The sequence below is a fragment of the Orcinus orca genome, chromosome 2 (assembly GCF_937001465.1).
Source record: "Orcinus orca chromosome 2, mOrcOrc1.1, whole genome shotgun sequence".
Taxonomy (NCBI): domain Eukaryota; kingdom Metazoa; phylum Chordata; class Mammalia; order Artiodactyla; family Delphinidae; genus Orcinus; species Orcinus orca.
In genome coordinates, this window is record NC_064560.1 from 194,606,450 (window position 1) to 194,678,538 (window position 72,089).

Below are 72,089 nucleotides of genomic sequence, written 5' to 3' on the forward strand. Positions count from 1 at the left end.
TACCACTTTTTACATACAATTTACACACTTTGAAGTGAACAAATCTTAAATGTACAGTTCGAGGCAGTTTGACAAATAAATACATCCCTGTAAACCATACCACCTCTAAGACATAAAACATTTTCATCCTCCAGAAATTTCCCTGTATCCCTTCCTAGTAAATTCCCCCTTCTTGGTTCCCAACTGGAGGCAACCACTGTTCTGACTTTTCACCATAGATTCATTTTGCCTGTCCTAGAATTTCATATAAATGACAATACATGGTATGTTCCGCTTTGTGTGAAGCTTCTTTCACTCACTATAATATCTGCAAGATTCACTAATATTGTTGAATGTACCAATAATTCACTTAAAGTTATTGCTGAGTCATACTTTATTATGTTATGATTTTCTTATCCATTTTCTTATCCATGGACACTTGAGCTGTCTCCAGTTTTCAGCTATTATGAATACATCTTTTATTCACATTTTTGCACAAATTTGTTTGAAGTCATATGTCTTTATTTCCCCTGAGCAAACCCCTAGGATTAGAATTATGGGGTCAAAGGTAGGTCTATAATTAACTTAAACATGCAAACTACTAAACTTTTTCAAATAGATTATGCCATTTTACATTCCCATTAGCGATATAAGAGATCCGTGTTCCACATTATCACAATCTTGGCTTAAAAAGTCATTACAATTTCAACCTTTCTACTGGGAGTGTGGTGGCATCTTATTGTGCTTTTAATTACACTTCCTTGATGACTAATAAGGAAGAAAACTTTTCAGGTGCTTATTGGCAATTTTCATGCCTTCCTTTGTGAATTGTTTGTTCATGTCTTTTGCTCATTTTAAAAATTAGCTTTTTCCTTTTATTGTTGAGTTGTAAGAGCTCTTTATGGTCTGAATAAAAGCTTGCTGTTAGATAAATGTTTTGCAAATTTATTGTTCATTTTCTTAAATTTGTCTCTAGGTAAGCAGAATTTAAAAAAAAATCTAACTTATGAATTTTTTTTCTTTTACCGTTATTGTGTTCCATGCTCTAAGAAAACTTTGTCTTCTCTCAGGTTGTGGAAGTATTCTCCTATGTTTTCCTATCTAAATGCTTTACAGTTTTAGCTTTTACATTAAATTAAAATTAATTTTTTGTATGGTGTCAGGTAAGGGTTGAGGTTCATTTTTATTCCCATGTAAATATCCAGTCTGTTAAAAAGACTTTGAGGAATTCCCTTGTGGTCCAGTGGTTAAGGTTTCCAATCTAGGGGTCACAAATTCACTCCCTGGTCAGGGAACTAGGATCCCGCTGCACTGCGTCGCCAAAAATTAAAAGAAAAAAAAAATTGTATTAATCATTTAATCCCTTTGACGTTTTTGTTGAAAATCTAATGGATCTCTTATTCTGTTTCACTGATTTATTTCCCTATTCTTATGTCAACACCACAGTCTTGTTTAATGGAGCTGTGTAGTAAGATGAAGCCTGGTGTGTCAAATCCTCCACCTTTGTTCTATTTGTCAAGATTGCTTTGGTCATTGTAGATTCTTTGCATTTTCATATAATCTGCTTGTCATTTTTTTTTTTTTTTTTTAGCCAGCTTGACTTATGATGAAGATAGTGTTGAATCTATGAGTGAATTTAGATAGAATTGATATCTTAACAATATTGAGACTTCAATTCATGAACATGACATATCTCTTTATTTATTTAGGCTTTCTTAATTTCTCTTAGCAATTATCATAGTTATTAGTGTAGAGGTCTTGTACATATTATGTTAAATTCATTACCAGGTATTCTATGCTATTTAAAATGAATTTTAAACTTTAATTCTCTAGTATATATAAAGTTTATTATTTTATATTGATCTTATATCTTGAGGCTTTATTAGTTCTAAATGTTTTGTTCATTTATTTATTTATTAGAATACTGAGTACTTTCTAAACAATCAAACTGTCTGAGAAAAGAGACAATGTTACCTTTTTCTACTTAATGTTTATGTCTTTATTTTTCTTGCCTTGTTTATATGATTGGAATCATCTTTACCTTGTTCCTAATGTTAGGGGAAAATACTCTGTTTCTTCATTTAATATGATGTTATGGATTTTTCATGTGATCCCATTATCTGATTGGGCGAGTTCCCATCTACTCATATTTTGTTGAGAGTTTTTATCATGAATAAATGCTCACTTTTGCCAGATGAAATTATCTCTACCTATGATTGATTTTCAAGTGTTAAAAGTTTACTCCCGGGAAAAACTTCATTTGACCAGATGTCTATAATTTTCTTTTTTTAAACATATGACAGGATGAAATATGCTGATCTTTTGTTAATGATTTAAAAATTTATAATAGCAATGGATATTGGTTTAAGATTTACTTATAATATTTTCCCCAAATTTCAGTATCAGGGTTTTGCTGGTCCTTTAAAACAACTTGGAAAATATTCATATTCATATTTATATTTCCAATCTTATCTTACATTGGTTTTGAGAAGGGCTCTGTCCATTTTATCTAAATTGTTCATAATACTTTCTTAATATCCTTTTAAAATCTGTAGTACTGCTAGTAATATCTCCTTATTCACTCCTGATATTGATAATTTATTTTCTCTTTTATTTTTTAGATTACTTTTGATTGGAGTTTATTGATTTATTAATAATTTTGACAAAACAGTTTTTGCCTTTTTAAGATTTTATTTGATGCCTATTTTCTAACTCATTAGTTTCTGTTTTTATCTCTATTTCATTTTTACTTATTTTGGGTTTAATTTGCTCTTCTTTCTTGACTTCTTCTGATGGGAACCTAGTTTATAAATTTTGAAACTTTCTTCTATAATGTAATGTAAGTATTTAAATTATATATAAATATATTTAATATTTATATATCTCTATTTGATATTTATACAACTATATTTAAATTATGTACAATAATCTAAACATTTAAAGTTATAAATTTGTATTTATACCTTGCTCTAGTTGTGTTCCATAAATTTTGTTATGTTTTCATTATCATTTAATTAAAAATATTTTCTAATTTATCTCATTACTCCTTTGAGTCATAAGATATTTAGAAATTTATTACTTAATTTATGACTATTAGGGGCTTTTCTGGATATTTTATCATTAATATCTAATTTTATTGTGGTCAGAGAATATGCTCTGTATAATTGTGCTCTTTTGAAATTTATTTATTTTTTATCCCAGCATATGATATATCTTGGTGAATAGTCCATGTACACTTTTTAAAAATATAATCTCTATAATCTCTGCAGTTCTGGTGTGTAATGTATTAAAAATATCAATTAGGTCACATCGTTGATATTTCTGTTAAGATATTCTATATCCTTACTGATAATTTTATCTAGTTATACTGTATTTATATTTTAAATTTCTATTGTTTGGTGCTGACAAATTTTTCATCCTCCTAATGAATTTACTCCTGCTATGACATGCCCATCTTTTCTCAGAAAGTACTCCTTATCTTAATGTCTATTTTGTCTGATATTAATATAACCATTCCACTTTTCTCACAGTTACTATTACTTACTTTTCTATTATTTTTTCCTTTCATCCTATATTTGTCTTTGTATTTCGAGTTCATCTTTGGTAGACAACATATAGCTGATAATGCTTTTATGCCCAATCTGGAAACATTTGCTGTTTAATTAGAGTGTTTTATGTGTTATTTAATGGAATTATTGATACTTAAAGGTGATGTAATAGCAATTATTTATTTCACTATTATAATCCTTCAAGGTTAGTTCATCATTCTTTCATTTTTTATTATCTTAGAATTGTTTTACATAATAGTGAATAATTAATAAGTAATGATAAAATAATCCTAAGGATGATAAAATTGAAAAATATTTCAGATATAAGAAAAATAGAATCACTAAGATCTTATCATGTATTTTAAATTTATAACTGAGTTCACTGGGCCTTTGTGGTAATTGCAAGATAGAATGAGTTTTATTCTATTAAAATATTCTTAAAAATGCTTTGTTCTTTGGAAGATTGCTATGAAATAAGAAAAGCCACAGAACACCAATTCTTACAAATTCTGTTCAGAAAAAGATCAAGATAGCAGAGTAGGAAGACCCTGAGCTCACCTCCCACCATGGACATGTCAAAACTACAACTACATGTAGAGCAACTCTCACTGAGAACAATCTGAACACTAGCAGAACAACTCTTCTACAACCAAGGCTATAAAAGAAGAACCACCAGTGTCTGGTAGGAGAGGAGGAGAAGTGATTTAGTCAAGACCCACACCCCTAGTGAGTGACCCAGAAGAGAAGAGGGGTACCACAGGCTTGAGGATCCTCCCTAAGGAGTGAGCCCCATATAAGGCACCCAGCCATGGGTCTGACACTGGGAAGATGAGCCCCCATAGCTGGTTTGAAAATCTGTGGGGTTTATAAGAGGTTGTATAAAACCAAGACGCCACTCTTGAAGAGCACAGACACAGATTTGTTTGCTTCCAGTCCCAGTGTAGAGGCAGCCAACTGAAAACCCCCTGGTGCTCTGGCCAGCCAGCCAGGACTGCCCCAGCACGCACCCCCCAGCCCACACTAGACTGCTGCTCCAGATCTTCCTACTCCAATGCTGCTCCTTGTTAAGGCAGAAAATGCCATTGCCAAGGCAAGTGCAGGAATCAGGGAAGACGTGGAGCCAGCTTGAGCTCTGATCCTGCTGTTAGCCAGGGTGGAGACCCACAGTCAGCTTAAAAGTACGGGGAATATAGCCAGTATTTTATAATAACTTTTTATGGAGTATAATCTGTAAAGATATCGGATCACTATGTTGTACACCTGAAACTAATATAATATTGTAAGTCAAATATACTTCAATGAAAAAAGAAAGAGAGTGGTCTAAAGGACCCTGATAATACACCAATGTTTAAAGTACTTATTAATTAATTCAATAACCTGGCTTGCATCAGAGACAGTTTATACTAACTATATTTTTCTTGTCTATGGTCACATTTTCCTGTTGCATATCTAGTGATCTTTGATTCTATCCCAGATATTGTAAGTGATACACTGTAGAGACACTGGATTTAGTTATGTTTCTCTGAGGAGTGTGAATTTCTTTTCTAGCAGGTAGTTAACTTGGCTGCAATAAAACTCCCAACTCTGTTTCCCCTGTGTAAACAGCATCTCCAATGTCACCTTGATTCTTTTCAGCTCTTGTTTTAGCCAGATCCTATGGAATCTCCCATTTGTGTCTAGTTCAGCAGTTAGCCAAGGATTCAGGCAGGCTCCTTGAGACTCACACCTTCTAATTCTCCCTGCTTTTTAGCATCTTCCTCCTTACTAGTTAGCCATGCAGCCATGCTGGCAGTCCTAAAGTCTTCCCTCTTATACATGAAGCCAACCAGATGATGTCTTTCTCCAGGCAATGCTGCACAGGCTGGAGTGTGCTCTCAGACAAAAAGTCACAAGCACCCAAGTCTTGTCCAATTCAGTTCCTGCCTTTCAAGAATAGACTTCCCTCCAGTTTTTGCCTGCTTTTGGTTACTCTCTAGTACCTTCAAATATTTGATATTTTTTTATCTTTCAGGTTTATAATTGTTACTGTAAGAAGGTTAGTTCAACCAATCTATTTCACCATTATGAAGAACCAAAATTTTTTTTTTAGTTTGGTTTTTAGTTTCAACTACTATAATTTCTATTTCTAGAAGTCTTATATAATTATTTTTCTAATCCTATCTTTTTTTTTTATCACAAGTTACCTTTCTTTCCTTATGGTTTTAGTTTTTCTACTGTCTCTTTAATTATTTCAAACACTTATTTTCAGGGATCTTTTGGACTCTCCTAGAAGGCTTATGGTCTCATCTCTTGCCCCAATGTGGGTATTATATTTCTAGTCACTAAAACCTATAAGCATATCTAAGCCCTGTAGGCCACCAAAATTTCAGCTCTAGCTTATATATGGCTTTGAGTTCTCTTTTTATTTCTAAAACTTGGCTATTTTTCTTCCCTTGAACAAACCTACACACATTTACGTTTTACTCATTGCATTTGATCCTGTGTTTCGTTTTCTTGGTAGGAAGGGAGAGATGGCTCCTCATCACGGTATGAAATAAGGTTTCAAGTGTATTGCTGAACATAATGCAGAAATTGAACATAATGACCAATTGCCATGTACTTACAAATATCAAAATTCAGGAAATTTGTAACATGATAAATTACAAAGGTTGACTCTTAAAAGGCAGATAAGCACACTCTTGCCCTTAGGAGTGTTCATTCTGTTTATCACACTAAACCTTAAATCTGGTCTCTTATAAACATGCATGGATTTTCCTAACTGCATTTCTATCAGCAGTGGAAAGTAATACATTCCCATGTTTCCACTGACTGGAATTCCTATGGCACAAGAGTTACAAAGACTCCATTGTCTGTTCCATAAGCAAGTTTACCAGTCTGCTGTGGCAGTCACAGTGGGAATGACTACAACTCTGAGGCAATTCACAGAGCTTAGGGGAATCCTTACCGATGCTCTTCTGATATCCCAGTACCCTACAATTCCACATTTGCAATGTCTCTAATTCCTTTGGAAGACTGGGCGAGTGGAATGTTGAAATTTCCAGTAACCCAAAACCTCTACAGTCTGTCACACTTCAAACCCAGAGCTCTGCATCCAACCGAGAATTCAAAACACTATTTTCACACTTCACTTCTGACCAAAGGAAATGTGGTATGTTGGCTTTAGCTTTGAATTTCAATCAATTTAATTCAAAATATATGAAATCAAAGTGTATTTCCAGAACATCTGAGAGAGTCACCAAGTGCCTTGCTTCTTCTACCCTGTCCTGGTGAAGCTGGTTCTTATTTTGTGTGTTTTAAGTCCCTGTTTGAAGTTCATCCATGGGGCTCAAGTTCTGGCTTGGCTTTCATTCCATGCCACATTTGAAACTCACTTCTCATTTCACATGAAAACCAGGAGCAGAAGAACAAATGGGGACTGTGGTAAAAAAGGGTTAGAATCATGTCCCTCATGAAAGAAACCAAATCAGAGTTTTTTGTACGAGTTTGAAATCGGACTCTAAAGGACAGAATAGATATTAATTGGCAGAAATATCATTTATTGAGCATCTACTGTATGTACCACGTTAGAGCCTCATGTTAGAGGAAAAATAAATTGCAAGCCTTATAATAATAAGCAAGAGCCAGGCAAGTAACCATTTGTTAAGATAAAATGTGCTGAATCAATAATTCTTGTAGCACATAAATACAGAGGAGCATTGAGGAACACTTAAGAAAAGACCAGACGTTTCAGTTGGATTTTGAATCAGGAGCAAGAGTTTTCCCAATGATATAGCTAGGGAAGCTGTAGAAAATTAAGCCAAGGGTGCTTAAGGTAATGATGAGGGGCTGAATCTAACCAAGATGGTCATGCTTAGTAAGCCAGGGTCAAGGCTGGGTTTGCTTGGCCAAGGCCAAGGTAAAGCGCTTCTTTACTAAGAAAAGCCAGTCACCAAGAACCAGAATAGAGGCCAAAGTAAAGTCTGTAATCTTTTGGATAAGAGTAACAACAACGCAATTAACATTTCATTGAATGCCCATTGAATGTACTGGACAGTATTCTAATCATTTACATTTATTAACTCATTTAATTTTTCTGCCCATCCTGGAAGATATGTATTATCACTCTCATTCAAATTTTATACACAAGGAAACTGAGTCAGAGAAAGGGTAAATTCATCCCCTAAGGTCACACAGATCACAGACAGCAGAGCCAGTATGGAAACCCTGGTTTTCTGATGCCAGAGTCAGTATGCCTAACTGTCACCTTACTCTGTCTTCTGGGGGGACACTCAGTTAGAATATCCTGGAGTGAGATCCTGGCATGGGCATTTTTTAACAACTCCACAGGTCAGGGAACAAAGAGGTCAGAACCCCTCAAGGATGTGACTGGAGCAATGAGAACCAGGGTGATGGTCCTGAACACTCCTCTCCAGCTCATGCCAGGGGTCTTCAATTAAGGTGGACAGGTGTGTGGGAGGATCTTGCTGGCTTCAGGGCTGAATCTGAGAGGACAGGAAGGAAGGGAGAGACGAGGTAGAAAAATAGTAGTGTTCAGGGTATGGACCTTTAGCAGTAAAGAATCTGGAAGTGAAGTTCTCCTGGGGGTGACAAGGACTAACCAAAGAGGGCAGAGGGATCAAGGTCTTGGTGAAGATGGGGTCCATTTCCTAGGTCATCAAGCTGGTGGGTGGGGGACAGGTCTGGGTGGTGGGGGTTACTGGATGAGTGTAGAGGCTGGTTCCAGGCAGTTCATTCATAGTGGAATCTGTTCTTTCAAAGGGCACATCAGGAGCCAAGCAGGAACCTGGCCAATCAGTCTAGGGCAAAGGGATGGAGTACAGCCTTAGCATGGGCCAGGGTGTTGGAAAATCTGAGGAAATCTGAGAAGAGTCTTCAAACCTCAGAGAAGAAGGCATGAAGAAAAGAAGGGATTTGGTAGGCAGGTCAGCACCCAGGAGGCCACTCAAGTAAACCCGTTCCCAGGGACAGGATGTACAGCAGTGTGAATAATTTCAAGGGTGAGAATATTCATGTTGTCCTTGGCGTTGTGCAGTACACAACCTGCACAACTGCATGTGGTGACACTCCTTGTAGTTCCCAGGACTGCAGTTCTAGTCCCTACTTATTGGTAGGAATGAGGATTTAAAAATCTCAGCAATAAGCCCATCCCCACTCCATACTCCTCAAGGCTGATCTCGGCACCTTCGCAAGGCTGGGGCCATGCTGGAGAACTGACTTCCTAAGGGGGCATTCGGGAGCTGAAAGGTAAAGAATTCTTCCTTTTCCTTCTTATCTCTGAGGGTGTGTAGCTAACCTTGTAAACCCAAAGACAGAACCAACTCTATAATTTGCAGGGTCTAGTACGAAATAAAACTGTGGGGACCATCACCCCCAAAGCAGAGAAAATGCCATTAAAGGTACGAAAATATAAGGATTTTTCTTTTCTTTAGCAGACTCTTGACTTGTCATAGTGGTTTTTATTTTTCATGTTGTTCTAAGTAAAGTTAAAACTTTACATTTTTAGCATGGATTTTACTAAATCATCTTCCTATAGTACAGTGCTCATTTCAAATGTAGTAGCATTTAACTCTTATGTAGAACCAGCAAAAATTACACAATTTGTATTTTGCAGGCCCTATCTGCACACGTATTTGGTTTTTCCCAGAACAGTGGAAACACTGCACAAAACAAATGCATCTGTTTTTATTCCATGCTCATTCTGCCAACACGCTCTACCCCATCCCCCTGATGAGTAAGGAAGGCTTGAAAGGAAGAGGAACTGCGGGGTGGGAGATCTCTGCCTTTCCTTCTATGTCATCATTTTCAGTGTAAATGATTGCCTAATGCAGGGAGGTCACATGAGAAGATGGGGCTCCTTGGATGTTGCCCGTTCTTTTATGCCTTCTTTCTGCATTTGAGGCAAGTTTGGGTTTGAAAGGAAAGAGTGGCTCTGTGGGATTGTGAGTGCCCCTGCCCCTCTCCTCTGAGTCAGAGATGAAACACACTGACCTTGGGCTCACTTGGAGTCTCCCTGAAACTCCCACGCATCTTGGTCCACCGGGATTCTGTGCTTATGGGCACAGTGATCACTGTATATCCAAAGGAGCAGCAAGGAAGGTGGATGCGCATGTTCACTTACAGAACACAAGTTCAAAGATAAGTTGGTAAGAATCTCAAGACAGCCACTGCAAAGCATCAGACCAAATTCTGGGGCCTTTTGAGTGGTGAAGGTCCCTGAGTGACTGCACAGGTGGAACCCCTGGGAAGTCAGACAGTCCAGAGCTGCTCAGTGCCCATCACCTGCCTGGTCCAGGACCGTCAGAATCACAGACATTCTCATGGGTCAGTTGCACCCCAGAGCCTGAATTTTTTTTTTTCTGGGAATAGCAACAACATTTATCAGAAAAGCCTTGTTATCTTTTTAATAGACTTCTTTTCATTGGAGTGTAGTTGATTTACAATGTTGTGCTAGTTTCAGGTGTACAGCAAAGTGAATCAGTTATACATACACATATATCCACTCTTTAAAATAAAAAGAGTGAATCATGTGCTTTTAAAGCCAAAGGTTACCTTGGTTATAACCTGAACCAAGAGTTTCCAAAGTGTTTTGGTTTGTTCATTTGTTTTCATTTTTAAATGAGAGAACTTTCCCTTCAAACCAATTCCTACACTATCTTAGTCTATTCAGGCTGCCTCCAGAAATTTGTTTCTGATGGTCCTGGAGGCATGAAGTCTGAGATCAGGTGCCAGCATGGCCAGGTGAGGGCCTTCCTCTGGTCCCAGACTTCTCCCTGCATCCGCACCCAGCAGAAAGGGGTAGGGAGCTCTGTGGGATCTCTTTTATAAGGGCACTAATCTCACTCATGAGGGACCCATCCTCATGATTAATTACCTCCCAAAGGCTCCACTTCCTAACACCACCACATTGGGTGTTAGAATTTCAACATATAAATTATGCGGGGGACACCTACATTTAGACCATAACTCACATCTATCCAATATATAAAATAGAGCAGGGTGGGGAAGCCAGAGCCTGCCTCACTCACTCTCTCCCTGATCCCAGTTACCCCTGACACATGTGCATGACTCTGTGGATACAGTTACACAGATACAAAACAAATCGAAACAAAACAAAAACTTATCTGATCCATGCAAATTTCTTATGCATAATATATAAAGAAATTTTAAACTCAAAGTAATTTGGTTAGGCTCTTAAAGCCATTTAGGGACCTGCTGCCTTTTACAGTCAGGTCTCCTACACGTGGTTCTCAAAGTAAGGTCCCAGGACCAGCAGCACCAGCCCCATCTTGTTAGAGATGTAAATACTTGGGCTTTTCCAGGCCTGTCACATCAGAAGCCCTGGGAGCGGCAGGGGGCAGTAATCTGTTTTAACAAGCGCTCCAGGCAATTCAGATGCGGACTCAAGTTTGAGAACCACTGGCTTCCATGTTCATTGCACTTGTGTAATTATCTCCAGGGTAGAAAACTGATTCTCGGAGCCTGTCTGGTCCACTGAAGGAAGGTTCTAATATTGTTTTCTTTCTTATCCCGAGAACCAAGTCCTGTTACCTGTGAGGGTATGGGGTGAGGTGAGGAGAGGCACAGAGGGCCCTGGCTAAACACACACTGTGTGCCAGACCCCTAGAGACGCACTATCTCAGTAACCACCAGCGCAACCTCTGATGGTGGTCAATAGCATCTATCCAGGAGAGGAAACAAACACGATCTTTGGGCTTAACTTCAAATTACTGGTGAAACTGGTGTGCCACCTCCCAGTGCTCTAGTTTACTCAGAAATGTACCTTCTTCTGCGTGCTTCCAGTGGTCCTCCTTCATCCCCTGCTGCTGCCGGCACCGCCTTCACTGCTAGCACATGCCAGGCTCTCAGTCAAGCTCTCTGCATGCAGATCTTACTGCTCCTCACCTCTGACTCATCAACCTGCCCATTTGTCAGAAAAGCGAACTGAAGTGAGGAGAGGGGACAGGGCGAGCCAGTCAGGGAGCAGACATTCACAGCTCAGCAGTTGAATCCATTGGTTAGCTTCAGTTTCTATTCGTTTCACACTTTTCTGATTTTTTTTTTTTTAATGAGGTCAGACAAGCATCAGGGGCAGATCTTTTTTTAAAAAAATTTATTTATTTATTTATTTATGGCTGCGTTGGGTCTTCGTTTCTGTGCTAGGGCTTTCTCCAGTTGCGGCAAGTGGGGGTCACTCTTCATCGTGGTGCGCGGGCCTCTCACTATCGCCACCTCTCTTGCTGCGGAGCACAAGACGCGTAGGCTCAGTAATTGTGGCTCACGGGCCCAGCCGCTCCACGGCATGCGGGATCCTCCTAGACCAGGGCCCGAACCCGTGTCCCCTGCATTGGCAGGCAGACTCCCAACCACTGCGCCACCAGGGAAGCCCCTTTTCTGATGTTTTGATTCATATTGTTTGAAAATTGTAGTATAGCACATTGTAAATTTTCAGTTTTAATTAAAAATTTGCACAGTAAAAATGATATAATTTTCCTCCCACTGTTGACCCCAGTTCCTCAGAATGCCTCCCATGGGAAACCACTTGAACCAATTTCTTATATAACCTTCAAGAGATAGCCTGTACCAGTACAATCAATACGAGTATCTGATCTGCCTTATTGCTGCACAGGAGTTGGTGTTCTGTAGGTATGGATTTTTGTATGCACATGGCAATGTAATTTGGAGCATGTCTTGTTGTAGTTGTATGTATCTGCATGATATATATGTATATGCATGTATATATATATATGCATGTATATATCTGTATGCATGTATCTGCATGTATCTGCTTCCATCTGTATAAGAGCAGCATTGCATTCCTATGCACCATCTTTATTTAACCAGTCCCCTAATGTTGGGCATTTAGGTTGTTTCTGGTCCTTTGTTATTGCAGACAGTTTTGTGATGGTTGGTCTTGTGTCTATGTCTGAGCACATATAAGTGTTTCTGCTTATTCCCTGGCCATTCTTCCCCTAAGAGATCAAGTCTAGTCTGCTAGGTTCCTTCCACATTCCTTCTAGCATTCCATGGGGATAAGCTTTCCCTCATGTTTAAATATTGGCTCTTCAACTACAACTTTCAATCCCTTGAAGATAAGCATTTTATTTTTACCCACTTTGGGTGCCTACTTTTCCCTGTCTCTGGGCAGCTTCATCATCATGTGCAGGAAAGTTCAGAAAAAGAGCTCCTTTATCTGCACTGAAGCATCAGGGGTCAGTGCTGGTCTGTCATGGTGGCCACAGCTGTTCCTGACTGGGTGGAGGGGATCACACCACTGTTGCCCTAGAGATGCTTAGATGCACAGCTGCTGAGACCACTAGCCGTGAAAGTAGCCATTGTGCCAAGTGAGCCCCAAGAACAGGTCTTGGACAAGAGTGAAAAACAGCTGGACCAGTCCACGGCCACATCTCACATGTGGGCAGGGCAGAGTGAGGTCAATCCTGGCCAGCTCCTGGAGAGAAGCTGTAGAAGGACACTACACATGTCCTTTTGGGAAGGGGCCCAATGCACACATTGCAATGGAATCAATTGTCATCTAACCCTCTGAGAAAGCCTTGGTAGATAAAAGGCTTGTCAAATTGGAGGATGTTGTGGAGTTTCTCCTACACTACTTTTGTGAGCTGACTTTGGGAGTTGGGTGAGGGCTTGAATCCCAACACCACTAAACCTGCAATTTAGAGACAGTCACTTCAGTGTGCTTCCCTACATAGCCCCCATGGAAAGCAGCAGGATGGAATCCATGTGCCTTCTCAAACAATCTCCCTATACATCTGCAGTGAGGAGGTTGCATAGATGCTGTGGGACCTGAGGACCACGTTCCTCGCACTAAGTCTTCATGCCCATAAGTATATGGCAGAACGCGGAGGTGGATGGGTGTGGGTGCATGTGGACAGCCTCTCTGGCTGTTTTCAGCAAAGCTAGGGACCCTCATTTAAACACGAATATTTTCACTACAACGTGCTTACAGAAACTCTTTCCTCATGTGGTGTCTACTTCGCTTCATCTCTCCAAGGCCTTGCCTGCCGAAGCTGTCCACGTTGTGTGCTTTCTTCACTCACGGGCTCAGAGAGTCATCAATCACTCACTCTCTTAGCAGTGGGATAAGGAACTCTAGCTGTTGCAACAGATAAATCGCAAAATCTTGGTTTCAGTTCTTCAGTTCCCCAATGTGGGAGAGAGAGAGAGAGACAGAGAGGCAGAGGGAGGGAGGGAATAAGGAAGGGAGGGAGACAGAGGTGGAGAAGGGACACTTGCTCTTAACTTCTTCAGACTGTGAGAGGAGCATCCCTTCTGCTCACGTTTCCACTGGCGAGAACTCCGTAATGGGGCCCTGATCATAAGGCGGCTGGGAAACTCCTTCCTGCGAGCCCAGGAGAGAAAACGATGTGATGGACACAGCATTAGCGCTATCATACTTTGCTTCTGCCGAGCGGCTTGGGAAAAAGCCATCACACTGAGTGCCTTCCCCGGCTCAGAGCAAGTCCTTCAAAGATCGTGTTTTTAGGCAACGTTGACTTCTGCATGGGCCTTCCTTGTGAACCCATGACTGTAGTGGATGGAAGGGAGGTGCAGTCATCACAGACAGCCCTTGTCTATGAAACCAGAGTAGCTATTTTGATTAATGTGGCCAGTTAAGCTAAACAAAGAGATTGGCCATTACTGGGTAAAATCAGTCACTCCAGAAGCCCCAGGGAGACTTCTTCCTGGAATCAAAGCAAATTAAATCCACAGCTGTGGATGGAGGGGCTCTACAGAGAGACAAGTCCCTCACCCATTGCAGCGGGAGGAGAAATATGGATTCCATTTCGGGAAAGTAAATCGGCAATATATATCATTACCTTTACATTTCCCATGGTGTCTGACATAAAGATCCCACCTCTACCCTAAGAATCCATTGCTAGAAACCCTGCAAATATTGGAGGAGAGTAGGGCAAGCATAAACAGGTCCTCACACCTTCACTTAAGGTAGGAAAGATTAAGAGCTACTTAGCTACACAAGAAGCAGTTGAAAAAAAAAGAAGCAGTTGCACATTTTGTAGGATAGGCAACTCGTGGAAGACTACTTCGAACTTAAAATTATTTTTATGAAGACCTTTTTTATTACAAAGAATTTTCAAAAACATTGAGAAATGCTCTTGATGTGATAATAAATGGAAAATTGTACACATAATATGTTTATAGAGTCTGAGCACAGTTGCCTTGAACATAACATTATAGAAATAAGTATAATCACAATAATAAGAGCACTTACTGAAAATAAATCCTCCATGAATGAATGTCACTTAGTTCTCAGCCAAATCTAGGAAGTAGGTGGCTCTGTCCCCATTTGATGGTGAGGGAATAGAGACTCAGACCGGGAAGCTCATTCACCCAGCTGTGGAACTGATCTTGGCCTTGAGGTCTGCATCCAAAACCCACACTCTCAGTGAGGTAGTTCATCTGTGCAAATCCATTTGGATTCAAAAATAGAAATTGGAGGGATGAGTATCCCAACATTAATATGCGGTGGTTAACTCTATATGGCAGAAATGGCAGTCATTTGGAGGTTTTCTTCATTATACTTTGTTTTCATCAATTTCTGCATCAAATATCCATTACTTTTAAAAATTATACATATATATATATATGTATATATACACACATACACCCAGGTGACCCTTGAATAACATGGATTTGAACTGTATGGGTCCACTTATACATGGATTTTTTTAAATTAAATTCTGTACTACAGTACTACACAATCCGAGGTTGGTTGAATCCACAGATGAAGAACTACGGTCACAAGGGCCGACTAAAGTTATATGCAGATTTTCAACTGTGTTGAAAGTTAGTGCCCCAAGCCCATATGGTTCCAGAGTCGACTGTCTACCTTGCAACTTACACAAGGGAGCTCGTTCACGAATTGTAAACAAGCCACTCTATGCATGAGGGAAAAATGGGCAAATGTACCCACAGAGGAAAAGTATGATTGGGTTGTGAGATGTGGTTATTTTCTCTCTACTGTTTTTCTATGTTCCATACTTTATGACTCACAACTTTTAGAGCAGAAAAAAAAAAAAGAAGTAACCATGTTTACAAGCTTACATTAGTATTATGTCTACCAGATTTCAGGAGACAAACACGTCTCTCTACATTGGAAAAAATAGTCAAACGGCCATGCTGCAAAACGAAAGACAAGATTTTTGATTCACCAAGAAGGAGACATGAGGACAGTGAACATGTTTGTAATGGAATTAAAATGATTTACAGCAGATGTGTATGTTCTGGACTCAGGGCTCCATAGCACGGCCATGTCCTGCTGCCGTTAGGGCAACCTCAGAGCTAGCATCCTTGGAGGAGAATGGCAGGACTGAAGGGCTGTGTTGAAACTCTCCCAGGCTGAGTCTGGAGGGCATGCCTTGCAGTTTGCTGTACCTCTGATATCAGATCTCCATTTATTAGGGAGTTTTAAGACATAGCAAGTGAGCGAGAGAGAAAAAGACAAAGAGATAGAGGGATATGACAAGACTTTAATTCATTTGTCAGATTGGACCTGCTGCCTCTTCTTTTCTTCTGGAGAATGTCTACCTGCACTAATTAGGATGACATTTCAGAGCATTATGAACCAAGAAGCCAAAGTTGTCCACCCTGGGGCTCCTGGTCTCCTGGAGTTGGGGGATGGGGACATTTGTGTCTCTTGCTATTGTTGTTTCCTGGGTCTGATTAGGTGTCGGGACCTGGCTCGTCTCTCTCTCTCCTTGTTATATATGTTCTATATTTTATTTGTTGAACACACAACTTTTAATACAGACAAAAGGGGAGAACTAACCCTTCTCACAGGCTTACCTATTTCATTTTAGAAATAAGACGCTCTGATGATGGAGAGGCAGAGGATGATGTTTACCTCACTGGCCAGGCTGACTTGCCAATTATCTCTGCTAAGCAAGCACATGCAGAAGTTACTCCTTTCCCAGATTGAGCCAAGAGAGGTGAAAGATTTCAAGAGGTATCCTGACAGAAGCTGGGGTCTAGATCCAGGTGAGGGATTGCCTGGGGCACAGGTGGCATCAAATCCTTCCTTGTGAGGCCCTGTGAAGTGCATGAGAGCAAGGCTCCGAGACCTAATCATCCCACCCCCAACGCTCATCTCCTCTCCGTCCAGATGCCAACTATGCGGCCAGGAAGTGGCTTCTTTCTGACGGCTTGGAGTGGCATCGGGAGTGGTCAGAGGCAGCCTGATTAGGAGGGCAGAGGCAAGTTGCTTTAACTCAAGAGAAGTTCAGCCCTTCTTGGCTGAGGACTTTGGGACAGACATTTAATCTCCTTGAGCCAGAACTGCCTCACTGAGAAAGTGGAGACCAAGAGATACGGCATCTATCCAGGGTCCTGATGCAGATAGGCTGCCTCATAAATGTTAGTGCTCCGTCCTTCATTCCTCTCCTTGCACTTCTCAGCTCCTGGGCTCTGGTAAATTTCCACTTGAGATAATATTTCCTCTGTCATCCCCAAAGTCTCCCCCTTAGCTCAAGTGGTACTAACATGAAATAGAGCTGGTCAAATCTCCCGAATCATTATTCTCATCCTTATCAAACAAACCTGGATTTGAGGCTTACTGAGGCTACGGTAAAATGCTCTCACATCTGACAGCAAGAGTATGGTGGGGCAGAAAAGATGCTTGGACTGGAAGTGAGATGTGTGGTTTCCTTGTCTTGATGCCTTCTGGTAAGTTAGTTGCCCCTTCTTGGCCTCAGTCTCCACACCTGTAAAATGAGGGGTGTTTTGAAAGAGAAAATGAAGCCATGTGTGTGAATACGTTTTGCAAACCTTAGTGCATTCACTCTCATCTCTGTATGCCTGGGAAGTCCTTTTAGTACAGTTATTAATAGGGTTGAATAATTTTTGAAGGACCAAAACGGCCAGTTTCCTCATCTTGATTATCTGGAATTTGACTAAAACAATCAAGTGCTTCTCCACTGTTTCAGGGCCACTTCCCTCCTTGTGGACTTGGGACCAGCCTCTGACCTCTCCAAGGCTCCCTCTCTCCATCCATAAAATGACCAAATACTGCCCACTTCCCAGAAGACTCTAGGATGCCGCAATACTCCCACTCATGTGGTAGTGTCGGGTAAACCCCAAAGCTCTCAACAATGTGTAGGTAATGAGTGTGGGTTACTATCCCTGAAGTGAACACGGATTTAGTAACTGGGGAATTAACCTAAGCACCTATGGGACTCCTGACAGTAACACAAAGCTCTGTGATATTTGAGGGCCGGGCCAACTTTCTATCATTGCCAACACACAGCAGGTTTTCAAGCAATAGGCATTTAAAAATTGTATGCATTCATAATATGAATTATCTGGTCAGACTAATTTGTTGCTCTTTCTAACTGGTCATGTTTTATATCAACTTTTCTACTTTGTAAAGTCTGCCTTAATTTCATTCTAATGTAGCAAGTCAATCACACTATTTCATATACCTCAAGAAACCTTGGCCATTACAAATTTATATATATATATATTTTTTTAAAATATATATTTTTGCTTCAAGCTATTCCTGTATACGTTTTAAAAAGCAGAGATACTAACTTCCGCTCAGCTGAGCATTGGGCTCCTTCACACAGGTGATATTGGTCCGGCTCTTTCAGCTGCTGAGACTGGTACATTTCACAATCTTGGTGCTGAAAAATCATCTTTTCAAGAACATCAACAATAACTACAACCCACCTTGCTTTTTTCTCTGCCTTTCATTCCTAAGAGAATTCCCGGAATTTGTTTTGATCAAAAACACGTACATAAATAAGTTATTTCCTCTTTCATGATTATTTTAGAAAAATCCCCAAATTGAAATTGACCTGAAATACACACACACACACACACACACACACACACACACACACACACACACACGAGATGCTCTGTTTGCGATATCATAAAATATGATCCTATATAAGACAAAGTAAAGTTGACCCTTGAACAACATGGGGGTTAGGGCTGCAGACCCCTACGTGGTTGAAAATCCATGCTCTGCTATCTCTGCCTCAAAAACAAAGGAATTGATAAATGACTTACCCCAGGGCAAGTTGCTGAAAACCGTTTGGATAGAATCAGGACTCATACCCTAGTTCTTTTGATTCCACATATTGTGATCTCTAATCAAACACAAACTTTCTCCCATCCTTAGGTAATTTAAAGATCTGTTAAATGAAGATACAGGTACTATGTTTATGGAAAACATCCATGTATAAGTGGACACACACAGTTCAAACTCGTGTTGTTCAAGGATTAAATGTATGTCTAGGAAGATGCTCTATTTTTTAATACCCAGGCACTGTCCTTAAAACAAGGGGACGAGCTCTCAGCTTTTTATTTTTATAGTCCTGTGTTTGTATCCTGATCCTACCAGTTATTGATGATTTAGGCAATTTACCATCGTTTATTGATTCTAAGGCAATATTTTAAAAAACGTTTTAACATCTGAAATGGAATGCATCTCACTACTGATGGCATCTTACAGTTAGAATTGTCGGCATGCTTTTCTCTCTTTGTGATACATGAAGTGATGTTGCATTCTACAATGCACTGAAATTCTATGAAATTCACTAGCTACCCTTTCTGAATTTCTATTTCAACCTTAGCAAAATTGCTAACATGAAGTTGTTGTAAGGATTAAAATCATTAATGAATTCAATAGATGTCTTAGTATGGGCCTTCAAGAAAAGGCATCTTGTTATTATTGCCACACTAACTTATTAATAATAGCAATAATTTAAAGAACAAACATTCTGCTGGCAATGCTTACTCCCATTGCATAGATGAGACTACTTAGGTTTAGAAGAGTTAGGTTATTTACCTGAGGCCAAGACTAAATTCAAGTACAGCCTCTGTCTGACTCCAAAGTTTGCATTCATCCCACTCAGGCTGCCTCATTAGATATAAATACTTTTTGCATGTCATGTTATCCACACATGAAATGTAACCTATTGTTCACAGGCCATCAATCTGTGCTCCTTCCCTGGAAAGGAAGGAGTAAGGTATAGCCTCCAATACCCAAAGAATGCCTCCATTACATTCTACTGACTCTGCATGGGCTCTAGAATGTGGGTATTTATTTCCAGATACCTCCAAATGTTGTGATTATTTAATCACTTCAGACCCTTCCACTAATCACTCTAGGTTGCATTATGCAACTCAGCAAATTCTGTTCACTTTAATGTACATGAGAAAGAGGGAGGGATATTTCTCACTGAAGGTTTTCTGGAAAATTCTGCTGTTATTGATTTTTTTCCCTTAAATCTTATTCTTTAAATACTCCCCCTACCCCACCTCCCCACACACACATGAACACACATATATATGATGAAAATGATTGCTCTGGCCATGTTTGTTCAACCTAACAAAAATATAGCGTATTGACAACATTATCTGTCATTCCCACATCTCACCTGGAGTAGAAAACTGATTTCAAAAGCCTGCAGACGACATCAGTTCACAGGAATATCTTTTATTCATGCACATTAAAATAAAGACAACTATATGCAAGGGTTTCTATAACTTGGGAAAGGAAAAAAAATATGAGACTTGCTTCTGCAAACTTGCTAAGCTTTGCATGTGGGTTATGTGGTCCTGCCATCAGCTTTCCTGCATTGCTCTTATCCCTTATATTTTTAATGATCAGCACACATTCCAAGGCTTGTTGGGCTGGCAATGTCCTGAGAGGTCATCACTTTCCAGGGGAGAAAACCGAAGGTCCAGTAATTTAGGGACTTGTATGGGATCACATGTTACATTCTATATAAGATAAGACTCGAGCAAAACATATCTGTCTTGCGGTTCTCGGCTTGAATCCAGGTCCTGAAAGGGATGGATTGGGCAGCCATGGGGAAAATACTGCATCTCTTTAGACTTCTATTTTCTCTTCTGGGAAAAGGAGATCCTAGTATGGGCTTACAGGGTTATCGCAAGGAGTGCCTAAAATAACCTACGTAGAGGTGCGGCCACAGTGCTGAGCACAGTTCCATAGAGCTAACTTGTTTGATTTCAATTTCTGTGTGTCTCATTTCCCCTGCTGCAGAAACAGTAGCATAAAGTGACACATTTGTGATAGATTTCAGGTTACTGCATCAACCATGAAAATATCTGGGTTGTCTCTTTCTGTTCTCTTTTATCGGACAAGAATTATCTATTGCTGTTGAACTTCAGTTCATCTTCAGCAATCTTGGGAACCAAAGGCAGCACCTACCTTGCTCTCGGTCTGGGTGTAATGTGTCAAATCTGACAATTCGCTGTCTGGGGTCATTTCAGGAGGCAACTGGTCCTGTTGTAATCCTGTGACTTCCAGACACCAGAGTAAATGTTTCTGCCTCAGAGTCCTGGGTGGTCAGTGAGGCAGGTGTAACTCAGCCAAACTGAAAAACACATTTTGATGTTTTCCTTTTGGTCTCCTCCCTTCACTGGGGGTGGGGCATGGACACACACCTTTGGCAGTTTTCCTCTGAGACGAGAATATTATGCTTTATTTTGATACTTGTGCTCCTTGATGATCCACTGGCCACACACAGTATCAGTAGATGCTTCAGGCTTATCTTTCTATCAGCCTGCTAGATGTTTCGAGTCAGGTCAGGCATTCCAAATTGAACTTGAATACCATTTAAAATCCCTTTGGGGGCCTGATTCCCTAGTCTGTTGAGCCAAAAATATGTAAAAGAAGGCCATTCACTGAGCTTGATAAAGTAGCTCATTTAGTCCTCGTAGGAATTGTCATGGAGACAGTAAGATGTCCTGTTTATGGATGAGACAGAAGGTCTAGAATTCTCATTGCTTGATTAGGTCATACAGCTCATAAGTGGCAGAGATGGAATGAGAGCCCAGGTATAACTGATATCCAGCCTGACCACACCATGCTACCCCCTATACCTCCACTTTTCAATACTGGAAGGAAGAGACACTCCCTCAAGGGGCTGTGGCAAAGGACAGGACGCTGGGCAGAACACTCAACCCAGAGCAGAACCTCAAGAAAGACTTTTTGTAGTGCCGACTTGTTTACTGATTCACAGCTCCAAGGGGACTCTTCTCTTCACTTTGAGGCCTGTTGAGCTGCCGATGGAAGGCTCAGAAGGGAGACCAGATAGGGAGGAGGCGTAAGGAACTTCTCTCTGGATTCTTCTTGTTCCTTGTCAGTGTTGCTCCAGCAGCAGCCATTGGCTCCGGTCTCTATCTTTTTTTCCCACTTTCAGAAGTAGACTTTTTATGACTCCTTAGACATAGAAAGAGTAGCCGAGCAGTGCCCAGTTGGCAGGGGTCTGAACACTACCATCCTGGGGTCCTTTTTGATTCTTGGCTCTGGTATCCCCATCACTTCCCTTTGGTTCTCTGAGCTCCCAACTGTAAATGCTGTGTGCATATTACCTGGTTATTATTGCTGGGTGATATCAATTGTCTATCCACTCTTCCAGGTTTCTGGTTCTTCATATTAAATCCCCTCCGTTTGAAATACCTAGGGTGGTTTCCGTCTTCTTTGCTGGACACTGGATGATGTATTTGTTGAATGAGAGGAAGCTGAACAAGATTCACTTGGTCCCCTAAAGGAGCTTGCAGACCATGGGAGGGATGGGCCTCCATTCTATGCAATGTAGAAGGACGTGAACACTAAACAGAGGTGTGACCCAGGTGCAGTGGGAAAAGACAGGAAAAAGGTGATTTCTTGAGAGTGGAACTCTTTAATCACAGGGTTTGATCTGATTATTAAAAGATAATGAGAATCTTTCTGAGAAAAAAAGAACACAAATATAAGTTCTACGGGTCCTCAAAAACAACTTATATTGGGTGATAATTTCTAAAGTTTCCTTAAACCAATTTTTGGAATGAGATGGAGTATATATCAATCCTTTAATAAATAACTTCCAGGTAAAAGCTAACATTTAAAGGGCACTTCATGTGAGCCAGGTACCATACTGGGCTGCGACTTGGACAAACCCATTTCACGCTGACTCTGGCCCTCCTGTGTTTTAGAGGGAGCACGGCTGAAGCTTAAACAACTGGGGTAGCTGGTCCAGAAGGAACTCTGCATCCAGAGGCAGAACTATGTCACCTGCAAAGACAGGGGTGGATTGTCATCAGATGATCTGGATATAATCTCACCTGTGGCCTCTCAAATTAAGGTCACATTGTAAGGTACTGCAGGGTTAAAACTTCAACAAAAAAACTGGGGGGGAGACACAAATCAACCCATAACACCCATCCAAGGATCTTTCTTTTTTTAAATCTTGGGGTGGTAGCAAGAACTGGTCCTGCCTGACTATTCATCATTCCAAATCTTTCTGCCAACTTCCATCCACACCAGAGCTGTTGAAACTCAAATACAAAACTTTGATGCCTTAGTTCTGTAGGTCTGCTCTGATAGGTCTTCTCCAGTGCAGTGGCTGCCTTGCATCTGGTTGCTTGGGCTGGAGTGAGAGGCCTCAGAATACAGGAAGTATGTATGATACAAGTGTGTGTGTGTGTGTGTGTGTGTGTGTGTGTGTGTGTGTGTGTGTGTGTGGTATACAGGAGTTGGGGGAGGGCATGCCAAATGATTTTTGAAAATATTATCCTGCCAAATCAGCAACTGCCTATTCATTTTTCACTCTGTGCCAGACATTGTTCTAAACGTTTTACTTTTTTTTTTTTTTTGCTTCTAGCTCTCGCAATAGACTTGCACATTTGTAATATTAGCCCCATTTTACAGATGAGGAAACTGAGATTCAGAGAAAGACCTGAGATCAAATGCAAACCCAGGTCTAGTTGACCACCCACTGTTCTTTGTTAGTTCTGTTTCCCTCTACCCTCTTCCCTGATGTTCAGGGAAGCTGGTAACAGTGCTGAATTCTTCAAACTTTGCGGTGAAGTGTCCCAAAGTCTAGACTTAGCTTCTGCTCTTTCAATAACATTCTCAAAAATGATGGAGTAGGAGGCAAGGGAGGAGCCAGGCTATGATTTGAGCATGACTTTTACATCCCGCCAGTGAGCATGATATACCCTCACTCTGGTGGCATTTTCTTAATTCTTGGATCCTATTAATTTTCAGAACACATCCTTGTGGCAGTCAGTACGATTCCCACCTCATGGATGAGCAAACCCAGGATAAATCAAACACCCAGTACCCCCAATTAATTAGTAGAGGGACTGGTATACACCTGTGTGAAATTAGGAAAGAAGAAAGAGGCTGCTACACTGTTCAGATCAGAAGTATATATTACTTCCTGGAGGAGATGGGAGACTCAGAATGTTTGGGAGAAGACTAGGACACTTGGGATTGCAGAGGACGGCTTTGGCTGGCTTCTAGCGTTCCAGGGTAAGCCCGGGATCACTGCCCTGCCAGAGAGGTCCATAATCAAGATGTTTAGCTGTCATGTCAGCCATCTGTGCCTGATGAAGGTTTCACATTACTCCTTTTTAGAACACACACACACACACACACACACATGCATGCGTGCATACACACGGAGTCTACCTTTAAGGGAATGATTTTGATACATCTTCTAACTAACCAAAAGTAACATCTTGACAATTTCAATCGACTAATTATACACTCATGGTCATCTTGAAAGGTGCCCATTTGGGGTCTTTATGTCTTGACAACTGTAAGAGTCCTCAGCTGGAAATTTGGGATACAGACAGAGAATTTCAATGACTCTGACCTTGGGAAGTTGAGAGCCGTAATTTCCTCCCAAGGGGCCCGGTGGAGCAGAGAGGAGCCCTGGAAGGATGAGGGTGGCTGCCTCCAGGGCTGGACTTGCTCTGCCCTGTGTCTGCCTGGAAACAATCAGGAAGAACCCAGTGATCTGCACCAGGAGGAAAAGAGTAACGCAGATGCCACAAATGTACGCATCTTAGAAATTTAAAATTGCCTGGCTTTGCTGCTTTCTTTCATTTGTTTATGCTCTTTAATTGGAGACTCTTTTGTTTCTTTTCCCTCCTCTCCTTTTCCCTCCCCCTTCCCTCTTCTCCTTCCGTTTCCTTTCTTTTTCTTTTTAACCTACATGAACGAACACTCCATCTTTCAAACCCACAAGGGGTGTTGTTTTGCTAACACGTGCTGAGGACTTATTTAAGGACTGATGATTTGCAGTTATCATATCGGTGAATTTTTCCATAAACTCAAGAGACATCATCCCCATTTTACAAATGCAAAGCCTGAGTCCCAGAGAAATAAAATCACTTGCCCAAGTTCACTCAACTAGGAAATCACAGCTGCCTGAATAGACCCAGCTCTTTCTGACTGTCGAGCCCTCCCTGTGATGGGGTGTCTCTTGTTCTGCTTGACCTCTCCCAGCCCAGGCCAGAGCTAATGGAGGCTCTGCCACGGATGGGGCCAGGCCACTCCATCTGGGTTTAACTATGAGACCAGCAGTCTGGACAAAGTCGTTCAGGGGTGGCTCAGGCCTGACCTGGAACAAACTTCCAAAGCCAAAGCCAGCAGTTGGATGAGCTTGGATCTGGGCTCCAAATAAAGGCTTTCTCCATGTGGTGGCCCTGGTTTTTTGTGCTGTGGGGCTTCTGGGAAGGCCTGGGAGCAGGCTGCACAGACCAAGGGGAGCTCTTATTTTTCTAGGAGCAGGAAGGGAGCAAGAGCTAAGAGGGTCTGGCAGGTGGGAAGACTCAGGTGGGCTCCATCATGGCCATGCAAAAAGTCCCATTGCCAATATTGACATAGAGATTCTCTCCAAGAGCCCATACCTCTCTTCTCAAGAGTGCAGAACCTCCATAGATATAAGTCGGGCAATGATTAGATCTCTCAGAACAGCATCTCTCTAGGATTAAGTTGCTGGATCTATAAATTAAGTATAGTCATGATTACCTAGGAGGATCATTTTGAGAATTAAATTGAAAACCTGTGCTAAGCCCTTAGCCCAGGGTCTCACTCATAATAGTGATGATGCTGTTTTTCCTTTTCTTCTTCAACAGTGATGACCATGCCAAGTTTGTGCTAGGTTAGGGTTGCCAGATAGAATACAGATGCCCAGTTATTTTTTTATTTTTTATTTTATTTTATTTTTTGCGGTATGCGGGCATCTCACTGTTGTGGCCTCTCCCATTGCGGAGCACAGGCTCTGGACGCACAGGCTCAGCGACCATGGCTCACAAGCCCAGCCGCTCCGCGACATGTGGGATCTTCCCAGACCGGGGCACGAACCCATGTCCCCTGCATCGGCAGGCGGACTCTCAACCACTGCGCCACCAGGGAAGCCCGGCCCAGTTAATTTTGAATTTCAGATATTCAACAAAATATTTTAGCATAAGTATGCTCCTACTATGGCATGGGACATACTTATACTTTAAAAACTCATTGTTTATCTGATTTTTCAAAGTTAACAGGGTGCCCTGATGTAAATCTGTCCTTTCTAGGTGCTAGGGAGGCAAAAGTGGTGACTACAAGAGATGTTATCCTCACTGGTAAGGGGATGACACACAGCCTATTTTCCTTCTGTCCAAGGTTTCTCTCTTCCTCCTGAATCCTTTTCTTTTCCACTTAATTCGTGAGTAAGCAGAGAGCTTTCACAGCCACTGGCTTTCTTGCAGGGCTCCTGCTGTAGACGCTACTGCTCCCTGCTGCCTTGGCTTTGCCTGGTCAGCCCTGCCACAGGCTGTATCCCTCCCTTAGAAATGGCCAGCTGCATGCCCCTGCCGGTTCATCACTAAGGCCAGCTCTTCTCCTGTCCTTTGGTGACTGTGACTCTGAAGGACAGGCCATCTTGACTCCCCACGTGTCCTCAGGACCACGACCAGGGGAAGGTCCTACAAATTCCAAAAGGACCCACCGAAGGATGGCGTGTGGGCTGCCAGAGAATGCTAGGTGAGGTGGGCTGACGAATGGTCCCCCAAAGATGGCCCCATCCTAATTCCCAGAACCTGTGAATGTTCCCTTACGTGGTGAAAGGGATTTTGCGGATGTGATTAAGAGAAGGATCTTGAGATGGGGAGATGATGCTGGGGGGATTAAATGTAATCTTGAGGATCTTTATAAGAGAGAGAGAGGCAAGAAAGTCAAAAGAGGGAGAAGGGGATGTGATGACGGAAGCCACTAATCATTGAGTACAGGTCACCACTGGAAGCCAGAAAAGGCCAAAACAGTGGATTCTCCCCTAAACGCCCCATAAGGAACACCAGCCTGCTGACACCTTCATTTTAGACCTCTGACCTCCAGAATTATAAGGGAATCCATCTGTGTTGTTTTAAGCCACTAAGTTTTGGGTAATTTGTTAGAGCAGCTGCAGGACACTAATCCACCGGGGACTTCTGGAAGAAGGACGGCGTCCAGCCGAGGCTCTGCCCATGTTGGGCTGTGTGAAGGCAAGTGCTGTTCCTGGGACATGCCATCCATCATGTCAGCCCTCTGCTCAGCTTGGGGGCCAGGCAGATCCTGAACCTGGACTCACAGGGTGTCAGATCCCAGGCAGTTGAGATGGAGGCAATGCCTGTGTGGGGTTATTCCTGATGCTGTTCCCATCCACGGTGGTATCTCTGTTACTCTAGTATCCATTGATACTCACAGCACAGCTCTCTAGTCTATGAGTCTCAGAGAGGTGAAGCAAGAGACCTGGAGTCACACAGTAAGCCAGGGGTCCAGGAGGAGTTTAATCCCAGGTCCGGAACATTCATCACAGCCACACATCGGTGGCATGCTGCTTCTCCCAAGCCGTTCAGCTATCACCTCCCTTGCAGCTGAAAGGCAGTTTCTGACAAAGACTGCCACGTTTACATTTTGAGCTGCAGCTCAAGACCCCAGATCTTGCTCCAGGCCCCTGGGAATGAACGCTCCTGTGGTTTTCCTTGACTGGGGAATCTCACATGGAATGAGAGCCATGGGTCTCTGGCCCTGGAGAAAGAAAACTTTTTGATGTGACCTTGACCCCATGCCCGCAAACCGGGAAGCTCATTCAGCCATCAGACCCCACTTTTCCTCCCTGAAGAAAGAGGTCAGTGTTCACTGGCTGCAGAGCCAGAAACGCCTTTGACGTGCACTGAACTTCAGCTAATAATCAGAACCAGGTTCGCGGGGCAGGGGGTAGAATGACAGGGTCGTTTTGACTTAAAAGAAACATTTTAACTTCACATTTGCCAAGTTAAAGAGAAAACCTCAGATTGCTTTTCCCCCAACACCCCTCTCCTCAAGCACCACCCTCACTCCGTCTATCTTTAATTTTGATTTGTAATATATAGGAAACCTAACCCATGGCTGTCACACTGAGTGTCATTTGGCTTCAGACTCAAACCACTGTGCAGTTTGGCCCCTGCTGGAGGGAGGCTGGATTTCAGGGGTGGCACTGATACTCTCTGGGTCCCCACTGATTGGCAACCGTTGAGTTTGTCAGAGCACCGCTCAAACCGTGCTTGGCTCAGACCTGGGTGAGTCATCCCCTTCCTTTGGGGAGCCTGGTGGCTTCTGTATGGACCTGGGGAGACAATGGGAGAAAACAGGGCTCATGCAAAGCTAAACCTTTTTTGCATTTCATGGTAGGTGTCATTGCTTAGGGCACCTCCCAAGTTACCATGCTGTTCTACACTTTTTCCTCTCTGCCTGGTAAAACTTTCTCAACCTTCCTGTCTCCGTGTAATATTATCATTGATGGATTGGGGTAATGGACGCAATTTGTCAAAGCCCATCCTGTGTTCAGGCTCTTTGGAACCCTCCCACACTGTCTCTGGCTGGGCCATGTGTCTGGCTTTGGTGAATGAAATAGTAGCACATACGTTGCAGACAAAGACCTAAATTGAAGACCTATTAAGTGCTTGGCATTTGGGCTTGGCCCCTTGGAACTTTGTGCTTGACATGAAAACAGGCTTGGAGTAACCTGCTGGAGGGGAGGAGATGGAAGTCAGGGAGGTCCCAGTCACCCCAGACAAGGTCAACATACATCAGCCATGTTGGGTCAGCACACCCGTGTCCCCAGAATCATGAGCAAGCAATCCCTGCCCAGCCCAGAAGAAGTGCTGGCTTTGCCAGCCCAATCTGTGAACCTAAAGACATGTGGGCTAAGTGGCTGTTATCTCAAGTCAAAAAGTTCTGCGTTGGTTTATTATACAGCAAATCTAGCTGATACACGTAGCCTAAGGCATTTACAATGACTTGCCAGGCTGGGTCATTTGTCTCTCTTCTGTACTGTTCCACATTTGTACACTTTTTTGCACACTTATCTGACTCTCCAATTAAACTGGGAGCTCCATCAGAGCAGGTCCTGTATGTCTACAGGACACCATTGAAATCCCATGGTCTCCAGCAGGGCATGGCACATGGTAGTTGTTCAATAAACACTTGTCAAATCAGTCAACAACTGAATAAGGAAATCAGATCTAGTTTTGAGCCCCAACTCTTCCAGTATTGCTTTGTCATTTTCACTCATGCTACTTAACTGCTCTGGACCTCAGTTTCCGCAACTATGAAACAGGGCTAACAATAGTCCTAGTGTCGCCGGGAGGGATAAAGGTGATATGTATAGCTACCTAAACTTGTCCCAGCCCAAAACTCAGGGATGGCCGGGAGCACGTCCTAACAAAGGCAGTCTCAATGTTTTCTATGGGCTTGCTGATGTCATGTAATTCTCACAATAGATTCCTTTGGCCGTAATTTGCCAGCAGTGATTGTATATTCAAAGTGGAAAGTTTAACATTGAGACTGATCCCTGAACATACTGGCGTTTTGGTGCCTTTTGCTTTTCTTTCTACTTTGAGGAGATTTGGAACCCCAGAAGCCCACCCTACCAACACATCAACTGCTTCTCCTCCACCCCCTTAGATGTTCCTTTTATAGAGAAAAGTATCAAATTAATAAGAGAGAATCATGGAGAAGAAAAGGAGCCTTGAACACATATGTCATTCATTTACTCCAGAAAGAGGGACTGGGGTGAGCAAAGACCCAAAGCAAGAGGGATCCTAGACTTACTTTAAAAGCTGAAATTAAATATGATTGGAGCTGAGGATGAGAGAGACCATTCTGGGATCTGAAGCCAGAGAGTTGGGCAGGGGACGGATCACCCAGGGCCTCATAGGTCATGTTAAATATTTTTCACTTTCTCCTTAGAGCTGTGGAAAGCTAATAAAAGGTTGTATAAAGATCCGTTTTAGTCCAAGTTTAAATCTGGCTCATGCGGCAGAGCCAGTGGCCAGGACGCTTAAGAACAACTGCCACTAAGTCTGGTGTTGTTTTGCGTCCCTGATCCGCTGTGGACAGTGTGAGCCATTTGAACTATTCTGTGTGGGCTGTTTGCAACACTCGCAGTCGTTTGCGAATGATTCACGGGAGCCTCAAAGTGCGTGTAAGACGGGAGTAACAATGACAAAATCGGCACTGCAGGAAGGACAGCAGGTGGCACTTCCAGGACCTGCCCTGTGATATCACTGTTCTAAAGGCTTTGTAAGTGTTACCCATAAATCCATCTTGCTGACCTTAGACTGTGTGTGTGTGTGTGTGTGTGTGTGTGTGTGTACACGAACATGTGCGAGTGCACTGGGTGCTGCTCCAAGAGCAGTGTATGCATGAACTCATCTCTCAAAACAATCCCAGGAGTTATTCACAGTTGTTACCCTTGTAACACAGACTTGGAAACTAAGCCCAAGAGAAGGTCAGCATTTTGCCAAGGTCACTGTTTGCAACACTGAGATTTCAGCAATCTGCCTCAGGAGCCTGTGCCCTTAGCCCCTAGCAGCATCACCTGAGCAGGAATTAACACGGCCACTCCCATTTTGCATAGAAGGGATGTACGTACCCAGTCTTAGGGCTGGTCCATGGTGGAGCTGAGATTTGAACGCAGGGAGGCTGAAGGCAGACCAGGCTCTTGGGCACCACCGTATGTACTAGTTTCATCATCGACATTTGCATGAACACATACAGGGGTGAATGTCTCATGCATGTGTGTATATGTGGTATGTATTAGACTCTTTATTTTTCTGTATTTTATTTAGGTCCCTTGGAAAAACTCAATAGTGGAAGCTGTTACCATTTGCTGCCTGCAATAAGCCAGGAAGAACTGGAGTTAGAACCTGAATAGAAGATGTCACTTTCTGGTTCTTCCTGAAAATCACAAGCCTAGTAAGTTACAGAACTAGGCAAAACTCAACCCTAAGTGTACTACCCTCTCCTGTTTCTCCTATAGAAAAAAAAAAAAAAAACAGGAAAAGAAAAGCTTGACTATCTACATATTAGGGCAGCTCTGTTGCTTTGTAAATTGGATTTTTTAAATATTCGTAATAAACATTCTGCAATGATCTACAACTCAGATTAGGGCTGCGTGAAAATGAGGCAGGGATGCATCATCAGTTGAGCAGCCAACAGGAGCAGTTGTGCAGCTGGGAGGTTCCTCCCACGTGCAGGGCAGGGTGAAATTTCCTGAGTCCCCAATTTACCACCTGGGTTTGCACAATAAGCTGTCAATGTTGCATCTAACCCTGCTTTCTCTCAGGCATATCCATAGGCACATAGGCACGTTCTCAAGTGATGAGAAGTACGCAGAGAAGCAGTGGGGTGCCTCTTTTTTCCCAGACTCACAAAAGGAGGTTAGACAGTTTAGGCTTTCTTGGGAGGTCAGGGGGCTGACCTTGGGGGGGGTGATTGTTTCTATGCGATGTCAGAGGTTAACTCTAGTTTTTTAAAGGGATGTTAATTGAACTACAAATCAGGCATGATCCTAGGGAGAGGGATGCACAGGGAGACCATGCTTATCTATTGCCTCAAGGAATTTGGGCTGAGCTGGGGAAACTGATACAAAGGGAGGGGAGGTCTCAGACCAACACATATCCCCAGCAACTCGGCAGCAGGCCAGGCATCAAGGGTCATGCATGCAAGGGCCATGAAAGGATCCCAGAGGATCTTGGGGTTTGGGGAGGATGTTCTATTTTCTGTCCCTGCAGGAGGGCAGAGATACTTGGTTTTAAGTCTAAGAGTCTCAGCGGGCAATTATATTTTGGGGGGAAGAGACTACAGAGTCATCATTTGGGAACTTGCTCCTAAGTCCCCAGAGCTTCCTGAGACGGGGTTAGAGGACCATTGTTCTGCCAGAGGAGACGTCGTAGTAGAAGGAGCAGAGGACAGGAAGGCTCTCTTTTGTTTTGTCTCTTAGAATTCTCCTGGAAATCTTGAGAGGGGAGTGCTATCACTGGTCCCATCATCACAGTGGTGAAACAGATCCTTTTTTTAATGGGAGGCTTCTCAGCTGAAGCAGGATTCAGCAAGAGCCTGGGTGGTTTCAGAACCTTCCTTCATTTCTCTCTCCATCAAAAGTCTCCATAAAAGACTCAGTAGGGTCCAGGAGCTGCAGCAGCAGCTTCACCATATCCATTCCGAGTGGGGTCCTTTTCATCGACAGCCCCCTCTGTGTTGCCCCTTTTGTGAAGCCTCAGCTTCCAGCCCCCTGGAAACTTTGCACATGATGGGGCTCCTTTCTTTGGAGGTCTGTGGGGCAGCCCTGGGGCTCTCACGCTCCCAGCTCTCAGGGACCAGCAGAGAGCTGCTTCTTCCTGTCCCACTGGTTTCTGGGGCTCTCCCCTAACAAGACCCACAGTAGTTTGGCCTACTTTGGAGGTGAACAACCCAACAGACCCACGATGAGAGGAAGTGATAAGGGCAGCTGCCTCCGGGGCCCACGGCTTCCTCGTCTGCGGGAACCCAGGTTCTCACGGTGCCTGCAAGGCCCTGGCAGCTGGGCTGCAGCTCTGCCCTTCACAGTCAGCCAGCTTGGGGCGGCTGCCCTCTCTATGTCTGAGCCCTAGGTGACAGTGGCAGATAAAACAGAAAGGCCGCTGAGGACTGGTCTCTCCAGGCTGGCTTCTGAGAGGGACTTTACTGCCATCAGTGCAGGAGCTAACTGTCTCCATGTGGCCTTCCTGCCCACATCCAGGGGGTCCTCCTTCCCCTTAGAGGGCCAGGTGCCCTGAGCATGGACAGAAAGGGGACCAAAACCATTGCACTTCTCAAGTCTTTGCCAAAGGCTGGGTTCTCGTCTGAACACATTGGGGAACAGTCTTTCAAATACTTTTCACAACTCATAGCTAAAGCAGAGTTTCTCACCCTTGGCTCTATTGACATTGGGGCTCCGAGAATTCTTTATTGTGGGGCTGCCCTGAGCATTGCAGGATGTTTAGCTGCATCCTTTGCCTCCATCCCCTGGATTCCAGTAGCATCCCCACCCCCAGCTGTGACAACCAATCAGGTCTTCAGACATTACCCGATGTCCCTGGCTGAGAACTGCCGGGATATAAATGAGGGACATCAACTCACTGAACACCATGCAGAAAGGATTCGTCTAAGACCCCACAGCTGAGACAAGAGGCAATCCAGGGTGTTTTGTTATTTTTACTTTGCTTTTCACACCACGTGCTACTTGAGTTCAGGAAATCCTAACCTCTCTGAGTTGACGCCCTGAACTGTAAATGGTATCACAGTTCTGTGCCTCTAGGGTGATCTCTGAGATCACATAGGACAATGGGTCCTCGATGTGCAAATGTAGGCGATGGGGCTGGGTTTGTGGTAGGTCCCTTTTCTTGCAATAGAAATACTCTTCTGAAAGAAAACGTGTGCCCGTGAAAACACAGCAGCTCTTAACCTTGCCTGCATGTTAGAATCCCCTGGCGGCTTTGATGACTTACTGGGCCCCGGGGCAAGAGGGGCTGGTTTAATGGGTCCGGGTGGAACTTGGCATCAGCAGATCTTAAGAACTCCCCAGGTAACCCAATGCTCAGCCAGGGTTGAGAAGAGCTCAGAATCCCATCTAAAAACCAAAGTGACTCTAATGTCAAGTCCACCTGTTTCACATTTTAGGCAGGAAGGTTCCGTCCAGTGAGAAGGAGACAGGGGAAATCTGTTCAGCTGTCACTTTCGGTGGGAATGTTTGACACAGATGATGCTGAGGAGGAGATAACTAGCCTAGATCTTTACTGCACTTTCTTTAGAATTTTCAAGTACTGACCTGAAATATTTACAAGTGAAACAAAATGAGTCCACTGCTGCTCAAAGGTAAGTGAAAAGAGATGAACTATGAACTTTAGGGCAAGTACTGTATGTAATTAAATACTTTATATATTTTCTTCAAATAAAGGCATGAAGAATTTTCTTAAGTGGGGACTAGGCAGAAAATGAGCTTCGTTTTCCCTTCTCCCCTCGCCTTCCTCCCCTCCTCCTCCCCTCCCCCTCCTTCCCTTCTCCCTCCTCCTCCTCCCCCATCCCCTTGTCCTCTTTCTCCCCTCCCCTCCCCTCCTCTGCCCCTCCTCCTTCCCTCCTCTGCCCCTCCCCATCCCCATCCCCTCCCTCTCCTTCCTTTCTCCCTCCTTCTTCTCCCCCATCTCCCCATCCCCTCCTACTTTTCTTGTCCTCCTTCTCCCCTCCCCTTCCCTTCCTCTGCCCCTCCCCCTCCCCTCCTCCTCCTCCCCTCCCCCTCCTTCCCTTCCCCCTCCTTCTCCTCCATCTCCCCTTTCCCCTCCTACTTTTCTCGTCCTCTTTCTCCCCTCCCCCTCCCCTCCTCTGCCCCTCCCCCTCCTACTCTTCTGTTCCTCTCCCTCCTCCTCCTCCCTCTTCACTTTTTTGTTCATCTCTTTTAACAACCATTTGCTTCTTTTGGCTTATTTTCCATCTAGAAGATACAAAATAAAGCTGCTCTTAATATCAGCAGCCAGTGTTGCCCACTGAAGCCCCTCTCTGGTTCTTTAATACATATGCACTGAGAGTTTACTAAATTAGAACCTATTAGAGAGCATTTGGTATCATGCTCCTCTCATTTGATAATAAAAGCATGTTTCTATAACCTCAAATAATTCTTGGAAACATTATTTGATACCTACATACTCATTTCTCCTATGTCTGAATCCTTCTATCACAATTTATTTCCCCATTTTCCCTCTGTTCATCAGCTCTATTGTTCCCATATTCATAAAGAAAATACTACTTTAAATAAAGTTGAAGTAAGCGTCCTTCTCGATTTCCTCTGGAAACATTCCTGGAGGTAAAATTATTTGGACAAAATTGGATATTGGTGATGCCATGCTTCATGATGATTACGGATTGCTTTTTATAAAAGATGCTAACCCCCTCGGTGTGAGAAACTGAATCATCTGTCTTCAGCAACCCTGATTGATATCATTCAAATATTGACAATTAATTGTTGAAAAATAGTACCTGATTTTTTTCTTTTTTTGTTCAATTTGTCTCTTGGATTATTAGTGGTGATAAATATTAGTGGAGATACATGTTTATTCGTTTCTTAGACATCTTTTTGTTTGTAGATATTTGTGTGAGTGTATTTTCTGTTTACTCTCTTTGCCTGGTTATATATTGGAATGCCTTTCTCTTAATTTATAACACCTCTTTTTAGATTAAAGATGTTAATATTATTTCCAAGTTTGTGTATACTTTTTACATTTTTGTTTGCTTTAGACAATATTTATTATTTCTTTTCTCTCTGACATTTAAGAGAAAAAATATACTCATGGGGAAAACAAATATAGAAATGTAAACTACAAAACAAAATATGTTTGAGCTCCACCAGAAATAATCACTATTACATTTTGGTGCAGCTCCAGCTACTGACAGGAATATAACCTTTTTTATTTCAGAATTGGAATTACATAGTAGATGTCATATTATAGTCTGTTTTTTGGGCATTTTCTTTGTTCACTCAATAGTCCTGTAAGACATGATATTTAATGGCTATCAACTCTTCCATTATATGTATGCAATATATCATTTCACACAGTTCTCATTTGTTGGGAATTCCAGATACTTCAAAATGTTATGTAGAATAAATACTGCTGCAGTGAGCACTCTTCCACATACTGAGCTCATCTAAATATTTCCCTTGGTTGTAGTCCTAGGAGTGGAATTGTTAGGTCCACAATCTGCCCATTTTGCAGACTATGATTTAAAAAGACTAAATTGTCTTTAAATAGAGTTGGGTCGAATCACCCTTTCACCTAAAGTTTATGAGGGCAGAAAAGCCTCATGAAAGGTGACAGAAATAGAGCTTAGAAGTTTTTGCACACTATGTGCTTCCCAGGTGTTCATTTAGTCCCCCTTTTTCTTTCCTTCAAGATGAACTCCTACACTATTGGTGGGAATGTAAACTGGTACAGCCACTATGGAGAACAATATGGAGGTTCTTTAAAAAACTAAAAATAGAGCTACCATAAGATCCAGCAATTCCACGCCTGGGCATATATCTGGAAAAGATGAAAACTCTAACTCAAACAGATAGATGCACCCCAATGTTCATAGCGGTATTATTTACAATAGCTAAGACTTGGAAGCATCCTAAATGTCCATTGACAGATGAATGGATAAAGGAGATGTGATGTGTGTATATATATATATATATATATATATATATATACAGAGAGAGAGAGAGAGAGAGAGAGAGAGAGAGAGACAATGGAATATTACTCAGCCATAAAAACAAATGAAATAATGCCATTTTCAGCAACATGGATAGACCTAGAGATTATCATACTAAGTGAAGTAAATTAGATAGAGAAAGACAAATATTATATAATACTGCTTGTATGTGGAATCTAAAAAATATGATGCAAATGAACTTATTTACAAACGAGAAATAGACTCATGGACATAGAAAACAAACTTAGGGTTACCAAAGGGGAAAGTTGTGGGAGAAGGATAAATTAGGAGTTTGAGATTAACATACACACACTACTTACTATATATAAAATAGATAACCAACAAGGACCAGCACAGGGAACTCTACTCAATATTCTGTTATAACCTATAAGGAAAAATAATTGGAAAATTATATATATATATATATATATATATATATATATGTATATGTATAACTGAATCATTTTGCTGTATACCTGAAACTAACACAACAGTGTAAATCAACTACACTTCAATTAAAAACAAGAAAAAGATGAACTTCTGAACTCTTGTGAAGTTTCAAATCAAGCCTTTTGGGATTACGAAGTTATTATTTGTAACTGTTTATTTTGTGGAGTGCATGACGCTGTGGGGTATTGCTAGTTTAAACAACATGCAGGCTGATGTCTTTCCCCCAAGACCACTGTGGCTTTCCCTCTAGTTCTCTCCGTTAATCACGTTTTAGTAATTTCTTTACCGGCATCACACGTAGTGACAAGTCCCACACTGTGTCTGTCAGGGCCAGTTAGGGGGGACGACAGCTGATATTTTTCAAAGCGACAGGTCAATGTGGTGCTAGGACCAAGGTGTTCTGGGAGCAACATTGTTCCAGGGGAGCCTGGGCATGTGGTTGGTTGGCAGGAGGAATGTTTGGGGTATCTCGATGCTCTGGTCAGCAGCGGCGAGAGGACTGAGTGTACTTATGCAGAGGGTGCAGATAGCAACCAAGATCGTCTTTTACTGAAAGGAAGGATTGTAGAGTCAGAGGCAGGAGTCTTACAAAATGAGATGTAAATTATTCTAAATATTAGCAACGATGCCCATCATAGTGCTTGCTATAACTAGGCTGATGGTCGGCAAACTAAGGGTGTCAGGCTAATTCTGTCTGTTTATCCAAATAAAGTTTTATTGGAATGCGGCCATGCCTACTTGTTTGCATACCTGTCTATGGCTGCGTTCACATTCTAAGCGTGGAGATGAGTAGTTGTGACAGAGGCCAGATGATCCACTAACATGAAAAGTGTGTTGTCCAACTGTTGGCCACTCAACCCTTCTGGACCAGGACTCCCTGAGAGCAGGGTCATGCCTTGCTTATTCTTCTGTAGCCAGAGGTATGGACCACAGGGAAGGTGCTCGAACAAAGCATAAAAGAAGGAGGTGCCATAGCCAGTGGGGACATTGGCTGTGCAACAAGGTAGGAGGAGCAGCAGCCAGGGGACAGACACAGCAGGGCTGGAATCCTGATTCTGACCATGACTCACAGTGTTACCTTGGGCAAGTCACTTCACCTCTCCTTCTCACCCTCTCCTCTCCTTTCTCACTGGAAACATGACAGGAAAAACTTCCTTGCAGGGTCATCTTAAAGCTTAGTAAGAAAGCAACATGAACAGAGTTTCTCTGTTCCTTAAGTTTGGAATCAAATGGAGCAGAAGACATAGATATTTTTAGCTTATTTGTTTTTTATTCTCAAAATTTGGAGAGATGCATATTTTATCAGTACAAACGGCGGAGGATGAGTCAAGTTGTCCTCCTGCTTAGAGCGACAACTGGATGTACAGAATGGGAGATGGCGAGATTGCAAAGTACCATGATCCAAAGAGAGAAAAGGACACAACTCGTGTGACCTGAGCCCCTACAGCCTGGCTGGGCAATAGGTTGTGTTAATTCGCTATGAAGACTTGGCTGGGGAAGTATCATCATCTCTCTTAAAACAGGTAAGTGAGATTTAGAGAGTTAAAGAATTCAGGTGCTCACAAAGGCACAAAAGAAAGATAAAATGGGCAAGAGGACTGTGGATTTGTAAAATGAATGAAAGAAATAGGAGAAAGAGAGAGAGAGAAAAAAGAGAGAGGAGAGAGAGAGATAAAGAGAGAGAAAGAGACAGAGAGAGAAAGAGAGAGGGAGGGAGGCAGAGAGAGAAAGAGAGATACACACAGGTACGGGTACAGATTTTACCTCCATGGTTTCCCAATCCACTTTGGCCTCGAAGGATGTTTGATGAGCCAGAAACTCTTCTGCAACTGCAAACGTGAAAGTGGTTGACATCTCACCAGGGGAAAACGTGCACTTTTCTCACCCTAGTCCTGGTCAAAGTCAGAAAGCAGAGAACTGTGCAAACAAAATCCATTCTAGTTACACATCAATAATTATCAGTTAATATGTAAAGTGCTTAATATGAACATGGTTATATGTATTCTACATATATTAACACATTTAATCCTCATAGCAACCCTAAGAAGTTGGTACTATTCCTATGCCCATTTTATGGAGGAGGAAACTGAGACACAGAGAGGTTAAGCCACTGGCCACTGTCACACAGTACTGGAGCAGGAAGCAGGGTATGCTCTGGCTCCAGGGACCATGCTCCTAATCGTTACAAAAGAGGATGATCTTGGGTAAACCAGACACCTCACTTGTAAAATGGAGCTTACAATACCAAATTCACAGGCTATGTAGCCCAAATGTATATATTCATTCAATCAATAAATATTTAGAGAATACATTCCATGTGCTGGAGAGCATATAGATTACCTAGAACTTGGTGAATTTAGTTAAATATGAAAACTTTGAGCAGACAGAGTCGCATAGGAGCATGATTCGGCTAGCTGGATTTTAGTCCCTTTTGATTCCTTGACCGGGCACCTTTGTGTGGTGTACAACCTGCCCAGCTGCACATGGTCAGCCTGGAAGAGAGTAGACTAGGACCCCCTAGAAGGGAACTAGATAAATGCATTTTCTACTTTTGTGGGACTTAGGTATGTTACACATGCATTTTAAAAGTTTTGCAAACTCTAAAGCATGGCATAAATGTAAAACACACTCATTATTATTGCCATTTTTATCACTGATCAACCTCATTATTAGCCATGATGGCATCAACGAGCCACACAGCTAGCAGGCAGTGCTGGCAATATTTAACAATTAGCTTCCAGACAAAAAAAAAAAAAAAAAAAAAAAAGAAACAGAGCCCTGATTTGTGTCTTTTTCCAATTTCTGTGGTATAAATACTCCTACCGTGGCCCATTTCAAGCTCTATACTTGATGTCACTGAGCCTGGATTCCAGAAGAAATGAGTACCACCATCTCTTGTGAGTGGGAAAGAGCAACTCCAGCCTGTCCTAGAGGATAGGGATGGATGAGGGAATCATTACAGCCTGCTTTGGTGGCGAGGGGTGGGCGGGACAGGAAGAAGGAGGTGACAGTATCACATAGTTTGTATTTCAGCTCAGTTCTGTTGGACTCAAAAGTCATAATTTTTCCCACCCACTGGGGCCCTGAAAAACTTCCATGTGGATGCTGTGTCTCTATCAGAGGGCTTTGGGCTTTTGGGTCATAGATGCTACTGCCAACTTGGAAATCAGTGATTCAGTGCAGCAGCTGCTTCTTGTGCATTGTGTATACTCACAGCTCTGTGCTGGGCCCCATGGGTGACCCCCAGAGAAGAAGATTCAGGATGTCACAGCCCGTGAGGAACTGAGGATACAGTGAGAGGCAGACATGCCCATGGTCTGCAGCGTTACCTGTTCTGCTGATGACAGCACAAGGCACGCGGTTGCACTGGGCAGAGGCTGGTGTGTGTGTGTGTGTGTGTGTGTGTGTGTGTGTGTGTGTGTGTGTGTGAGAGATGGCATAATGAGCTCCAAACTGGGGCATCAGGGAAGGCTTCCTGGAGGAAGCATTGGGGGGGCTGGGCCTGGAGGAAGAGAAAGACCAGACGCTCTCCCTGGAGGCTGGAGAAACTGCCCTTGTCTGCTTGAACAGAGTTAAGAGTAGGCTCAAATGTGCCTTCAGCACAGTCAGAATTACAGACCCTGCTCTGAGTTCTCTAAACCCTGTCATCCTCTGACTATGTGATCCTCCCCTTGCAAAACCCCCTGGCCTTCTCCTCCTCTGCCACGTGCCCCGGGCCTGCTTTTGCACATTCTGTTTCCTACTCCTACAACGAGTTTTCCCCACATCGTCATGCAAGATGCTGTTCACCCTTCCAAATGCAGGTAAGTCAGGTCAGCGCTTTGGAAACAACCTGTAAGCCTCTCAACCTGGGTCGTACATCCATTCTCTGTTTTCTCCTAATAAGCTGTGGGTTCCTCTGCTTTAGCATTTCATCTGTTTATTCATTTAACACATGTTTAGGGCACCCTCAGTATAGTATTCATAACAGTAAATTTTTTGAGTGTTTACTCTGTTCCAAGCACTGCCTCCACCGACGTTTAATCTCTGCAATAACTATGAGATGCATTATTATTCTGTAAGTTTCCTGGATGAAGAAATGAAAACATAAACAACATCACTAGCTGTTTGGTGAGATGCGACTAGGGTTTGAATCCAGATGCAGGGTGGGAGGTGTGAATGATACTGCCTTTTGTGACACTGCCTTTTGTGACTTGTCATGTCATTGGCAGAGGCTCCAAGGAGCACACAAGACAGATGCAGCCAAAGCCTTCTAGGGTATCAGTCTAGGAGGGGAGACAGGTGCGAAGCAGAAGACACAAAATAAACACGTCACTCTATGATGACAAGTAAGGAAGTAAACCTCTCTGTGTCTCATTTTTCTCATCTGGAAAAGGGGTATAACATGAGTAGAGTCTTCGTATTCTTGTGTAAGGATGAAACAAGATAATCTGTGTAATGCACCTGGCATAGAACCTGCAACTAACAAGCCCTCTATCAATACACGTCAGCTATGCTTATTACATTTTATCTTTGCTACCCTCATAGAGGAGCAATGCCCACAGGAAATACGTGGATGGATTGATTAGAAGCTAGAAGAATACAGTGCATTCATCCAAAGTGACCTTGGTATATTATATGAGAATTGGTTTTAATATTCCTACACTTGCAAAGCCCCCAGAGGATGAAATGTTTTTTGGAGAGCAGACCCCTAAGCCTTACACTCTCCCTCAGCCTCTGAGATAGTTAATGGTGGCAGTTTGGCAGGGTTCATCCCCATGCCACAAACATTTGTCACACAGCCACTTGTGGCTGGAAATGTGCAAACACAATAATGCACATGATCCGACAGAGTGGTGGAAATCTCTATCTAAAGCAGCTGTTTGGGTACCAGCTGCTTGGTAACAAATACATCTTTAATGAAATCAAACAATCCTGCAGGATTTATTGATTGAGAACAATTGCTTTTAAATACAGTCTAGTAGCCGGGACTGTTAAGTCTTTTTCCTTCAATTAGTTCAGTTGGTTTGAATTAGAGACACTTGGCTATTAGCTAAGAAAATAAATCCTATTACCATTCAGCATTAAATCCCTCCCCCTCCTTCTGCCTACACTGAGGCATGGCAGAGCCACCTGGCAAAAGAGATGTTTGAGGGTAGTCCAACTGTTTGCAGGGAAGGGAGTCTTACAGGAAACCAAAGTCCAACAAACTACCAAATGGGAGCCCATCTCAACCCACAATCTGCAATGAGGGGTGGGGAAGGGGGGGAACTCATCCAAGTTTCTCACACAGAATCTGACAACTTATACAGTGTCTACCCTGACACTAGATGTCACTTCCAAAACCAGATTTCACAGCAGGGCCATAGGAAGGCCCTACAAACACCTTTGTAGGAAGGCATGCCATTTACCATAGAACGTGTCTCGATGAAAGGAATCACCATCCATCCTGTCACTCAAATGAGAAACCTGGGAGTTATCCATGGACTCTCTCCTTTCCTACCCCTCATACCAAATGGGTCCCCAAACTCTGAATCCTATAGCCGGCATCTCTTTTCAATCTGCGCTTTCTGTCCATTTTTACATCCTTAGGGAGGGACCTTGTCGTGATTTCTTACCTAGATTAATGCTTTCATGTCCTTAATAGACTTCCCTACCTTAATCTCCCTCCTACCCACCAGTCCTGGAAAGCTGGAGGTATCAGTCTGCTGAGATGCCATGACAAATAGCACAGACTAGGAGGCTAGAACAACAGACATTTATTATCTCACAGTCCTGGAGGTCCAAGATCAAGGTGTCAGTAGGGGTGGTTTATTCCGAGGTCTCTCTCCTTGGCTTACATATGACTACCTTCTCCCTGTTTCGCTAAGTCTGCGTGTTGTCTGTGTGCTAATTGTCTTTTCTTGAAAGAACAGCAGTCAGGTTGGGTTAGGGCCCACCCTAGTGATCTCTTTTCATATTCATCACCTCTGTAAACGATCTAGCTCCGAATACAGTCATATTTTGAGGTTAGGACTCAAGATATGAATTCTGAAGGGACACCTTTCAGACTAAAACAGGGAGATTCTTAAGTCAAAACCATAAGCGATCCACTCTACTGCATAAACCCTCTGATAGTTCCCTGTGGCCTTCAGGGTAAAGTCAAGTTCCTGAGCTTCCACCAAGGAGGCCTTCCAAATTCTGAGACCCTTATCATCCTTCAGCCCATCTCTTCTCCTACCCTAAAACTGGATTTCTATTTCTGTGCCAGGTGCCATTCTAAAAGCTTATGGATACCAACTCATTTCCTCCTTTCAGAACTGAGATGCAGAAATAGAGCCAGTGGCCAACACTCCAATGGGAAATCCACTGGGCAACCCCCATGTGTTAATTACCTCTCAATCCGCCATACCTAGCACAGGGTGTAGCACCAAGTAGTTGCTCAATGAGAGATTGTTCAATGAAATAGTTTCAAACCAGTGTTTGGCCTTCTATGCAGCTGTGTGTACCAAAACCTATGTGGGACCAGTGAAAGCAGGTCCCTTTGCTATTCCACAGCAGGTGCCTGCAAATGACCACCATGTCCCAAGGCCGAACATGCCTGTTTACATCAGAGGGAGACACTGTCCAGTAGACAGAGTTCATGCTCAGCTTGGCACCAAGAGGCAAGAACACCAGGCTGGGAGGGAAAGTGGGAATGTGGAGGCTTTAAATGCCCCGATGGGAAGGAAAGGCAGCTTTCCTTTATGGAGAAGCAAAACAGGATGTCTGGGTAGGTCTTCAAAGTGGTGAGTGTGCGGCACACAGACTAAATTACTCACGGAAGATTTTCTGCATTTGAGTTTACTTTCCCACCTTTTAGGATCCAGACAATGGCATTTTGGGACTGGAAGGGTTCCTCCTTCACAGAGCTGTTGTAAGAGTCTTTGGCATCCCTGACAGCTGGGCTGGGGATTGTGATGAGAATGTTTTCAGCATTTGGTGGTTTGGGGAATAATGCTGATCTTATCAGTCCTCTTTTTCTTATTAATTCTTTCGACTCTTAAATTGTAAGAGGTTCATAAGAGAATTGATTTTAAACTAAGACACTATTTGGAGAAACCATACTTATCTTAATGGGAGATGAACCAGGCTTGTAGCTGCGTAAGGAACCCCAAGTCCCCTGAGAATCAAGGACTCCTCTGATCCAGCCTGAAAAGCATAAGAAATCAGGGAAGAGATTTCTGACACTTTAACCTAAGCATATTGAACTTTAGAATTTTAACTCAGAAAGATCAAAGATCCCATGATCTTTTTAATTAAAGAAATCTTTCTTTTCTCTTTTTCCTTTTTTTTTTTTCTTTTTTGGCTTCACCGTGTGCGACATGTAATATCTTAGGTCCTCAACCAGGGATTGAACCTGTGCCCCCTGCGGTGGAAGTGCAGAGTCCTAACCACTGGATGGCCAGGACTTCTCAAAAAATCTTTCATTTCTTTGAGATTCAACTTGCTGGGAGATTTCATTTTCAAACTATACCTTCCCAGCAAGACCTTGATATCGGGAGGGGCTTATATTGGAGTTGGGCAGCTGAACACTGGTGTTTGATAAGTAGAGTGTCCTCTTCATGTTTCCTTCTGTCTCACCTCAGAATCTCTGATGGAGGTGCAGCCTGGCTGGAGATCACTCAGAACAGGGAGAGAGAAACTAGTTAAGTTCAGACACAGTGGAAGAAGTCTGTTGTTGACCCTTCAGAGCCTTCTGGTGGCAACATCTGAACTGTTCCCCAGGGGTCCTGGGAGCCACGCAGAAGAGCAGGGGTTAATATCAGGCCATGCATGTGGGCATGGCCAATAAGATACACTTTCCTTCTGTTGACCTCCTTCCAGGGGCAGCCGCATCACAAGGTTCTTTTTCAAGCCCACTATGTTGGGAACATGCTCATCTAGGGTAAATCACGGTGATTTCTCTTCCCCTCCTGTTTCGCCTTCCAAGTGGATGAAGCCTGTTAACGTCTCTCTCCTGGCTTCCTGCTTCCTCTTTCCTGATGGGTAAATGTGAGAATGATTAGCATGAAGCAGACTTTTTCCCAGCTCCCCAGAAGCAGGTCCTCCAAAGCCTCTCATCATGGGTATGTGAGCCCCAGCCCGGCAGGGCATGTGGATGGTGGTGAAAGTGGGCCCCTTTCTGAGCTTCTCTTAGGAGACCCGTCTGCCTTTTACTCTGAACTCTGTCCTCTGTCTGAGCTTGATCATAATAAAAGAGGTATGTCATCCTTGATCTGTGTTACCCCTTGTCGTGTTTCTCCACTTGTTCTGAATCTAAGGAGGACAAAGTGGTTGCTTTTGACTGAGCAGAGACCTCAGAGACCTCAGCCCGGTGCCTGTTCCAGTGCAGTTTTCATGGACTCCTAGCACACTCGTGGAGGGGAGGCATTGGGAGGCCCATGTGGCAAAGGAAGGAAGACCCCTCGAGGTTCCCCCTACCCAGAGCAGCTCTCTTTGTTGGGAACCACCCACTCTGTTGTCTATGTCCTCTTACCAGTCCATAAAAATAGCTACCACCATCATTAGTTGTTGGATACCACTCTACATGTGTGTTATATCCTTTAATCTTCAAAATAATGCTGGTTGGGTCCTTCAGAAGATGGAGCATCAGAGCTGATAGACAACTTGGTTCCCAAACAGGTGAAGTTGGGACTCAATCCAGGTTGGATTTCAAAGCTCGTAGCTTGTTCCATCAGAGGCCAGGGCCGCCTCTCCTTCCTGGGACCAGAAGCAGCAGACTCAGGCTCCATCTCTGCCTTTGCCACTTAGATCGTGAAGCCTGGCGCGGTCCCTGAACTTCCGAGGCTCAGAAGTTCATGAAAGGAGGCAGCCTGACCCTCACTCATGGATCTTCCAGAGGTCCAAATGTGATCATGAATATCATACAACATTTTAATCACAAAATCAGAACTGAGGGATATCTTATGGCTCTCGAGGCAAGCAAAGACACAAATTGGAGAAAACCCCTTTTTCCCCTTTCAGTTCTTCATTTCAATGCTCATAAAAGCTTTGGTGTCACAGATGCCTCCTCCAAGCCTTTAGAAGTTCAACTTGAATTAGGATTTGACAAGGAAGTCCTTTGCTACTGTTTTTCTTCTCCTTTAAGATTAAAAGGAAAGTCTAAATAGATGGCCTTCTGCTTAGCATAGTGCATTTTCCATATAAGCAGACTGACTGCTCCGTCAGACTGAACACAGGCCCAAGCTCCTGGGCTGCTGGCAGCTGAGCTGCTCCCCAGACTGTGCCCCTCAGAGCCCACCTGCTGTTCCCACCGCTCAAGCCAGGGAGGCCCAACACAGCCATGGGGGCTTTGTCTCCTATCAGCTGCTCTATCTTTGCTTAGCTTCAGACCACTTTCACTTTGTTCTCCATCTTCCCTGCGCCTTTTACTTGAAGTCTTTTATTCTGGACCCCACCCTGTGACCCCCAACTTCCCTCACCAGCTCTCACGGCCCATAGGCAGTGTTTCATGTGGGGTCCCAAAGAGGCTGTTGGAGGCCAGCTGTGCAGGACCTCATCCACCCCAGATCTTGCCAAGAGAACCTAGCTGTCAAAGAGCCCGTCCCATGTCCCTCTTGCCTCCAAACCTTTGCTTAGGCTGTTGCCCTTCCTAGAATTGACTCCCCTTCAGGCTGCCTTGCCACTTGTCCAAACCTCACCCTCAAAAGCTTAGGAGACTCCCAAAGCAGGCTCTTCCTTGAAGACCTCTAGGGTTCCCCAAGACAGAAAGAATCTTTCCTCCTCTGTGTTCCCACCTCATTTGATCCACGATTCTACAACCTCATCCTTCTCGGCCACCGCTCATCCTCATTTGTGTGATAGCCCATCTCCCAGTAGAGTATGAATTTCCCAAAGGCAGGGACCACTTGGTATTGGAATATATGCCTCCAGCCCCTTCACTTCAGGTCCCAGCATGGTGCCTGGAACATGGCAGGACACAATGAACCACTGGAAATGATCTACATTAAATCCCTGACTGGGGCCAACCCACGTCTGGAGAAATACTACCTGGTGGCTCTTTGGGCTCTGCCACGGGGATGCAGGGTGACCTTGGAAAATTTTAAATTTACTGAAACTCTCAAAGTTGATCTCCACATCTGTAAAGGAGGCTAATAACTTCTGTGGATTCTTGCAAAGAAAATGTGATAATAAATGAGGAATTGTGCAGTACACAATTCAGTCTCAGAGAACGCTGTCCATCACAGGACCTACTTGTAAGGCATTGTCTGATTAGTTTCTTTTTTTTTCTATTTATTGAAGGATAGTTGATTTACAATATTGCATTAGTTTCAGGTGCACAGCATAGTGATTCATTTTTTTTCAGATTATATTCCATTATATGTTATTAAAAGACATTGGGTATATTTCCTTGTGCCATACAGTAAATCCTTGTTGCCTATTTATTTTATGTATATTTTATGTTTAGTTTGTATTTGTTAATCCCATACGCATTTGTCCCTTCCCCTCTCTTAATTCAGTTTTAGATTCTAAACTTTTGAAAACAGGATTTTTTGGTCCTCTATTTTTATTTGTCTTTCCTGTTCTATGTCATCTAGGCAAGAACTTGAAACTTTTCTCTGGGCAAATATATTAGGAGGAAAAAAATGTACAATGGTCTGAAATGACTTAGATTATTCTTAGTTACAGTAATATATGCATAATATAAAAGTTACCATCTTAACTATTTTTAAGTCGTATTAAATACATTCACATTATTGTGTAACCATCACCACTGTTCATCTCCAGGCTTTTTTCATTTTGCAAAACATTAAATATTAACTCCATTAAAACAATATCTCTCCGTAACCCCTGCCAAGACCCTGGTACCCACCATTCTACTTTCTGATTCTATGAATTCGCCTATTCTAGGCTCTTCATGTAAGTGGAATTAGATAGTATTTGTCCTTTTGTGACAGGCTTATTTCATTTGGCATAGTGTCCTCAGGTTCATGCATGTTGTAGCCTGTGTCAGAATTTCACTTGTTTTTTTGGCTGACTAGTATTCCACCGTATGTATAGACCACATTTTGTTTATCCATTCATCTGTCACTAAATATTTGGGTTGCTTCCACTGAAATTATTTTTGGATTGATATAGGTTCATAGAAGTAGTTTTCAGGAATCCTCTCCCCTTCTCCTCAATAAGAGAGGAATAAGATTGACCTTGGTTTGCATTTCAGCTCGGTTTTTACTATATCGGTATCTTTGGGTCATAATATCTTACCCACACTGAACTTCAGTCGTTTAATTTCTACTTGGGGATAAGGATGCCTACCTGACCAGGTGATTACAAGAGACTGAGGGCGGCTGTTGTGTTCATCCTGGGCCCCGATGCGCCAGGTAAGTGGTATCTGGTATTTTTAGCTTTCTGGGCAATTGTAACATGAGCGGGCTCTGGGCCCTTCCCTTTCTGGGGAACTCCATCACTCAGGAAGGACTTTCTTGACTCATGAGGAGCAACATTCACTCTTCACCTTCATTGCTGGGGTCTGCAAACACTTTAGATAATGTGCCCAGGAAGGCATGTGGGTTATGGATTCACTTCTTTGGTGCCACGTTTAATATTGTTTTCTGTGCATCAAAAGGAAAACTGAAAGTGCTTTGACACATGCATTGCAAAGCTGTCTTGTTACCACTTTATTTTAAGTTTCTGAAATGTCTCCTTGTCCGCCCATGTCTTTGAATTTAGCAAATACTTCCTGAGAGTGTACACCCTGGGTTGGGTGTCTTGTCATGATACGGTGCAGAGTGATGAATTGGGCCGAGTCTCTGTCCTCCAAGAACTCACTATGTAAGAGGGGGGCATGCCCAACAGCAGTATTACCTCTACAATACACGACAGAATGAGTTACAAAACCCCGTCCTTCGTTTGCTGTATACGTGGTATTAAATTGCAGGATGTGAAATGAGAAGACCTACGCTTCACTGTGGCTGCATGACTTTTGGGAAGGGACTCAATGTCCTTGAGCCTTGGTTTCTTCATCTGTCAAGTGGAGATGTACCTACCTTAAAAGGCTGTAGTGCCAAGAATAAAAAGGAACGGATTACTGGTGCATGCAACATGAAACTTCCCATGTGTATGAGGCTAAGTGAAAGAAACCAGACTCGAAAGGCAACATACTATATGGTTCCACATATATGATACTTTTGAAAAAGCAAAACTTTAGGGAATGAAATCAGATCAGTGAATGCCAGGGGCTTGGGCTGGGGGTTGAGGAAACACTGGCAGGTGGAAATATTCTCCATCCTGATGGTGTTGGCGGTTAATGGCTGGATATTTTTGCCAAATTCTTAGGACAGTGTAACTTAAAAGGGTGAATTTTACTGAATGCAAATTTTACCCTAATAAATAAGCAAACAAGTAAACAAAAAGATTGCAAAAGACTAAATGAGATGATCTCTGTGAAAGAGCCTGTCGTAATGCCCAGCACCCAGTGGGTGCCCTGGAGGAAGTTTTTTTCATCTATTCAAAGCAAAGAAAAGAGGATTTTCTCTGAAGTAGAAAGACCCAAGTTCAATGCCAGCTCTTCCATGTATTAGCTTTGCAACTTTGGACAATTTGCTTAAGCTATCTGAAGTTCTTTATTCAGAAAATGAAAATAAAATGGTAATGTTGCAAGGTGGGAGCTTGTGAGAATCCACTTGTATAATGTAAAGACCTAAACTTCAGCGTGTGTTACATGGAAAGTTTTACTTTATTTCTTTAAACACGCTAATACTGTGCTTATTGTGTACTAGCCACACTGCTGAAGACTGCATAGGTACTAACTGATTTAATCCTTATCATGGACCCATTTTACAGATGAGGAAACTGATCATAGGAAGGCTAAGTACTGGGTTCCGGGCAACATCTGGGGTGGAGTCCAGAGCTCTCTCTCTCATCACTAGTCAATTCTGCCTGTTTGATTGACTACTCATTTATCATCAGCCATCTTGATGCAGGAAACCGCATCTGAACCATCCTACGTGTTAAAAGTCTTACCCGGAGAAGCAAGTCTTTTATTCTTTTCCGTGAAGTTCCTTTTATAATTGTTTCCAGATGATGCAACTGGCTCTCAGATGTGCTGAGTGGCTTATGGAGGCAACCGAGCTAGGACTTGATCCCAGACCTTCTGTCTCCAGAGCTGGGATTTTCCTTCTCAGCATCAGTGTCTATATAAATCCTGCCTTCCTCGTCCACTTTGCAGTTAGAAATAAGCTCCCAGGCAAAAGTTTCTACGTGAGAACCTAAATAAGCCCTTTCAAATACTGCTGTCAGGAGTATGAATTGCTAAGGCTTTTCCTGAGGACAATTTGGTGATGTGTGTCAAAAATGCCTTAAAAATGGACTTTCCCTTTGACTTACAATTTTAATTCTAAGGACTTTTCTTAAAGAAATAATCACAGATAGGCAAAGGTCTATATACAAGCAATTCCATTACATTTTTTACACTGCTGAAATTCTGGGAGCACATTAAGTACCCGCCAGTAATGGAGTAGTTAACTCATTTATGAAGCAGCCATAAAATGGAATACTAAGCAGCCATTAAAAATCATGTTTTAGAAGGTTACTTAATGACATGGAACACGTTCATGGTGTTTTTGCAGAGAAAAAGCAGGATTAAAATAAAATTTGCATATATGGCCGTAGGAAAGAAGACTGGAATAAGCTACATGAATAAAATAAAATACGTGAAAAAGTTTATAGACCTATCAAGGTGAGAAGATTATGGAAGAATTTATTTCTGGCTCTTGGCTTTCCTATATTTCCTAAATTATATATCTATTGGTGTTTGGGAACACAACAAATGTCATTACAAGTTTTTTTTTTTAACTTTATTTAACTTATTAATTTTTGGCTGCGTTGGGTCTTCGTTGCTCCGTGTGGGCTTTCTCTAGTAGCGGTTAGTGGGGGCCATTCTTCGTTGAGGTGCATGGGCTTCTCATCGTGGTGGTTTCTCTTGTTGTGGCACGTGGACTCTAGGCATGTGGACTTCAGTAGTTGTGGCATACAGGCTTAGTTACTCCGCATCATGTGGGATTTTCCCAGACCAGGGCTCGAACCCGTGTCCCCTGCATTGGCAGGCGGATTCTTAACCACTGAGCCACCAGGGAAGCCCCATTACAACTTTCAAAAGCGTGAAAGTGTCTCTTCATCCCTTGAGGATGAAAATATAAGTAGGTCATGTTGGGTTCACTATGGTAGGTCAACACAAATAGTGACTTTGTTCCCCAAACACAGTGGACCCTTTGGGAACTTGACCTCTCTCCATGTAGACTACACACAAAGGTAATATTGGATAGCACCTCAGTGCTCTGTAAACCCTCGATAGCACAGAAGAATAGAAGTTTAAGGTGGCTGGAAGGGAGCTCTGGGTATCACCTGCCCACTGGTCCCTAGTACAGAAATCTCCAAGTTTTCAGCCTTGACAAGAGGCCCCCTAGCCTTCTCCTGAGCTCTCTCAGGGCCGGGGAGCCCCCGTGAGTCAGTGAGGGCTTTCTCACTGCTGTACCGCTCAGGTTGACTGGCCCTTCCACAGAGACCAAATCCAGGACTGCTGCCTCTTGGGGTCATATAGCATGGGTCAGCTCCTTTGCATAAGTGACAGCCCTCCCAGTGTGGGAGGACAGGTCATGTGTCCTCTGAACAACTCCTTTTTCAGACAGGTGTGTGAAAAAGACTAGGGGGCTTTAGTCACTGTGAGCCAGCAGCATTGGTCAACAGACCCAGCTCAACTGTGAAGAGCTTCTTCCCTCAGGAAACCCTCTTAACACCTCAGCAGACGAAAGATTCCCCCATCTGACTCCTACAGCAGCCTGTCTTTCAACATGGGGTGATGATGGAGTCACTTTCCTCAGCACTCTGTGACCTTCTCAAGTCGAGGGACCTTCTTCTCTGCATACCCAGTGGTTTAACAGGGGCATGGGTATCCATGCATTCATTGGACCACACAGCACATATTGCCTGCACTGAGCCAGGCACTGCAGTAACTCTGAGTCTACAGCTGTAAACAGAACAGACAGGAGCCTTCCCTGGAGGGAGTTCATAGTTCTGGAGGAAGTCAGAATATAAATAGATGATAAATAGGTACATGATAGATAGATAAAAAGGGATTGGATGGATGACTTGGATGGATGGATGGGTGGATTGGATAGATATATTGGATATATGGATGGATTGGATGGATAGATAGATAAATCAATAAATCAATAAATGGCAGGTACCAGCTAGTTTACACTATAATACATACTATAAAGAGACAGAAGATGGGGCCTCTAAGAGGAGATATAGTGAGTGTAAGAATAATGTAGCAGTTAGGAGCAAGGATCCAGCTCCACCTCTTACTAGTGTGAAAACAGGCAAGTTTTTATTTTTATTTTTATCACTGTGCCTCAGTTTCTTCATAAGTCAAGTTAGGATTAGTTTATTTCTCTGGTGATGCTTAAAGCATGCAGGCACAAGCAAGTGTTGGTTGTTATTTTTATTGTTAAGATATGTGGGTATTGAGGACATATGGAGGGGGAAGGGTAAGCTGGGACAAAGTGAGAGAGTGGCATGGACATATATACACTACCAAACGTAAAACTGATAGCTAGTGGGAAGCATCCGCATAGCACAGGGAGATCGGCTTGGTGCTTTGTGAACACCTAGAGGGGTGGGATAGGGAGGGGTGGGAGGGAGATGTAAGACGGAAGGGATATGGGGACATATGTATATGTATAACTGATTCACTTTGTTATAAAGCAGAAACTAACACACCATTGTAAAGCAATTATAGTCCAAAAAAGGTGCTAAAAAAAAAAAAAAGATATGTGGGTATGGGTGGGTGTGGTGTCAGGGAAGATCTTTCTGGGGGAATGACTCCTGAGATTTTAAGCATGGGTAAGAAATGGCCAGAAAAGCATGGGGAGTGGGGAAGGGGGGAGAGCTTGAATGAAGACTCCAAGGTGATAAATGGCCTGGAACCAAAGGCCAGGAGACCTAGTGTGTGAGAACAGAGGAGAGATAACCCAGAACACCTGGGAAGTCAGCCGGTCTGCTCCTACAGGGCCTTGCAGGTCACCTCCATTGGTTTAAGTGTGCTGGGAAGTAAGGGAGTGACACGTTTTACTTTTTGGTTTCTCTGGCTGCTCAGTGGGAAGGAAGGAGGCTGGGCAGGCCTCAGGAAGTGATGGAGAGGTGGTATGGAGGCAGAGCTGATGCTATTGCCTGTGAAGCCTTGTAAGAATGAGGAAACTACAGTGCACACACGTACAAACACACACACAACTACTTGTCCATGGGCAGACACAGATTGGGTACCAGTGAATAATACGTGGTGACTGGACACACATTGGATTTAGTCTGTTCCAGGACCCCTTTTCAGGAGCCTTTATTAAAGAAACAATTGTTTATGACACTTGTTAAAGATGGTAAAGCAGACCATTCAGGACCATCCTGATTGGTATAGGGATGACAGTGATAGTTTTGTAGTGGAAGAAAGAGAATGGGCTCAATTCTAGATACAGCATGGCCAGGTGGGAATTTATAGCCAAGGAACAAGGTAAGGGTCAGTAGATGGAAAATTACAGGGGAAACATCAGGGGCAGGAGAGGATTCTGGCCAAACCTATCTAGAAGGAAACTTGCTGAAGACAGGTTGAAGTGATCAGACATCACCTGGAGGATGATGGAGGAACCTGATCAGATTTTGAGGGGGATCAGATATCAAGAGTAGGGGTTTCTTGCTAAATTGACTTAGCAGAGTTCTAGCTAAAATTGGATTTTACAAGGAAGGGCCCAGATGGACCTAAGAGAAGTTTCAGGATACTGAATCAAGTTTAGTCAAGCAAAAGAACATTGTCACCTTGTACACATATACATACAATATTCCCGTTCAAATAATTGTGTGGCAGAGATACTGAATGACATTTCCTTCATAGGACAGATGAATGAATGAGTCTGAGGCTGGGTTTGCAGGAAGATGGTGTCTAGGAGGGAAAGGGTGATTCTTCTGTTCTCACTGGAGTTGAACAGAATGGAATATGCATTCTTAGGCTTCAAAGCATAGGAGAATGTTGACTCTGCACCTTTTTTAGGAACACAAGCAGAGAGATGAGAGAATGGAAGACAGCAGTGGAGGAGGTAGAGCCTTGAGAAAGTAGTTCAGATGCCAGGGTCACTCTTCTCAAACATTTGAAGGCCTGCTACTGGGAAACCAAGGTCAGCTGGTGTAGCAAGGCTTTGATGAGGAGATGAAGGGCCGATGGACAAAGCCAACAAACACGTGAAAATATACTCAACATCCTTAGTCATTAAGGAAGCTATTACTTCACACCCATTAAGATGGCTAGAATTAAAAAGATGAACAACAGCTAGTGTAGGAGATGATGTGGAGTAATTGGAACGCTTATGCCTTGATGGTGGGAATATGGAGCGGAGTGATGGAAATGTTCTGGAATTAGATACTGGTGATGGTTGCACTACTTTGACTTTGTCAATGTACTAAAAATTAATGAATGATACACTTTAAAAGGGTAAGTTTTATGGTGTGTAAATTATGTCAATAAAGCTGTCATTAATTAATTTAAAGAAATATTTTATATTGGAGTATAGTTGATTTACAATGCTGTGTTAGTTTCAGTTGCACAGCAAAGTGATTCAGTTATACATATACATATATCTTTTCTTTCTCAGATTCTTTTCCCATATAAGTTATTATAGAGTATTGAGTAGAAAAAAATACAAAAAAAATTATGGGAAAAAGACTAGTTTGCACTTAGAAGAGAGAGCCAAAAGCACTTTAAACATATTACCTAAACTAGAGGATATTCTGGGTAGAAGGCTACATGGAGCCACTTATTTTCCAGGCCATGCCATTTGCTGTCCCACCAGTAGAACAGGGAATTGACTCCCACTGGGTTTACACACCGTTGGTATGTGTTTTGCTGGGTTAAACAGGTCCTGGTGAGGCTTGGGGACAGGACAACTAGAATGAAGACTCCATTGGACAAGTCATGTTCTCAGTTCTTGAGGGTTTAAGCTTGACCTCCAGCACAAATCTGTCTCTGTACCATGACCATTGGGCTCTCACCTAAAGAATGAGGAAGAAAAAGGACACTTGAGTTGGAGCTAACTGATGTTGAGCCTTTAAGGCATTTGGGGGTGCTGAGGATGTCAGCCCTCAGTCATCATGGACTCTGAGTCAGGCAAATGACATGATCAAAATAACCCTTAACCTCTCCATAATTAATTGAGGATCTATAAAAATAGCATAATTGGCAAAGTGCCGTAAATTAGCATACTAATACGGTGACCCTCACTAGGTAAGCAGCATGGATTTACACGTGGGTGTTGTGCTGGGACCCATGGCTGAAAGGCAGATCTGGTGCAGGAGGTATCCGAGCTGCATTATCCCATCGTCCGGCTGCTTTCTTCCAAGACAAGGATTAGTGCTAATAATTTCTCCCCAGGGAATCACTATCTAAATCCAGGTTTTTTGCAGAGTCTGTAAATACAGCTAGGGTCCTATTGGGGAGCAGAGAGGAGAGGCACAAGTAAGTAGGTCAATCCAAGTCTTTTGTGCACTAACGATGGAGAACATCGAAGTTTCCATGTCGCTTAAGCAGTTGTTCTGTTTGTATTGACCAAGTAAGCTAGAAATCCAGGAGGGAGGTGATTTAAAGTATTAGAAGCCAGCGAGACTTCTGGAGCCAAAAAAAAAAAAAAATGTGTTTTCACATAGAGTTGGGTGATTCTGAGTAATGGAAGGAACCTTCTGCACCTCTCTCAGCTTGCCTTGTTGGAACTGAACCTGAGAGCTCTCTCCAACCTTTGTGGCATGTTTGGCCATCACCTACTTTGAGAAACAGAGATTCACAAATGGTCATGTTTTAAACGCATCCTCTGATCCAGCTTATTACAAGGACATGTTATTTATGGAAGGGGTCCTGTCTGTAAAACTGCATGGTAGAAAGGAAACATCGTAGGCTGTGGCAAGGGGACTTGGACTCTAGACCCAGGCTGGCAACCGACTTTCTGTGCAGATTGAGGCCAGTGACTTCACCTCCTTTACACATGGCACCATATTTAAAATGAGGAAGAGGTTTCTAGGACCCCTTCTACATTAATAATATAAAGTATCTCAAAAGTCATGTCTGAATACCTTGGGGAGGGATGATGTAAAGACGATTTGCAAATCTACTAATAAATAAAGGCTTACTGATGAAAAGGAATGGACACTTAGTCTGTGCCTAAAGTGCCAGATTCTCTGTCATGTGCTTTTTCATGGAATCCTCAAAACTACCGTGATTTTGGCTGTCATTTCCATCTTTGCAGCTAAGTCAGTTGGAGCTCACAGAGTTTGCAACTTATCTAAGTTTTTTGGCATCTAGCAAGTAGCAGATGTGGGTCCTTATTCTAAAAAGTTATTAGTAGTAGGTAACATGCATCAAAACTTCTTTTATGTGTTTGTTATTGTTATTATTAATTCATTGAATCTTTTCAACAACATCATGAGTTAGGAAGTTTGGTAATTTTACAGATGAGCAAAGTGTTGCTCAGAGTAGGTCAATGGCTTTTTCAAGGTCAATGGGTTAATAAAAAGTTATGAAGAATTATTGCTTTCTGATTGCATGAGTGGATGAATGGATGCATGGATGGATAGATGGGTGGATGGATGGATGGAACAATGAGGAAATTAACTAGACAAGTCTCTGATGAGGCTTGGACAGATAAACCACCCAAAACCCATGGTGGCCAACAACCACTGAGGGGTGATATGGTCATGTGCCTCTTCTGTTTCAAAGTCTTAAATGATTCCACATTGTCTGGAAATAAAAAAAAACTAATAAAAAACGATTCTTCTAAATGGTATATAATAATGCAACTACCATTTATTGTTCATGTAGTATATGTTACAAAGAATTAAGTATTTTCTGCACAAATTGTCTCATTTAATTCTCACAGCTGCACTGTAGAGTAGTAGTATTTATTTTTTGATTTCACAGTAAAGACACTAAAGGTCATAGAAGCTAACTAATTTAGTCATACACCTGGGAATGGGTGGCCACATAATTTGTCATCCTAACTGGGATCATTCTGATAGTGAGAGGGAGGTATGCTGATAATTTGGGGGGTACGACAGGCATAAACAGGGCTCTTGCACACTGACTGGAGGTATTGTCTTTGTAACTTGGCAGTGGAAAACCTGGGGTGTAAAAACTTTCTCATCCCAGAGTCCATGTTTCCAACTTCTACCCTCCCAGCCTTGCTAAGTCTTCTTTCCACTATGCTCTCCAGGTTGGGCAGCTCTTACCAGTTCCCACAGGGCTGCTTCCATGCCGCCATGTTTGATGTGAGCCGTTGCATTCTATGCTGACTTGAACTGCTCATGAGATTCTCCTCCTTTGCATATTCCTCTGCCTGGTATACCCTCCTCCTCTTCTTTGACAAACTCCCTTTCAGTCTTCAAAACTCCTTCTGTCTGCACTTACCCTGGGAAGACTTCTGTCAATATTGACTTCCCTCTCTCCAATCCCATAATCTTTCTTTGCTGTTCATATCCCTTTTTGCTTCTTTCCCACTCAGTTGTGATGTTTCAAGGGCAGACACTCATTGTTGTAACTCCAGGGTCCAGCATGGGACTTACCACTGAATGGGACTAATAATTTTTAAGAAAGGAGGGAAAATCGGAGGAAAAGAAGAAGCATGAATATTTGTGGTTCTGATGGAAATTGAAGATGGATCATTCATTCATTCATTCATTCAACTATTCAGTCAACGTTTATTGAGCACTTATCATATTCTAGGTGCTGGAATTTCACTGGTGGATAAAACAGACAGCTAGTTGTTCTGGAGGTACGTGTTTCCTAAAAGGGGACAGACAATACATAAATAACCAAATATCAGTCATGAGATTTATGTCCCGTAAAGGTGTGGCTAAGCATCCTGCAGAAATAGAGAAATCAAGAGAATACATTTCAGATGCAGGAACACTTGCCCTTTACCTGATAGCCTGAATTTTATAGATGACAACGTGTCACATCCTCAAGGAGAACTTCCCAGTGGAGTTCAACCCTCTTTTTGTAAGATCATTTTGAGGAAGGTAAGATGGGTATTATTGTACCCAATTTGCAGATTCAAAGACAGGAAATGAGAGCAGTAAAGAGATGGTTCCTAGGTGGTAGAGATTGTGCAAAGGGAGGTGGGATGTGAACCCAGATCTTCTGCTACCACGATTTTCCTAGAAACTCTGATTAATTGGAAGACTCTACCTGAAAAGTGATTAATGATATCATTTTAAAAATCTCATTTATAGTATTAGAATATACTGATATATAAATGTATTGGTTTTCTGTGGCCGCTGTAACAAATGACCACAGACTTGCTGACTCAAAACAACAGAAAGTGATTCTCTCACAGTTTTAGAAGTCAGAGGTCTGAAATCAGTACCACTGAGCTGAAATGCTCCTTCTGGAAGTTCTGGGAACAATCCCTTCCTTACCTCTTCCAGCTTCTCGTGGCTGCCAGTGTTACTTGGCTTGTGGTCACATCACTCCAACCTTCAAGACCAGCATCTTCAAATCTCCTTCTGCTCTGTCTTCACACTGCCTTCTCCTCTCTGTGTGTAGTTAAATCTCCTTCTGCCTCTTTCTTATAAGGACACTTTGGTTGCATTTAAGTCCTTTTCAGGTAATCCAGAATAATCTTCCCATCTTAAGATCCTTAGTTGAATCACATCTGCAAAGACCCCCCTCTTTTTTGTCATATAAAGTAACATATTTACTGGTTCCAGAGGTTAGGACATGGACTTATTCTGAGGGACCATAAATCTTTCAGCCCACCACAAAAACTAACCCCTAATTACACTGTACTAAGACTTGGTAGGTGATAAAGATATTAAGCCATATTTTACCCAATGCTTACACCACCTGGGAGACACCACCTACGATGGCTACAGGCTCTGAAATGGAAGGGAGAGTTTTCAAATCTAGCCTTCTTAAGCTCTGGACTCAGACTTTTTCCACCCCTTTCCATTGAAGCAGTTTTATTAAAACAGTAGTTTTATTTTTTAATTTTTTCCCCTTTATTCCTGGACCAAAGTCTCTCATGAGTAAAGCATCCCCGTTTGCAAAATAAGAAACTCTCCCTCTGGCTACGTGTTCCTGGGATGGAAAGCTGTATTTTTCATTTTGCCCAAGTTTGGGCTCTGTAATAGCAAACTCTGTGTTCTGCTTGTGCAAATTATCCCTGCTGACAGTGATGGGGAAACACTCTTCTTCCAAGAGAGTTAATAGATCCCAGTACCAAGGACGGCATCTCTTTGCCACTTTCCCCAGGAGCAATAGGACTGATTCTTTCATGAGCCCAATGAAATGCTGGCATAGGAGGGATCCTTCTCAGTTCTCTTCACCTGGGATTTTCTGGTTCCTGGAGCCTATGTGTGTCTAGTCTTCAGTCAATTAACATAAAGTTCAACTGAAGGGGTGTGGGGACACAATCTCTCAGTTCCAGGGTGTTCCAACCTGCTTCAGGCTAATTCCATTGCTATCCTCATTCCAATCAATGCATTTTGTCAAACATAAAGTCAAAGTCAGGTTGCCTTGTTCTGTGAATGATGATTGCTAAATAACATTAATAGTTAAAAGATGCTAATGTTCCCCCAAACGGTCAGGTTTCTGTCTCTTTCTCTTTTTGCTGTCATTTTCATCTTACTGATAGTGTGTGAAAGGCGAAGTCTTTCCCCACCCCAGCTCAAACTTAATACAGTGCCAGCGAGCTATTTGTCCCAGCTCCCCAGAGACATCTGAAATTGATTTCAGAGGCTGAACACTCAAATTAGATATTTAAAGCAACAAAGATGAATTTGAAGATAAATCTACCCTGTTGAAAGTCAGAGGACAACTGATGAAATATTTTTCTTTTATTCTTAGCCCATAACGTGATTCTTATTCAGCTTGTCATTTTCTGGAATCAATATGCAAATTAAAGAAATGTAGCATTGAGTACCTACCTGTAAGGACTGTGTATCGTCCAGTGTCTATCTAGGTTTGCCTTGAAGCCAAAGTATGTATTTGGCAAGTTGAGTTTGGAACACTGAGGTCTGATGGATTCATGTTGCTTCTAGAACTCCAGTTTCACCTAACTTGTACTGAATTTAATTTCATACCAGCAATGTTATTTCACTTGCTCATGAGTCACAAACAATTGATTTTGTGCAAGTTTGGGAATCTTACAGGGTGTGATACAGCAAGATGCCCTCTTTTTAACTATTTTTTTTTAAATTAAAAGCTATGTTTACAGAGTTGTTCATTAGAGACAAAAAAATTCGGAAATAAATGTCCACAAGAATACATCATGGACCAGAGGCAGAGTCTGGATATGAAATACAATGCAGTCAAGGAAAATAAAACATGGGGCTCTCTTCATGTATTCTCAGAATTTCCCTTGACTTTATTTCATTTTATTCTAGTCTATATATTAAACATGTGCACAGTCATAGCTTCTTTCTGGAGAACTGCCTTGTCCTAGATATTTTACTCTTTTTGATGTGAAAATAATTGTAAATTGCAATATTGGTCTGAGAGGTTGGAAAGAAAGGCTTTAGTTTTCCAGTAGAACAAGGCAGTCCTTAAAGATGTAACATCAACTTTCTGCTGAGAGAAAGACTTTTATTTTTCAAGGCAGAGATATGGGATTATGGGGAGAGAGGATTAGAATTTTGCCTTGACCTTTCTACTCCTGAATGAGACCAGTGGAATTAACTTAACCTCCTGAGATGTATGATTTGTTGACTGCTCCTTAAAGCCTACCTGCTTAAATTCTGCAATTAATTATGGAGAGACTGAAAGTTTAGGTGGGTGATGAGAACATGAGATACTCCCAGTCAGATTCAGGTTAACTCAACTGTGAATGTCAACTAGAGGAAGTGGATACAGAATGCCATTGTAAATTGTGCTACATAAAGGTAATTCCTGCAGTTTTTAGAGTGGAATTGCAGAGGATTTTGGAGGCAAACAGTCAATGGTTTGATTCTAGGTTCTTTCGCATCCTGAGTGGCTTTAGGCTGACAAATTAATGTCTACTTTATTAGTAAAGATAAGCTAGGCTATGCTTCAGTAACAAAGAAGTCCCAAATCCAGGAGGCTCAATAGATTTGTTGCTTGCCATACAATATGTGTATTGGGGGTATGCCCCACATCATCACTGAGGAAACAGGCTCACAAGGGGCTCTCCCGTTTGGAGCCACACTGTCAGAAGGCATGGCTTCCCTAGCTGCCATAAAAGAGGAAAGAAATGAAAAATTGTGTGCCATTTCCTCCCTGCCTGGGCCTGGATATGATGCAAGTCACTTTTGCTCACAGTCCACAGGTCTAACTACAAAGGGGTTGGAAGATGTAGCAGAACTGATGGAATGCTTGATGCATGTCACTGTCTCTATGCCTCAGTCTCCCAATTATGCAAAAAGAAGATAACAATACCTACCACAGAAGGTTTCTCTGAAAATTAGTACTAAAAATGTTAAAGCATCTACTAGGTGCATAGTAAAATTGAGTTATTAATATTTTACAACAAAAGACACCTCCAGTGTGGTTCTACTTGTAGAAGTACCTCAATGAATTTGGTTCTTACAGAAACATTAGATGATGAAGACAAGTCTTATTTCATCAAATTCTTTCGAAGTTATCAAGAACTTTCTAGGTGTCAGGCACTGTGCTTAGAGCTGCAGACTATACAAAGGGAATTAAGATTCAGCTGCCAAAAAACAGGAACTATTGTTAGTCCAGGAAGTGTAAAAATAAGACAAGTGCCCACATAACAGATTATGAAAACAATTAAAGTATATGGAATATTGCTCAACATCATTAGCTATTAGGGAAATCCAAAGCAAAACTATGAGATAACACTTCACACTCACTAGGATGGCTATAATAAATAACTAAATTACATATATATGTATGTGTGTATATATATATATACACACACACATACACAGAAAATAACAAATGTTGATAAGGATAAGGAGAGATTGAATCCTGTACTCACTACTGGTGAGAATTTAACATAGAGTTACCGTATGACCAAGTAATTCCATTATAAGGCATACCTAAGAGAATAGAAAATATATGTCCACACAAAAACTTGTTCATGAATGTTCATAATAGCATTATGCATAATAGTCAAAACATGGAAACAACCCAAATGTTCATCAGCTGATGACTGGATAAACACAATGTGGATAAATGCAATATCTGTATCATGGGATATAATTTGGCTAGAAAAAGATGAAGTTCTAGTACATGCTACAGCAAGGGTGAAACTTAAAAACATCATGCTAAGTGAAAGAAAGAAAGTAGATTTGTGGTTGCCAGGGACTGAGAGGATAGGAGCGACTGTCAGTGGGTATGGCGTTAATTTCTGGGGTGATGAAAATGTTCTGGAATCAGATGGTGGTGATGGTTGCATAACTCTTATGAATATATTAAAACTATTGACTTGTATAATTTAAAAGGGTGAATTTTATGGTATGTGAATTATATCTCAATAAAAATTATATGAGAAAAAATAAGAATTTAAAGGAGGGGGGGTTGTCTGGTTTGGAGAACCTGGTAAGTCTTCTTCTGAGGTCAGCCTAAAAGGATAGCAATAATTTTGCAGAGGAACATGAAAGGTATGCAGGGGAAAGGTAAAGTATATGAACACAACTGAGAAAACACCTTTTAGGGGTTGTTTGCTTGTTTGATCCTCCCAATTATCTGCCCCAGATGCATAGGGACAGGACCTTAGGAACCATATTTGAATTTCATGATTTCTTATCCATGGTCATAGATGACTGGACCAAAGTAGCCCCATGACTCAAGCTGGGCCAGTTAGATTCTCTCTGTCAAGTTTCTGTTCATAAGACCTGAGATTTCCAGATACTGAGAGGTAGAACCTGAGTCCCAGTGATGGCAGAGAGCTAGACGGAAGGTGGTCTTCAACACACGCTCAGGTTGGCTGTCCTGAGTCTCCTCTTTTGAGTCCTGGGTGCTCAGCATTTCTATGGATCCCATAGAGTCCTCTCCAATAAATTCCTATGTTTTGCTTGGGCAAGTTTAAGCTTGCTTCTGTTACTTCAACCAGAAAACAAACAAACAGTGTGTTCAGCAAACAGTAAAAAAAATCAGTCTGACCACAGCTTACAAGGAGATGAATGTGGAAAAGTCAGCTGGGACCTTCTTCTACAACCTTCTTGGAAACCAGGCTGAAGAGTAAACATTTAATCAGGGGAGTCCTTTAAGGCTTTATGACAATGAGATGTCTTATAGACACCATTGAGGAAAATTGATCTGGCACCAATGAGTTAGAATATACAGATTCTCCTCAGTATTGTTTCCCCCTTTCAGTGACCATGTATAGACAGAAGAAGTTCAGTTATGTATGTTGAATTATAAATCAGAAAACAGCAATTGATTTCCATATTAGAACATTTCTGGTTTAACTCATTGTGGAGTTTTAAGTCCAACCTCATCAGTATGTATTCCATGTATCCCTTCCTATGTTCAAAGCACCATGCTGACTATTTACAATAGTAAGGCATGAAAATGACATTGACAGATGAATTGACAGATGTCCATCGACAGATGAACAGATAAAGAAGATAGGATAAATATATATGTGTGTATATACACACACACACACACACACACACACACACACACAATGGAATATTACTCAACCATAAAAAAGAATGAAATATTGCTTTTTGAAGCAAGATGGATGGACCTAGAGATTATCATACTAAGTGAAGTAAGTCAGACGGAGAAAGACAAATATTATATGATATCACTTACACATGGCATCTAAAAAATAATACAAATGAATCTATTTACAAAACAGAAACACACTCACAGACATAGAAAACAAACTTATGGTTACCAAAAGGGAAAGGGGGGGATACATTAGGAGTCTAGAATTAACAGATACACACTACTTTATATAAAATAAATAAGAAACCAGGATCTACTATATAACACAGGAATAATATTCAATATCTTGTAATAACCTATAATGGACAATAATCTGAGATATATATATATATACATATATACACACATTCAGTTATATACATATATAACTGGATATAAATATCACTTTGTTGTACACCTGAAACTAACACAACATTGTAGATCAACTATACTTCAATTAAAAAAAAAACAGTGCTGAAATACAACAGTGATTGTGATTGGGTCTGTGCCTCCAAGGAGCTCTCAGATGAGAGTTTACACATGCCCTAGACCATCACTTATATTGTGGAGCATCTGTTACAGGAATGTCTCCATGGTAGAAGACATGGGATTATACAGTGGTCAGTTATTATACTTGTGATCTCAATTCACTGATTCTTATCCTTAAGCAGCATGGTTGGCCTATGTGAAGAGGAGGGGACTCTTCCTTGGATCCTCAGCTTTCTGGAGTTTGCACAACTCTTGTTGGAGACACAAAGGCCTGAGTACCCTGTGATTTGATATTTTAATGGAAATTAAGAAAGGAACTCAATTTGTTAAACAGCGTAGTTATAGAAGAGAACTTAGCATTTAGTCTAAATATCCATTCAAAGTAAATATGTGTGAACTCCAAGATTTAAATTCAGACTTTTTTTTTCTTATTTTCTTCCTTCTGTCTTTCTTCTTTTTTTGCTTTCCTTCTAAATAAAGTAAGATGAGTTCCTCCTGCTTTTATCATGTGAATAGAGTTGAGATACTCTTGGCCTTTAAGCCATGGCAGACATTTTTCATCAGAAATATCTCTTTGTCTAATGTGTTTCTTCACTCTGTATGGAGTAAATTCAAAATGAAATGTTGTGTTAATACCATGACTTCTTTCTGTGGGCTATGGGAAATGCATGTTTCAACTCCTGAAGCAAAATAAATGGTATGTAAAACTCCACCCCAAGTCTCTCCACATTTACTCATTAAGAAGTTTTCCAGATAAACTCTTGGAAGGTTCTCACATGTATCGGCTCAGAAGCCACACAAGCAGAGAGAGCGGAGTACGAAGGGCAGTGGTGCGACAACCACCAGAAGACTTCCCCAGGTCTGGAGTTTGTGCCAGGCTGTGCACACACTACACTGGGCCTGGGTGTGTTAGCTGTCAAAGTTTGGTGCTTATCAAAGCACTCTTTGAGACATGGATTAGGTACAAGTATTTACTTGGGAAATGACCCAGGTAATACCCTGTGGGTGTGAGAACAGGAGGCAAGAAAAGAAGAGCTCCAGTAAAAAGTGTGTTAGTGATCAGATTATCACTGCAGGCAACTGGGATGCACAGCTCTCAGGAGCCTCTGAGAGGCACATTGCAGGTGCTCCAGAAATGTTTTTTGGAATTTTGAAGGCAGATTTGATGATTATGGGAAATGATAGAACTTGTAGAACGTAAAATATCTGTGGTAGTATAAAAAGAAACAGTACTATGTGCTTTTTAGTTTTAGTCCGTGGCTTCTACCCGTGAGTAATTTTTAACCCATTCACTGATCACTGAAGGCAGTGGTTCTCAATAGTAAATTTAAGTAAGCTGGTTTTTCAAAGAATATACAAAGGGACTGTTTATTTTAAGATAGCTGTATCCCAGATATAGAAAACAAATTTATGATTACCAAAGGGGATAAGGGGAGGAGGATAAATTAGGAGTTTGGGATTAAAAGATACACACTGCTATATATAAAATAAGGTAACCAACAAGGACCTACTCTATAGCACAGGGAAGTATACTCAGTATTTCGTAATAACCTATAAGGGAAAAGAACCTGAAAAAGGATACACACACACACACATATAACTGAATCACTTTGCTGTACACCTGAAATTAACAAAATATTGTAAATCAACTATATTTCCATTAAAAAAAAATAAGTGTATCCAAGACATTGGGAATCAGTTATTAATTGAAATACTCAAAGAAGAGATCAGAGAAAGCATATAACAGAGCACATCTCACACCGAGAGAATGGAACATCTAATGTGAGTATTCAGCTGTTTGTTATTTCTGCTTTCCGCCACTACCCTGGAGAACGATCTTTTCGCAGCACATGTCTGATCTTGCCATCTCTCACTTAACCATCTGCAGCAACTCCATCCCACCCATGAGAAGAGACTCAGACACCTTGTCCAGGACATCAGGGCTCAGGCTCTGGCTCATGATTCTGGTTCCACCTCCTCTCTCCTCTACACACCCACAACTTCACTTACACCACGCCTAATTACCTAAGCTTATCCTAGTGTTTTACCCTGAGTTTATACTTGCTGTTCCCTCTCCAAGAAATATTTCTTCCCCTTACCTGTGCTTATTCTCGCTACAGGTCTTCCTCAGCTTACGATGGGGTTACTTCCTGATACCCATTGTAAGTTGGAAAGATCACAGGTGAAAATGCATTTAATACATCTAATTTACCGAACATCCTCATAACTTAGACTAATCCTCCTTCAACGTACTTGGAACGTATTGAATATCTTATGTAATTTGTTGAATATTGTACTAAAAATGAAAAACAATGATTGTGTGGGTACAGAACGGGTGTAAGATTAGGGGTTGTTTACCTTTGTGATTGTGTGGCTGACTGGGAGCTGTGACATGCTGTTACTGACTAGCACCGGGAGAGAGTCATCCTACCACATACTGCTAGCCCAGGAAAGTATCAAAATTCAAAAAAGTACAATTCCTACTGAATGCATATCACTTTCATTCCACTGTTAAGTCAAAAGATGGTAAGCTGAACCACCATCCGTATATACTTTGTTTACACTTATGTTATAGTATTGCCCCAATTGCAAAACCTAGTTTATTTAGATTGTTATACCTACTGGACTATACAGACTATGTTTTTTTAATTCATCTTTGCCCCTTCAGCCTACCACCATGTATAGTATATATTAGTAGGTAGGTGCCCAGAGAACTTCTCTAGGAAGAATAAATGAATGAATGGATGGATAGATGGATGGATGGATGGACAGATAGATGGGTTGATAATATTATCCCTCAGATCTAGAGTCATAGATTAAAAGTGCAGGCACAAATTAAAAGTTCATTAAGTGTGTCTTTGTGGTTTTCATTCAGGAAACTGTGTTTGCATTTAGTCCCAAAAGACAAGGAGGAAGATATCTTGCCCCAACTGAAGAGTTTCTGAAATATGTGTATCTCAACCTGTCTTAACTATATCTTCTAGACCTGTACTCACCAATATGGCAGCCATTATCAACATGTGGCTATTGAGAATTTGAAATGCAGCTACTTGGATTGAGGACATGTATTTTTAATTTTATTTGATTATAATTAATTTTAATTTTTATTTAAAAACATACTTTATTTAGTTAATGGAAAACCTTATGCTTGAAACAACTTGGATATGGAAATAAACTTTCCCAACTGTAAATTTTATTAAATCTAAATATATATAAGGTATTTTTGATAAAAATGTAGCACCTGAAAGTATAAAATACATGCTGAATTTCAAAGACTCAGAGCTAAAAAAATTAAAAAATATCTTGTTGATAACTTGTATGTTATTTACAAGTTGAAAAGCTCACATTTTGGATGTACTGACTTGAGTAAAAAATATATATCACTAAAATTAATTTCACAGGTTTTATTTTATTCACTTTAATGTGGATACTAGGCAATTTTGAATTGCTTATGTGGTTTGCATTCTATTTCTACTGCACAGGGCAGCTCTAGATCAGCACATGGCAGAGGCTGGATCTTATCGATTCCCACCTGGATAATATTGATCAGCCTCAGTTTGAACTTCTCCCATGAAAATTCTTTTCAGTGAACCAAGATAAACAAAAAAAGCACTAGCGTTATGGATATCTAAGATATCCATAACTAAAATACTTAAAAAACATATTTTGTTGGCTAATTATTTATTGACTTTCAGCTCAAAAAACAGCTACTAAGCTCTGCTCTGAAATGCTGGGGCTGGGACCTTACAAACCCCATATCCTGAACTCTCTGGTCACTTGGCTGCTGGTAAGTTTTGGCCAATAGAGGGAGGTTGGAAGTTGGGAGGGAGGAAGATGGAACTTCCTCTCTGTTTTCCTGTTCCTGTCAACCTCATCCCCAAAGTAGTTTTTCCCAGCCTCAAGATATTTTCAGCACTCCCAGAAACAATCCCCAGTGCCTGCTCTAGGACACCAGCACAATAGAACACCAGTCAATCTACAGAAATCTGATCACCAGCTCTTTCTATTTTTATTCTGAGCCTTGAGGTAGCAACTACTCCTATAGTTTTTATTGCAGAGTTATCTCAGCTTTTGCTTTGTGCTCTTTCATTTTCCAATACTTGTGTAATTACTTAAATCCCCTCTTGAATTTTATAATGTTGTTCTGTTTTCCTGATGAGAACCTGAATAGTACACATGCATTTGTAAATGCAAAGCACACTTAAAAATAACTTAAACATCAAAGGATAAATCATAGTAACAACCTGAAAATAATTAGGATGAAATTATAATGAACATACTATAATCAAAATTTGTGAGGTGCAGCTAAATCTAGATTTAAAGGGAAAATTAATAGCCTTAATCACCTTTATTAGATAAAAGAAAAACAAAATGAGTGACCTAAGGGTAAAAATGAAGAAGTTTTTTAAAAAACATAAAAGCAAACCTTGAAAAAAAGAAAAATGGTAACAAAAAGTAGAAGAAATAAATTAATAAAATTAAACAAACAATAGAGAAAAATGAACACAATCAAAACCAAACTCTTTACAAATAATATAGTTATATCTTGTGACATAGATCAAACAGAGAGAAAAGCTAAAAAAAAAAACACAAAAAAAGAATTTGTAATATAAAGGAACACAACCACAGGTAGAGAAGAGATAGACATTATAAGAGGAAACTATGAATAAATTAATGTAATAAATTTGAAAAACATATAAATGGGAAAATAGTTGGAAATATTAAATTTGTAAAACATGCTTTATGAACATAGACAATCCAAATAGAAATAAAGTAATTGAATGGCCAATTAATGATTACCTAAAAGAAGAAAAGGAACTGTATTTTACATGGAAGTTCACGTCAGGGAAGATTTAATTTTTTCTTTCTCCTATTTGATCAACAGAAGAGAAAAAGTGAGAGAATGTTCCAAACTTTACTTTGTGAGTCTGGAATAACCTTGTCACCAAAACTAGAGACAGACACTATGAGAAAAGAAAACTATAGCAGTTTCACTTGTGAATAAATATAATTTCTGAGTATAAGTGAAATAATCCAAAATAAAATACTACAAAATGAATTAAGCAATGTGTAAAATAATCAATTTGTGATTAACCCAGAAACATAAGGGTAATTTTAAATTAAAAGACAAATCAATATAGTTTACCATATTAACAGAATAAAGGAGTAAAACTATGTTGACAATGATGCAGAGCTACTGATGAAATTCAAAAAATATAATTTAAAAAAACTCTTAGCAAAGTGAATCAGGTATACATATACTTATATTCCCATATATCCTCCCTCTTGCATCTCCCTCCCACCCTCCCATAAAGCAGAAACTAACACACCATTGTAAAGAAATTATACTGCAATAAAGATGTTAAAAATAAATAAATTAAAAAAATTAAATTAAATTAAAAAAATCCTTAGCAAACTAGAAATTAATTCTGTTAACTTTCAAAGACCAAGAGCATACTCACTAGTAACACATTTGTATTCCATTAGGAGTTAAATAAAAGACTAGTGGCTCCCATGTCACTGCTCAGTCCAGCACTGTGTTGGACTAACTAGAACAGAAAGTAAGACAAATCAATAAAAGTACAAGGATTGTAAGGGAAGAGACTAAATCAGCATTATTAACAAAATTAATAAGAGGATTTTAGCAAGTCAGCTGGATACATGTCTGATTTATTCAATGAATTATTTTTCTATAAAGAGGCATGATTACAAAAGTTTCTAATACCATTTATAATAGCAACACAAAATGCAAAGCATCATATAATAAATCTAACTAAAACTTTGCAGTTCTATAGGAACTATTATTTTCACAATCTTAACTATGACTACATGTGTGTGCATGTATGTGTGCATACCATGTTCATGTTGCAATGAGGCAATGATGTTAAGATGTCAAGTCTACCCAATTCAACCTATGAATTCAATTCTATTTTGATCAAAATCTCAATGGGAATTTTACAGAGCTTGACAACTCATTCTAAAATTTCCTAAGTCAAGTTCATTTTCTACTGTACCCAAGACATATTCATCTTACTTTTCCTACTCTTACCTTCCTTCATCTCTTCAGAGCTATATGCTCCTTGAACAGTGCTCGCTCTTAACCAAATAGGTCTCTCTTTGGCAGATTTCCCCTCCAGTGAGGCTCGATGAAGATCTTCTTGGTCATCCACGTTAATGACAATATTCTGAGTGTATAAGTCCTCATAAGAGGGACGCTTGGTGGCCCATGCTTCCTGGTGGTGCCCACCTGCCAGGCCAGCAGCTGCAGCAGCAGTTGCTGCATGATAGCGCAAAGGGCAAGATCTATGTGGTGGGACTTAACCTCTCAGATGTGAATATTTACTATAAAGTTATCCTAACAATGAGAGGGTGTTAACAGGCACAGGGAGTAAATAAAGACCAATGGAACAGAACAGAAAATCCGGAACCTGACCCATGTATATACGGAAACTTGATATATGGTATAGGTGGCAATAAAGATTAGCAAGTGTTTTATTTCAGAAAATGCCAGCTGCCCTACCAGATAAATCTTACAATATTTTCATACAATAGAAATTCATTTCTAACTTCATGAGAAGCCCTGATCGGCAGGTGCCTCTTCTAAAAGCTATAATTCAAGGACCTGTATTTTCAATCTTGTGATGCCAGCATCTTCCACTTATGGTGTCCCTGTCCACCTCAATCAAGCGACACAAGCTAGCAAAGAAACAAACATGGAATACCACGTGCAGGAGTCTTTTTGTGAGTCTGGCTTGGAAGTGTGCACGTCATGCCCAACCATAGTCTATTGGCTAGAACTCAGTCCTACTGAGCCATCAAACTTCAAGGGTGGTGACTGGGGGAAAGAAGTCCAGCTTGCTAGAAGGAGAAAGAGAAACCAAGTCTGATGAATAGCATATTAGTCCCTGCCACAGATTGGAAATAATGGCCTATTTGATGAATGGCCCAAGATAACAGGTTTTGCTTTGAGAATAAGAGAAAATGAGAGTTCTACTTAAGACCGTTCACAAAAGTGCATTCTAAATGTGTGAAAGACCTAACTGTAAAAGCAAAACCTCAGAAGACAATGAAAGACAACACCTTTATGGTCTTAAGCAAGAGGTTTTCATTTTGTTTTCTTTTAAATACAGGACACATAAATCTCAAATCAAAATGTAAAGACATAACTAAATTTTACTAAATTTACTAATGACACCATAAAAAATTGAAAATGAAGAGCTATAAATATAACCAAGAAGGCATCAATATTCAGAACAAGAATACCTCTAAAAAATAAGAAAAATAGAAGTAATCATAGAGAAAAACTTGGCAAAGATATGAATAAGCAATTCAGCAAGAGGAAATCTGGGGTGTTGAAGACGTCAAAAGATGTACATCATCAGTATAAATCGGGGGGACAAAATACGGCGAGAATGTCAATTTTAAAAAAGATTGATAATACTCAGAGTTGACAAGAATCTATAAGTGGGACCTCTTAGACACAGCTGGGGGAATATAAATTGGTACACATACTTTGAAAAAGAAATGTCAATATTTAGTTAGGTTGAAGATATTTATGTTCTATAACTCAGCAATTCCATTTCTAGCTACATACTCTATAGCAACTCTCACCATATGAGGGAAACATGTGCAAGAATTTTCAATGGCTTTATTTTTAACAAAATAAAAGAGAAACAATCTAAATATCTATCAACAGGAGAGTCAATTAAAATTCTGTTCACACACCATACAGCAGTTACAATAAATGAACTGGAGATAGATGTAACAACAGGATAAAAATCTCAAAATTGCTGTGTTAGGGGTAAAAAAGAGAGGATTTTCTGGATGTTGTGTATTATATGAGGCAAACGATATAAAATTGAATATGAAGCAAAATAGTATATATTGTGATTATGAATGAAAGGAAAAATGTACAATTCATATGAGAAGGGTAAGGAATGAATGTAATATGGTAACTGGTTGACTTTAAGAAGAGAAGGGGAAGATATGTTTGGGAAAGGAGTGAACAAGAGGCCTTAACTGCATTGATAATGATGAATTTATTTACAAGTCGAGAAATAGAGACTACTATGAATCAATAGATGAATGTACAGATGGTTGGGGACAGTGCTGTTCTTTATATTATTTGCCATCCTTTGCTATATGCTAAATACACTTTATAATTAAAAAAGATTCAGAAATAAGTCTTTGATCTTATCTCTCTCCAGGCATCACCACTTCTCTATAAAAAGCCTATGAAAAACCCTTTCCCTAATTCTAATTTCCATTTCCTCTGCCTCAAATAATGACTCTTGACCATCCCATATTGGGCATCCTATAACTATGTTACTACTAGCCCACCTGGGCAAGTGGAATCAGCTTTTTTTTTTTTTTTGCGGTACGCGGGTCTCTCACTGTTGTGGCCTCTCCCGTTGCGGAGCACAGGCTCCGGACGCGCAGGCTCAGCGGCCATGGCTCATGGGCCCAGCCACTCCGCGGCATGTGGGATATTCCCAGACCGGGGCACGAACCGTGTCCCCTGCATCGGCAGGCGGACTCTCAACCAGTGCGCCACCAGGGAAGCCCTAGAATCGGCTTTTGAGAGCAAATTCTTCAAGGGGTAAAACTCTTTTCTGTTACCAAATCTGGT